The 56,486-nt window shown below is 40.2% G+C and overlaps 1 protein-coding gene across 2 annotated transcripts; it reads right to left on the bottom strand.

Annotated features, from left to right (window-relative positions):
* Positions 1–16,556: 16,556 nt before the first annotated feature.
* TXNRD1 (thioredoxin reductase 1) lies at positions 16,557–46,501 on the bottom strand. 2 transcript variants are annotated; one of them, XM_066549986.1, is made up of 14 exons: positions 46,392–46,501; positions 44,125–44,250; positions 40,993–41,065; positions 40,757–40,876; positions 39,812–39,954; positions 39,567–39,682; positions 31,987–32,212; positions 29,870–29,962; positions 28,028–28,104; positions 26,247–26,403; positions 24,040–24,147; positions 22,532–22,627; positions 20,317–20,451; positions 16,557–17,137 (listed from the first exon to the last, which is right to left on the bottom strand). In XM_066549986.1, the coding sequence occupies exons 2-14, from the start codon at positions 44,215–44,217 to the stop codon at positions 17,075–17,077; spliced, it is 1,500 nt and encodes a 499-aa protein (XP_066406083.1). In that variant the 5' UTR covers positions 44,218–44,250; positions 46,392–46,501; the 3' UTR covers positions 16,557–17,074. The 2 variants fall into 2 exon arrangements, with proteins under 2 accessions (XP_066406083.1, XP_066406084.1); XM_066549987.1 differs by lacking the exon at positions 46,392–46,501 and having other exon boundaries at positions 20,317–20,448; positions 44,125–44,205.
* Positions 46,502–56,486: the final 9,985 nt, after the last annotated feature.

The following is a 56,486-nucleotide window of genomic DNA, read 5'->3' as shown; positions in this document are numbered from 1 at the left end:
CTTCATCCCAGTTTAGTTTATAAGAGATATTTATCTGCAATACAAAAGTTCCCCTGCCCAAGAGCAAATTTATTCACAAGAGAGAGAATATCCAGGCTGGACAGTCAGGACCCTTTAAGTTGCCATTCGTCATAGATCTGACCAAGACTGGACTCCTAGCAAGATCTGATTGTGGAATTTGTGCTGCTGCTGAAAGATGGCAGGATCTATCCCAACATGAAAGAGGAATTATTCTTCTTGTGCTATTTAGGGTCTGGAGAATGGGTGCAGTGGGAAACAGTGAGCCCAAAAGCACTTGACCCATCCCTACAGAGACGGCAAGCTGTGATGGTGATAGAGCAAGCCCCTGGGCCACCAAATATGCTCACATGACAAGAACCTCTAAGTTTCCTTGGGATGCCAATTTTGGATAACAACTTACAGAGATGTAGAGTACAAAGCCTGCTGCAGTTAAGCCCAGCTTCAGAGGTCCTCAGCTGCTTTGAAAGCAGAGATGAATGGGAGAAAAACCACAGCATTCAGGGCTTTTCCTTCTGTTCATGTGACACTTCATATGCTTTCCCAGCACAGCTTTGACACTAACCTTCAAGTGGCTGAGCCCATTTCTGATGCTTCTATAGAACTTTAATACATTTGCTCCAAAAGGGGAATCTCCCATGACGTCCATTACTCCAACAAATTGAAAAATATTTCCTTTGTTCATACTTACTTGATTAAAAGTACTTATTATTCCTTGCAGCACTTAAAAGCTAAGGAAACAAGACAGACCAAGACAAGGCAAGGTAAGAGGGCAGGATGAGAGGACTCTTCACAGTCATTCAGGTCAGTGTGAGAGACTCAGTCTAGTTTGTGTTATTGTAGTCCCCAAAACCTTCAACCACACAGCAGGACTCCAGAATATTCCTGACAAGCACATGCTGGGAACAGACACTTTGGCTGTCCTTTCTGTTTACTGGGAGGCACAGCCTTGTAGGTTTCTTTCTTTAAGTGTAAGTCCCTTAAGACACATATGTCAGTGGATAAAGAGGGCAAGCTGGGGATGTAAGGAAAATACATTTATCCTACAGCCTAGGAGTGGACCAGCTAAACAGCAGGCCTCTTTACATCTGGTACACAGGGCATTAGTAGAACTGAATATAATTCATTATTTGCCTACTGGTGCTAAGCTCAGCCATCACCAGAACTTTCAGTCCTCTCCTTTCCAGAGCAAAGAAATCTCTCCAGGTTTTTTGCTTTCTAAACAAAAATAAAAACCAGGAAGAGTGATATTTCTAAGATCTCTATTCACTGCCAGTTGTTTACAGATATGCTGCTGGGACAGCAAAGTCTGGTTTAGTGACTGGTTGCACTATGAAATGTCCCAAAGACAAATTTCTGTTTTGCCAAGAATAACCTTTCTGTACCCAATTAATTTCCATAGTGAGTGTACAAGGAGAAGTGGAAATTTTAGAAATATGCTTGAGAAATAACACGTTCAATTACAAGCTCTCAACAGACCCTGGAAACATTTTTTTTGTCCACACATCTATGTGTTTTAAAAGCATATAAGGCCACAACATAACTGGAGTACTGTTGCCATCATTTTCAAATAAGGAGAACAGCAAGCACCTTACCAGGAAACACCTCTGAGGTTATTTGTAAATGATACATGCACACAGATCAACAAGATGTTTGTTGGCAGTAAGCTTTCAGCTACTGCTTTTCACTCTTCACAGTTCCTACTGATGTCACTGTCTCTGAAGAACAGGCAGAATATAACAAATTGTACTGCTTAAGGTACCCAGCTGTAACACAACCACCTTTTTTGCCACAGACTGGAATCTTTTCAATTTTTTTTCTCTAAGTTATAAGATTCCTCTTGAGCAACCCTAACTCCAATGTATTTAGGAGTAACTGTCCTGGTTCAGGGCAAATTTTGGAGAGATCCCCCCAAAGGGGCTTCTCTAGGTAAGCAGATTCAATCGGCCCCTCCTCCCAACCAGTCCGGGAGAAAATACCTCCTTAGAGAAAAGTGGAAAAAACCTGTTTATTAAACAATAAAACCTAAACAATGTTAAACAATAAAACCCCTTGCTACTCCAAAAGTAGCCCTCCCCGGGTTGCAGCTGGGCTCACTCAGTCTCTGATCAGTCCCTCCAGTGCTGGAAATGCCGTGGCCCAGGCCCAGCGGGCCACAGGTGTGAGCTGCTGGTGCTCTTCTGGGTGTTCAGTCCAGAGCAGGTTTAAACAGGTCCAAAGAAAAGGGAAAAAGAAAAAAACCACAGTCCAGGGAACTTCTTTGCCTCAGCTAGCTAAACTAACTAAAAGCAAAGGAGAGCTCTGTCCCGCTGTCTGTCCATCTGCAGACAGCACAGTCCAGGAGCAGGAATGTGGAGGAGTGAGTGCAGTGTCTGAAAACAGACTGCACGCTTCTTCTCTCCCTGCTTCACTCTCTGGAACAAGTCTCAAAGGTGCAAAACTCATTATTCAGCATAAACAGAACAAGACAACTGGGGATAAAAGCATCATATAGTCAACCTAGGACAGTAACCAAGAACCAGGCTGCTAGCTGTGATCTTCTAGTCCCTTTCAAAGATACAGGGTCATCTCTGAGAGAATTCATAGCTAGACAAATTTAACTGTGTCTCAACCACTGAATTACTGAAACGGACTAAACACATCTAAGAACCTGGATGTGTGAAATGGTGATTTTTTCTTAAAGCTGATGTAATTCACTTGAAATATACGAAAAAATCTTGTTTATCTGTTGCTCATAAAAAGTCCAAACTTAAAATGCCTGACAGAAAACTTTACCATTCATAATAAAAAGCAGGTCTCAGTCATTGACTACAGCAAACTGGTCCAGGTTCACTCATTTTTTGTCAGCTTAACATAAGGTTTACTTAAGTTATAAATGATAAAATTTGTTTAATCTAAACAAAGAGGTGAACAGAGGAAAAAGTACTGCTCTTTCTTCACTGATGAAGAAATGAAGCATGAAGATAGGTGGGACAATGACAGTCATGAGGAAATAGATCTGTGTTGAGGTAGGAAATCGTCTTCCTGAGTTGGACAGAGCCCTGGTCCTCCAGGACATTCATCTGTAGGCTTACTGCTGTGGGTGAAGATATTAAACCACTGCTTACAGTAAATGTGATGCAGGGAGAACCCAACATTGTTTTAGATGTTCCCTTCTATTCCCGTTATTAGTGATGTGAGCTCACATGAGGCCAGGATACACTTATTGTTTCAGGTCACATCATGGGTGTAACTCACAAAGTTATTTCACTGGGATGGTGGAGTTGGCAAATGCCTTCTGTGAGGGCTGAGAGGGTCAGACAGGAGATTCAACATTCCAGGTGATTAGCATCTCAGAAACTTGTGAAGATGAGAAACAGTATTTTCCTGGGTGTCCAGGTCCACTCACATCTGGTGACCAAAGCTTGACAGACTGGGCATTTCACACCTCAGTTGCCATTTATTCACACCACTGAGCCTTACAGGTCACTTGCACCCAGCTCTGGGCTGCTGCACGTGGTGATTTCTCACAATGTCTGGCATCACTATGGAGATGCCCCACCTGGAAAAGGAACAGCAGAAAGGTTTCTCTTCTGCTGTACTCCATTGACAAGGCCACAGAGAGCAATCCTTCTTCTGGAAGGAACTACAGAAGCGGAGAAGTTTGCCATGGCAACATGTCAGAGGCAGTGTTTTCCCTGTGAGTTTTATGAGTCTCCACAAGAAGGAAATTAGAAACTGAATTCTACACTCTCTCCCATTTATAAATGTGTCCATAATGTGTACGTTGTGCTGTAGGTTAATGATGTAGTTCTCAAGCAAGATTAACTACTGCTTCAGACAGCCATCAATTTTTTATGATTGCAAGACCGTTTCCCTACTAAAAATGAAAGTTACGTTCCCCAAGGGATGGGCTGTATTCAACACTGGTCAAGTGTGCAAGGTGGGATGATGGGAATAAAATTAAAAAAAAAAAAAAAGAGAAAGCAAAAGACACGAGTTAGTTCCCCAGCTCCTACACCAGGGAACAGGTTTGTGACCTTCCCCACTGTCTCTTCTGAGCATCCTGAATAAAGTTAAATATGCAGATGGATGTGCCACTGACCCTCACTGGTGGGGCCAGCTCCTTCTGAAGTGATGCTTGAGGCACTCAGTGCCCAGTAGCAAGCAGCAGTGACTTTGTACAAGATCAGTACAAGTGTCATCCTGCCTCAAAAGCCTGGAACATTGTTCATGCCTGAAACAGGTAGCCCAAAGATTGCTTATGCTACAGTTGTGCTTTCTATCAAACTTAGCCTATATTTGGCTCAGATTCTGAGAAGATGCCTATAGCTGCATCAGCAGAGTGAGGGAAGTCATCTCACTCACCATTGCCTTTTAAGACATCTATCTAAGAAAAGTGGGAAGAATGGTCCTTTGTAGGTGTCTCTCTTATCCTTTCTCTCTGCAACAACTGCAGAAGGGAGCTTGATGGCTAACTTTGATTAGAAGCACATTTTTAGATGCCTGAAGCAAGGGGAGATGAATCCTCATCTGAGGTACAAGTTTTTGTATCAGTAATTCATACCAGGTATATCAGGTACTGCTGTGGCTGAAAGGATCCCAGCTATCTTCATTAACAATAACCCACATTTTAACCTGATTGATAAAACCATTACCACTCAGTTGGAACCTTTTCAAAAATCTAAGCCAAAAACCATAGCTGTCGTCACAGGTCCCCAGCTGGGTAATAATTAGCATTGACTCAGTGATTCCAAAAGGCTGATCAGTTGCTTTATTCTACTATACTATATTATACTATACTTATTAAGAAACTCATCCCCTTACCGGCAGTCTGATACAGACAGATTCAATTGGTCAATGAATCCAAACACAGTGTCCAAACCATCCAGTGTCCAATTAAGAAATCACCCTTTGGTAAACAAATCTCCATAACACACTCCACATGTGCACAACAGGTGCAGCAAGTGGAGATAAGAATTGTTTCTCATTCTTTTCTCTGATCTTCTCACAACCTTTCCCAGGAAAATGCCTGGGAAAGTCTTGCCTGCTGCTCTCTATGGAGAGAGCTGTGGCTACACACAGTATATTTGTAACTATATCCTTTGATTGAGTTTTGGGCTGGCTCGTCCTCACATACCTGCTTTTTATTGTATGTGGAGAAATAAATTACTTCTGTGCAAAGACACAACACACAAGACAGGGAACTAAGTCTGTAAAAGAGTTTCAAACAAGATAAAAACATTAAACTGCACATGCCACATGAGAGTTGTGGCAATTGTGATGGTAATAATTTTCATGTTTCTTAATACTTCTGCAAGATACTCATTCCACTAGGTATTATACTCAAAAATTGTCTCAATGCAGGGGGGAGCAGGGAATAGCTTCTATATCTATAATGGGATTGCTGCCAATACATCAGTGTGTGAAAACGAGTGTATTTTCACTCAAGAACCAGAGTAAGAGCCTACATATCAAAACAATTTGACTTAGCCTTGTGAGGCAAAAATAAATGTTTAAACAAATAGCATTTGAAGGCAGAAAAGCAGAATAACTTTATAGTCATTTCAAAAGAAAAGCAGAAGGCTCAGATGAGGATATCTCACTCCACAGTGGCTGGTCCTTACACTAGCAAAGAAAGGAGCAGGAGAAATATGTCCTATTTCTCCTTTTCTCTGTATTTAATTAAATAATTTCCCCTCTGTTTTTATATAGGTGTTCTAGGTTACAATACAAAGATGTATTTTATTCCCATCCTCAAGAATTGTTGAAACCAGGAGGGGCATCGTTTTTTTCCTTATCTCCCGTTAATGGGCCCATCAATGCCTTTCCACATGCCTCAGAGATAACTCCCTCCAGAAGCCATTTCTGTTTAATGGGTAATCAAGGACCCACTGCATGATGCAGAACGATACCAACCCATTTTGAGATGCTCTGCCCAGGGGGGAGGAGCTAAGCATCCCCACCTGGATGCAATCTGGGGTTTGGGACAAAACAAGCTGCCCTTACCCACTGGTTTCTAGAGGACAAAAGCTACCAGATGGTTTCTATAGGATCACCACTTCAACAAGACCATTTCATCTGGACTGCTACCACCACCCTAACTAGCAGGGTGTCAGGTTGTATTCTGACTCTGTCAGTGGTTTTTCTTTTGTATTATTGCATGTATTTTGGTTAGTTTTTTTGTTTGGTTGGTTTTTTGTTTGTTTTTTACCTATTCCTAATAAATTATATTTCTGACTTGTAGTCTCTCACTGGTTTTGCTTTCAAACCAAAACAACAGGCTATAAATATTAAAACACGGCTACACGTTCTTTGCTGGAGGATCCTGGCAAGCTTATTGTGATGTTGCATAAGTTTGTAACTTGAATAGCAGATCGTTTCCTCCCCCAGCTCAAGTTACAGGGAAGGCATACTGAAATTCAGGCCCAAAGTTTGGCCCTTTCAGATGAGCCCCTGCTTTTCTTCTCAGCTTGCTTGGATCATAAGAGGTTTAGCTAAGGAAAGGCATAGAACTATAAGCTTAAAGAGGAAGAGGGAGAAGAGAACAGCTTGATTGATGGATCCTTCAAACACTTTGGCTATTCTGAATTCTCAACATAGAAAGAATTAATAAGTCAGAACTGTAATTCAACATTAAAATTACCCTAAAAGTGCCTCTATAATTGAACACAACACAAGAAACAGAAGGCACACTCTTGTACCCACCTTCAGACAGCCATAACTAACCAGTATCCTTTTCAAATAGATCTGCTTGTGATGGATGATATGAGGGACAGGCAGGTAGACCACAGGGATCAGGAAGCCTAGCCAAGAGGGGATGGCAGTGCAGAGAAGGAGAGCAGAAGAAAGTTCTATGAGTTACTACCATGGACTTGGTTCTTCCATATCAAGTAGGAAAGGCCATAAGAATGATATTTACCACCTCCTTATCATTTCTCTCTGTCACGTAGGGTATCAACAAGTATGAATCACTTTGAAAGGGACAATGATGACAATCTAGACAGTTTCTGAAAGGGCAAAAAGCCAGGCCGCACAGGGGTAGCTTTCAGGCTGCTCTCATGAGCCTCAACACTCCTGGGTCTGGTTTGGGGCTCTCCTAGCCAAGCAGCAAACAAACAACTTAATTTAAACCATTTTCTAACAGAGGAAAGATATTTGTGTATCTGTCTTTAAAACAAGTCATACAATGTATTTGGAAAAGAGAAAAACCCAAAACAAAACCAAGTATTACAATTATAATTTCTGTATAATTGCATGTAATAAATTCTTATGAAAGCCAGCCTAATGCATATATGCACCTAAAGACCATCATCTTCATCTTCTTCCTGATCTGAGGAGCAACTGAAGATCATCCTTGTAAGGGAAGAAGGGTGTGTAATCTTCATGCTTTTTTCTCCTAAATCTCATCCTGGTTAGTAGATTTATTCAAAGCACTCCTCACTAGGATCCAGCATGGCAACCTTCAGCATCAGTGAAAATGGTAGATAATTGTGCTACTGGTGTTCAGTTTTATGTCAATTGCCTCCTAACCATGGGCAGGTCCGTAAGCGACAGGACCATGAGGCAGTTCCAGGGTCACTGAATCCAGGCCTGCACATATGCAGACTAGAAGCTCTATGGAGAAAATATCTGTCCTGATCACCTACAAGGGACAAAATACAGTGTCTAAACACGGATGCACGTTTTGCACCAGAAGAGTCAACAGCTATAGTATTTAGACCCAGACCCCCTTGAGTCCAGGGAAAAGCAATTTTGGACTAAGAGACAACACAACTCTATTTCCAGTTACATCTGCCCAATTCACTTACTTTAAGCTGGGTTAGAGAAATTGTAATATTTTGTTTGTTTGAGCATCATGATGCTCAATGCTTGATCATCATTGAGCATCATGATCCTGACACCAATGACACAAATCAGCACAGTCCCAAGGAAATAAGCAAGAAAGACAACAGATACAATCTGTAGCAGTATGAATGCTAAAGACTGTCCCCAACATATATGGTGACATTTTAAATGTCTGATTCACTTGGATAATTTTCTTTAGGTTCTAGAGTTGTAAATGGAAGTGAGGCAGAGAGAAGTTGAGGAAGAAAAGACTGAGGAAGAAAAGAAGCTCTTATCATAGGTGGATCATGTCCTTGATTTGCAAAATCAGCCAGAACTCGCCACCTTTGCAATCCAGTTGAGGTATCATTGAGCATCAAAGATGGGTTTTCACATGTGTCACCATTCTGGATTTATCACTGCAGAGGAAATGAAAATACAATAATGAGCAACCTACCTTGTAGGCTGAGACCTAGTTATGCACCTTTCTCCACAAAGTAAGTGGGAAACACACAAGCTTGGAAAGATATCCATGGAGCAATTAAACACGCACTTGTCAACATGTCACAAATACTGTGTTTTTACAGTTGAAATGAAAACACAAAATGCCATCTGATTGAACTTCAGACTAATTAGCACATCACAGCACACAGCCACGACAAGTACTGTCAACAGCTATCAGCACAGCAATGACGTTTTCCACTGCAAATAATGATATAATTTTCCACTTTAGAGAAGTAATGCTATTTTTTGTCTTTTCAAAAAGCGACATTGTTTATAACAGATACAAATATATTCTCCATAAAACAAGATTTCATTCTGCAATGTTAACACTCAAACAGAACTATTTTGCAACCAAGCTTTAATTCCACATGCAAAAGTTAATGAACCTCTAATTCCACATCGTAGCTGGAGGAAGAGGAGGATGCAGCTTGTGGAACACTGTCTTTATTAGCCAATGGCTATTTACTGCCAGAACACTCTCTCCGTAAGCCTAGATTCATAACCAGCAGTGCTCTGGACTTGTACTAAACTGGGAAACTGTTTCTTCTGGGAAACACACCAATTTAAGAAAAATATCCCACAGTCAGGTACTGTGGGTGGTTTTCAGAAGTTTGCAAGCAAGCTAATAACGTCAGCTTTGATGTGCTCCAAGAGTAACTTGTTAAGAGTTAAGAGTAAGGAAAAGTAAAAAAAGTTTCTGTAAATTTTTATTAAAGTTTTAAACTGCTCTACTGGTCTGTTTTCCGTAAACAAGTTGGTTATTAATAGATGTGATTTAAAATGCAAGTTGAATTGCACAGACTGGTTCACTCACCCTTTTTGGGTGGCTGTGTACAATTTTATGCTTATTGACTATGACTTTAATTAACAAGTCATATGAGCCTAGACTGTTTTATGTCTTTACAGTCCATTAAAAAATACAGTTTCTTACTAGGAACAACAGACTGAAAAACCCTACAAGGACAAGTTTTGAAAGAAAATCTGGAATAAATCAGTATAGTGATAGCCTTGAGTACCCACAGTAGGGCAAAACTTGGAGGAGTCAGATCCCTTATCTGATGCAGCGAGAGTAAAATCACTGTGTTGATTTGCCTGATGAAGGATGCAGTTTTCCAACTTGCAGCACACCAGGCCTTCTTCTTCCACCCTGCCTGTGCTCTGAAAGATCACAGCACAGGGAAGCACCATGTGGAGATAATGGAGCTGCCTTCCAGAGCCTGAGGCTTGGGTGGCAACATGGAATAGCCACACTGGCTGAGCATGCTGTCCAGGCTGAGAAGGAGGAAGGTAATTTAGGGGGAGTATTTCTCATGATGCTCTGTTGTGACACATAATTTTGCCTTACATGAGAGGTAAATTAATGCCTGTAGCTATTCCTAACTTGACTTGTCTGTCCACCAGAATGACAGCTTTTAATGGCAGCTGGAATAAGATTGGTGCCATCACAACAAAAACTCTCAATTTATATTAATAGGATTAAGTAACTGATCTGTGGATATGTCTCATCTCCATTCAAAGCACAGAAACCCTCCTCCATAGAAATATGTATCATTATATCACAGTCCAGAGCAGTCAGTTCTGTCAAGGCTTCATTTTCCCTAGAGTGGGATTTGGCTCTTCATGATTTTAGCCATTAAAAAGGCAGTTTTTCATCTTAAGTGGTAATGATGGCTTCTGGTTTTGTTTGTTTTGATGGGTTTATCCTCTCTCAGGAAGGAAGGGGAGAAGGTCTGAAAAGAAAATCCACCAATCTGAAAAACAGATGAATGCAGGGCCACCTGGGGAGAGCTCCCTTCTCCAGAGAACTATGTAAGCAGTGAACTCAGAAGGTAACTGAGCTTGCAGTCTCCAGTACAAATCACCCTTCATAAACAATTATTGTAATTCTTCTGTATCCACAGGGTTTGGTGTCATCAACCAGGGCAGACACATGGAGGACTCCACAGCAGCTGTGTATGAGAGAATTCACATACAGGACCAGTGTTAACAACTCTCTCAACTGAAGTATCTTAGACAGGATAATGCCATTTTTACATACCAGAGACATTGATTCAGCTCATGGCACCACTGGAGGAGAACTGAATGTTCTTCAAACAGCAGTATGAACACATCTTGCAATAACTGCACAGTGCCAGAACCACTCCAAAATAGAGGCAAAACACCTTCATGTAAACTTCAGGTCTACCACTTCACTAAAAAATGATTAGTTAAAAGTTATATAAGAAAACCCATAATGAATATATAGTGATGTTTCCTGTAGGATTCCTGCCCAAGCTTCCACCACTTCCTCCATCATAAACTACAGTCAGATTTCACTAACCCACTCTCTGTATGCATACAATAATTTCTTTTTCAACATAGGTGTATTTTTGGAATATAACATACCATGACAGTGACTTACACTTAGTTATGTGCAGAAAACCCCAGCCTTCCTTGACTGCTTCAGCCATAGCTGTTCTATGTTGAGAAATGGTGAATCCTTGTTCCTTGTTTGCCTTCTAAAAGCGTGCTGAGAGAAACCCACAAGACAAGTCTAAACCAATAAAAAAGTGGTAAATAAACAAAGGAAGAAGAAAGACAAGCAGATTAAAGCAAAAGTAAATATGTATCAACTCAGAGTGTTAAAGCTCTACAGCATTTAAATAGGTGTTGGTACCATGCCTCTTTTTCTAAGAAAATCAAGTAGCACCTCACATTTCCCGAGTGCATCGCTTTTCTTCTGTCTTATTTGTAGGAGGCAGCATGTCTAAATCTGGCACTACTTTGAGGTGCTTTATGGCAACTTTCCCACTGTTTTTTTTCAGGCTGCTTTGATTTCCACCATGACTTCACCTGCTTCACAGTGTACACAGCTGATGGTTCATATATACATCCTCAGACTAGTCAAGAGTCTAACTCTTGCTTTCACACACATTTTTCATTTTTATCTTCCTAAATTGAAAGGCACCCATGCACACACCCCAACATACTTCCCATCGAGTGTCCCAGCCTAACAACTGTGCTTTAATTGGCCTCAGGCATTAAAAAGAGCCCAAGAGCTGTCTGAGCACTGAGCTGTGGCTCCCATACATTTTCCATTGTTTTAACATTGTACCTCAGATAGCAGAGAAATAAACATAGGCTCAGTACCCATCTGTCAGACTCTTTAAAATAGCACATTCAAAGGGGTTAGCAGCATCACTGCTTTGCTTCCTCTTCTGACCCTGTAGTAAGAGCTGCTCAGAGTGTTCATGGTGGGGGGGGGGCTTTGACATGCTGCCTTCACCTATCCCAGCCCTGTGACGAGTTCTGCTCATCAAATGTCCTCCAGAAATAACCCACAAGTCCATTGTTGAAGCCCTCAGGGAGACTACTCACCTCAGACATGGGCACCTTTCTACCTTCCCTGGATTGTAGCTGACCCTCCTTCAAGAAATCACTGCTCCAAGAAAAAGCAAACACCTCCACAATCAAGATTACTTATCCAACTTCAGCTACCAAAAAGAAACCTGGAGGACATAAGCTTTAAATGTACAATAAGCAGCCCTTTTGGCATGCCATGTTGGAGTGACCAGTGCTACTTCAACAGTTTAATGTGAATGTAAGCCATTAATTTAGCATGGTTATTTTTAGCAGCTGTAGAGGTAAGGAAGAAATGGTGCTTGCAGAGCCAAGAAAAACATAAATAAGGGTGGTGTGGTCTCTCTGTATCCTCTCTTGTACTGGCACCATGGTGCTGACCTGCCGTGCTCTCTTCCACACACAGCTCCATTGTGGCCCCTCACACCCCAGAGGAAATTAAAACAAGTCATGAGCTTTTATTTTCAGATACACTTGTGGTGTTGTGTCTACGAGACACCTCACGTCATGCAGTTTCTCTCTCTGTATTGTCCCTCCCTTCCATGATGTAGCAACCTCAAAGTGTCACCCAAGAGAAAATATGGCTGCAAAGACCTTAAGTTGCCCCATTCCACAGTTCATGTATATGTATCTGTATATACATATAGATATCTATATATACAATATAGATATATCTAATTGTGCAGAAGCTCCAGAGTGTGAAAAGCTACTCTGGGTCAAACCCAAAAGCGAGTCACCACTTTTGCCTACCTGGCATACACACACTTCTCATCATGGGGGTCAATTTACACTGACCTTAAGAGGTAAAGAAGATCTTCAGGCTAAATGTGTTACCATTTATTTTTGAAAGCAGGTGAAAAGGCAGAGCTCAATTTATTCTGTGCCCAACCTAGGATAAACCCTATTTTCATGGAAAGAATCACTTGATGAGACAAGTATATACAGAGGAAGGAAGGATCTGGGATTTAGTGGCAGATTTGTCGCTATAGGCCTAAGTAGCTTCTGTTGCAGTCTAGAGAAGGGGATGCATACTTCTTTGGGCTCATGATGGCCATTTGCAGCAGGGAATGGGCTCACTCAAGGAGTCTGGCCACACCATGGCCTTCTTGGCAGAAAAAATATCCCCTGTTGGTACCTGATGGTCAGCCAACTTGATGGGGCAGGTCAGGAGTCACTGGTGGTACTGAGGAAAGCCAGTCACAGAGGAGGTTTGCAAGGGGAAAGGAAAGCCTGCCCTCTCTGTCCTGATATACACCCCACTTGGTGCCAGCTTATTTCATGATGTTAAGATGCAGAAGTGCACTGGGAGAACTCCCTCAGACAAGTCTGTAACTAGGAAGATTTCTAGCTTCTAGAAAAGAGACATAAAAAGAACAATTGAATGAAAAAGAAATCATATGTGTAAAGTCAAATTCTGCACAATAGAATTTGTCAGGAGCATTTGGCAAATAAAAGGAAAACATATTTAGATCTGCAAGCTCCCACAGGACCCTGTAGGATGGGCCCAGCTGAAGGACAGCCCCTCACTGCAGAGGCCCTCCTGCATTTCCCAAGCTCCATGGAATCTTGGGAGCGCTCTCAGCCCTACCAATCCCCCCCCACCACCAAGCCCTCTGATACCCATCACAGCATGTGACTTGCACTGTGCCTTTGCCTTTCCACACTGGCAACCCTTCCTGATGGATGTCAAAGCCCTTGCTCTACTCCCACCCCCCCACCAGCTGCACCCAAACCAAAACCCCGGAGGCACAAATGGTTGCCTACAGGATGAAAATATTTCAGGAGGATTTTGCCATTTTGTGCATGAAGAAGGGAGGCCAGTGGTGTGGCAGATCCATCCCCTGGTGCCTTCTTTCTAGGTTTTTTCTTTGTACTTTTCAGGTTTAATTTCTCTCTGGAGGCCAAGCAGGCCTTGACAAGAACAGTCTCACATCATCCCACACTGAGGACAACTGAGCAATCAGAAAAGCCGATCATCCAAGAGAAAGGGCTTCTGAAACATCACTTGTGATGTTACATTTTAGTTAAATGGTATGCTCTGTCTCACCCTTCAAAAATGTACAGTTTGTTCAAAGCCTGTGATCCTCCCCTGATCTGTAATCCCATTGGCCCAAGTCTTATTCTGCACCCACTTTGAATCTCCCTGTTTAAGCTGTGCAAGGGAGCCCTCTTAGCCCATTGCTCTCTCTTGGCCCCTTTTTTCCCTAGGCTCTCCCTCTCTCCCCCTTTCCCCCTTCTCCCTCAGAAACCATGCTGCTCCCAGGGGTGGGACTCACCATATACCCTCACCTAATTAGCACCCTCAGAAGCTTCGTGGAGTCTCCTTGCCTGCCTGCTGCTATCAGGGAATTTACAGCTTAGGTGGCCTCCCGGGGACTCCCTGGGGAGCCTCCCCCCAAATGAACGGCAACAGTCACTCTCGGCAGGGCTGACAGTTTCCACAAATATTTATACCCTATTTTGACCTGAAAGGTGTCTATTAAGTCTTGTGTAAAAGACTCAGTCATCTGGTTCCTTCTGGCACAGCCAGAGACAGGATCAGTAACAGGCTTTATGAGTGCAAGGTCATCCTACACGGCACAACAAGACCCTGTCATGAAATCTCCAGCATTCACGGCATGTCCAGAAAATCCACCGTCTGGCACGGGTCCTGCCCAGCCTACAGCTCCACAGCAAGGGAGTCTTCTGCACTGGGGTTCTGGACAGGCAGCAGGGCTCAAAGGAGGGAAAGTGGGATGCAAGTTGGAATACAAAACTTACAGAAAAGTTAGGATTGCTCAGACGACTCACATCAAGGGGAGAGGGGTAAAAAAGAAAAAATTCTGGGAGCTGTCAATGAAACTCTATTAAATTCCCTATTCAAATCTGTGAAATTTCCTGTCAACATATGTATCTGTAGCATCTGAGGATGGTTTTAACCCTCATGTAAGAGCATCCGAAAATATTACTTACAAATCAATACAAGCAGAACATAAATACTGATTAGCTTAGTAAATTTTCTAGTATGTGCTTCCAAAGCATGCATTACCCCAAGTATGCTTAATTTGATAAAAAACACTGAATGCTTAGCTTTGGCGTTTAATAAATCCTTATGTGATAATATATTATATACCAGTATCATCGTGCACAGATGACATAAATACACACCTGAAAATGTCTTCCTTATGGAGGATTAATGGAAAAAAACTCTACCAAAAAAAGTCTCACAATTTTAAAGTAAAAATAGAAGTAATTAAGCCCAACACCTACTGAACTGTAAGCAATTAGTGTAGAAACATGCATCATAAATGATGACACGACCCAAGAATACATATGTGTAGGTCTAGCCTTGCAAAGCCAAGTTCATACATATCTTTATTCCCTCCAGGAAATAAAGGATCCTGATCTCCAGAACCTCTCTTAGACACCTGCCTGAAAATGCTGATATCCATGTGCTGTGCTTAAATATGAGCAGCTACACTGCCCAGCAGCTCAGGAACCGGCAGTCCTGGGTTTTCAGAAGTTACATGGATGGCAGCTGGTGCAAATAGTGTAAGATTTGTTTCCTAATTATCTTTTATTTTTAAGTATGTCCTTCTGAAATATTTAACATGCAAAACAAATGTTCATGAAACAGCCTCAAACCCTGTTTTTAAGAGAAATATCTACCCTCAAAGTGCAAAAGACAAAGGCAAATCAAGCTGGGTTTATCACGGTGCCCTCTTCTGGCCCTTGAAAAAACAGTCGCCTTGCTGTCACCTGGTGTCTGCTTGGAAGAGGCATCACAAGGAGCATCTGATTGTGCAAATGGATTTATTTATTAAACTGGACAGAAAAATACCATCACAGACCCTTCCAAATACCATACAAAACACGTTTAAAAATTCTTCAGTTAGGTATGGGTTTATAAAAATAAGTAACAACACTATTTTAGAAATCTCAGTAGAAATACAAGAATTTGTTATCAGGTAGGAATTTAGGCATGAGGCATTCTGCCCACAGGGCTGGGGAATTCACCTCCTGTTCACACTGCACTACTGAACTCCCAAGAACCATTTAATAAAAGTAATCGAAATCCTTCTGCTAAAAGAGAGGGAAATAGAAAAACAGATCAAAAAAACATATTCATCTCCATTACAAAGAACCACTTTTGCCATTTCTTGACAAGTAAATATGCAGCTTATCCAACACAGGAGGGATATTCAAGAACCTGGTATTTTCACTGAAACCTCTGTTTTAAAAGTATTGTTTTCTTAATTAAATATAAAACATAGCACACATCAAACTAAATAGAACTTTTAGACCCTATTTACACACAACAGATTTTTCTCTACTGGTTTTTGGAGTTTGGCTGGAAGGTTTGTTTGGATAGTTGTTTTGGGGAGGGGGTGTTGTTTGGTTGCGTAATTTTTTTTATCCTAAGGGTTCACTAATCTCCAGGAAATCTCAATACTTTTGTGTTCAAAGTGGTCAGTTGAGACCTGAAACAGTGCAGCTTATGACAGCTCACCTGGAAAGAAAGAAATTTACTCAAATTTAATGAAGTTGCACAGAGTTCTTAGAAGGACAATTCATTCAACATTGGAATTCTGTCAGCTCCAAATCAGATTCATTATAATCACATAAGCTTCAGAAAGAGCTAAGATCATCACATCTGCATTATATGCATGATTTCAGTGAAGAAACACAACAACTTTCTGTATCAAAAGGCCTTCATAAATTATTTTCCTTTCTCACTGAGAAGAATGTTTTCATAAATAAGGCTCTCTAAATAAAAAGTCACAACATAGTCAGTTTGGAAGGCAAGAAATATGTTATTTTAGGTGGTACTAAACTTTTTTCCAAGGCTATTTTCTTCCTCATGATCAAACAAGTAGAACTTGCCCTCTATAGGCATGTGAGCTGGTAAAAGGTATGCTCATGAGGAGACCTTGCATTTGTGTCATGATCCAGAACACAGGAGCTATTTTATCTGATACAACTACCTGAACTTGAGAGGAATTTTTCTGAGGTGGGAAGTTCTTTGTTCTGGAAAGAACTAGAAAGGAATGTTCATGAAAGAAACTAGAGAGGAATAAAGCCAAACCAAAACAGTTGTTTTCCAGCTGTGCTAGCAGTTCTTCCATCACTGCCCACCAGACAATGCAGGCTTCAGGCTATGACTTCATGAAGGCATTTATTAAATGCCCTGCTAATCAGCAACTCAACAGTCCAGATTCCCATTGCGTTGCTAATTGCCAGCCAGGCATCACAAGTAACCAACTCCCACAGAGCTCTTCTCATTAGGATGATGGAATGTCCAGGTTAAGCTCTACACATTTCTGCAGGTGTCCAAGGGCAACTTCTCCCAAAATCTTCTGAATTGCAGGAGTCAGACACTGTGATGAAAGTCAGTCTCTGGCAATAGCAATGATGGGGAAATTTAACCTCAGCATCCACTCACAGCGGTGTTTTCACCAGAACGCTTAGTCACAGACAGGGTGGTGAATACCTTGAGACAAAGAAGAAAGAAGATTCTCGGCATGGCTAAATTTACTTTTTTTTTCCTGGAAGATTAAATTGGGCATGATGCTCAAAATCGGAGCCACTTTTTAAAGTAAGAAAATAATGAAATTCCTACTTTTAAAATCCTTGTCATTAAACAGCACACACAAATTACTTCTGTTCTCTTCATTTAACTTACGTTCTTCCTTTTACAGTGGAAAAGAAAGAATTAAGGAAGTCACATGGCTTTATACTGCCTCTGATCTTAATGCTCCTAAGTTTTTACAGTGGGAACAAGCTCAGCAATAATAGACTCCAGTACACCTAATGAATAAGTGTCTTTATGGCTCAAAGAAAACTTCTTTGTTGGGGAAAGTAAAGTTAACTCAAGGCCTGGGCATTTGGAGACAATTTTGCCTTTGTGCCTTTCTAGCCATTATAGAAACATGGAAGTGATTGCTGATAAAAACATTACGTCTGGTATCTGTGTCCTCTTGACAACAGCTATGGGAACACTGAGTAAAACTAGTTTGAAAAATTCCAGTCTTTACTGCTTTCAGGTCACATTAAAGAATAAATAAATAAATAAATAAATAAATAAAAATATATAAATATATATATTTATATTTATATATTTATATATTTATATATTTATATATATATTATTCCTAAATAATTATTGTAAAATTTGGGAAGGAAAATTCTACAAACATCTTCTTAATACTGGTACTTTACTATGCAAATAATTGCATCGTTTTGCATACATACAATATAGAAAGGAAAAACGGAAATCAAAACCACTGCTATCTAAATGTTGCAATAATTAGTTATCATCAGAGCCATCCTCAGGAAGAATAAACTTAGCACAGAATATAGTATATACACGTTTCAGCTATGCAAATAACACTGAAGTATCTAAAGATAATGGGGATCAGAAAGACTTATATTTCTTTAAGTAGAAGTTTTGCTGCATTAAGATTGCTAGCAGCTCTTCAGAGGACAACACCAATAAATGATAAACCTCTTCCACTTTCTATAAGCACATAAAGCATTATCCACAAATCAGGAAGACAAATGCATGTCTAATATATATGGCATAAGAACAGTGACTTATCTAAAATATAGTGCGTGTTTTGAGAGAGGGGTTTGTAGACTTCGTTTCTGATCCACAGCCTGACAACATATGGGAGTCTTCATTTATTGTTATTTCACTTCAAAAGACCAAGATTAAAAAGCACAAAATTTATCTGCTTTCCTCCTGGTCAGACTGCAAGCTCCAGGTGCAGGAGGGGACAACACTGCTCCCTAGTAAGCCAGCTGGAGTAATTTGATAATTGTTGGAAACAAGTATTTTAGATAGAATTTGTTTTTTACTTAAGGGAAGACAAAACCTTAGATCCAATGGCTGGAAAGCCATCATTAGCTACCTGGAAGAATTACCCCAGCTTTCAGGACACAATTTCTCTTCATCACAGATGATCAATAGTACCCCCCTGAATTTCAGGTAGCACAGTGCAGTTGAGGCTGAGATGTAATTCTCTGTAGGGCTGAGGTCCTACCAGTTCTGTGCTTGCAGTTATTTGCACTCAACCTTGCAAGAAATTCCATTCTGAGCTCCTGTTTTCTGCAGAATAAAATGCTGCTTCAAGAAGAGAAGGAAAATCTGGCTCTAATTCATAGACTGTGAAAATGGGACCCTCAGTCTTAAGGTTTTCTTCAATAAAACCACAAGAGACTTAGCAATTAATTAGTACTAGTGCCAGTGAAGATGTCAGCACTTGACCCTGTAACACTGGCCCTTCCTGTTCAAATAGACTTCATTTTCTTTAACTTTTACAGGGATGTAACAAAGATAATAGTGATATTATCCATCATGCTATTCATCCAATATGCTCATTTCTCACAAATCCCAGTTTTCAAGCATTTTTCTAATCAAAGAGTGCCATCTTGCACTTTGATTTTTATTTACTGCTCAAGAGATTAAATTAAGTAAAAGCATAAAAAACCCTTTTGAAGACTGTCACTAAAAATGATCAGTGTTTCCTGGAGCTTTTAAATAGCATATTTCTCCTGAGCCAATTTCTTCCTCCCCCACTCAAACAAATCTGATTATCTGAAATTACCTCCCTGAATTATGTCTAATCATCATTCTATTCAGTTTCAGTTTTAGCAGCTCAGATGTCCAGAATAAATTATGACTCTCATCCTCTATTCACACTGCATATGCTAATACCCCACTTGAGTTCACAGGTTTGAATGCTGCCCTCAGAGATCCCCCTCCACAGGCCCCCTGGGAAGACAAGGACCTGCTAGCCCTCTTCAAGGGCTTCCAAGAATACCATTAAATGGTACTACAAGGAACAGAATATATTGTGGATGCTTTGTAGAGGATTTAGATTGCTAGCAGTCCATTAATGGAGTCCTTATTGCGTTGCTTTTACTAAACTACCTAGAAAGTAGGAAAGAAGAGAGGTGGATGTCACTTCTGCAGAGGAGCATTCTGGTGCTCCCTTGCACTGCTTTACTTCTAACACAACCAGAGACTCTGGTTACTTACTTACACAGGTCATAAAAAAGCTTTCAGGGATCCTCAGCTAATATAAACTGGTCCTAATGCTACTAAAATCAATCTCTGATTTACATTTGGGAGGAGCTGTTCCACACCTGCTAGAGAAAACTGAGCTCTTCATTAAAGAGGAACAGCAAGATAAAAAGTAGAAATATTTGTGTGGCTTCATGAATTGAAAGTCTACAGGATAAAGAAGAGCTCTGTAAGAGGAGAGAGTTTAATAGAAAAATTGTCATGTAACTGGTCCCCTTTCCCAGCACTAGTTTGTAAGCCTATTTTGGGTGAACTGATCTAGCTTTAGCAGAAATAATATTTGAAGCCTTCATAATCCTGAGTAGGATAAAAATTCTATACTTCCCAGTAGAGAGAGAACTGGATTAAGGGAAGGCATAAACTTTTCACGAATGAACACAATTTTTAAAAAACAATTTAAAAAATCCCAGACTAAGCCTAAGCGTTAGAATTCTAAATATAAAACCAGATAATTTCCTCTCCTTTCCTCCCCCCGCCTTCCTGCAAATTTGGACCTCTTTAATAGAGGTCTGTTATTCAGATTTCTAACACCTTACCCCAGAATGCCATGAAAGCTGGGCTTTGAGGTGACGTTGTATACAAACCTCGGCACAGACAGGATGAATTCCTACGGTGCTGTCCAGCTGTTCTTTTGTCAACCCACATTTAATAGCAGCTGCAAACCCTTGGGTGACCTCTCCAGCATTTGGACCAAGGACATGGAAGCCAATGACTCTCTCCTAAATGCCAAAGACAATCAAATGCAAGCACAATCATGAATTCAGTTCTCTTTAGACAATGTGTAAAGCTTTCTTATTCAGAGTATATAACTTAATCAGCTCACAAAACGTATCACAAATTAATGTGACCACTAAAATGTGAATTATAATTAGCACCAACAGATGTGCAGCCATGTAATTTAGTTCTCTCTCTCCAAAGATTCAACTAGGAGCTCAGGAGATTTTATTCAGGTGAGTTATTCCATTCATGCCAACAAAACATTTGCCTAACTAAAGGTGAGCACCCTGCATTAAGGTTTCCAGTATGAGGGCCTGTGGTAGGTGGCTACAGGGTCTGTATCTGTTGAAGAATTTTCAGTTTGATAGTTGCTCACAGAAAAGGACCACAAGCTGAAGTTGTGGCCAAACAGACATGGCAAGAAGTCTATTCTAACTGAACTGTCAATGACTCTTGTGGCAGTGTTGGCTTTCAGTGGGAGATAATACACTTAGAGGCTGGCAAAAAAACCCATCCAGTTACAAGGAAGGTACCATTCACACTCTTCCTCTCTATACTCCTGTTCAATTGCAGAACACATTACACTGCACATACATCCTCAGAAAACATCAAGCAGAACAAGCTGTACTGACTTGACCTGCATTTCTTAATGAGAGAAACATGAAAATTTAGCACATCACTTGCTGTGAGCTTTAGTGGCCTTCAGGGAATTCATCAGTTTTTGGTGAGCATAGATATAGCTCAGTTGAGTATCAAAAGTTATCTGCTCTTCCTGCTAAATCTCACATATATTGGGTATTATGAATACTACTGAAAGATTATTATTCTTTCAGTAAATCTGAGGACTGAGATTTACCACAAGGTTTATTTAAATAAGAAAAGCTGTAATTGGGTAATAAGTAAAATGGAATTATCTTAATTTTCCTTTAGAAATATTGACATATGTCAAAATAAAACCATAGCAATGAAACCAAGGCAATGGGAGTTTTAAATAGTTACTGAACTATTATTTTTTTCCAGGGTAACTTTCAACACTACGCCTAGATGTTTAAACACGTTTCAACTTTTCAAGACAAGAAGTGAAAATAAATTAATGAAACACTTTAAACCACCATTAAATCTTTGCATTTTCTTAAGTGACTCTGGGTTAGAGCATAGCTAAAGGCTCTAAAATACCTTCCACACTACTGCAAACTCCTCCAGAAAGAGGAGATGGACAGGTTTGCAAATTTTACAAAATGTTGACAAGATGCTTAGAAAGACTGCAGGAAGAAAAATCTGTATCTAAGAAAGATGAATATAGGTTAAGTAAGTTTTGTTTTTTCTCATAGGACAGATATGCCACCATATTAACAGGAATATATTTTAATAGAATATTACTCTTAATAATAATTTATATTAATAAAATCAACTACATTTTATTGAACAGATGATGATCATTCTGAGATGGCCACAACAATTCTTCTAACCAATTACTAGTTTTGCTTTTGCTTCAGCAGGTACTGTACATTTCCACGGCCAGGAAATTTGATCCTAGTCCAAGGATAATCCTGGTATTATCATCCTAAATGGGATTTGTGCATGGAAGATATATTATCCTGTTAGAACAAGCTCAAGAATTTTATGAACACATGTGAATTTGGAGTGGTTACAAGTTGTGATAGTTTCTGAGAGACCTCAGTTTCAGAGAGAAGAGTCTCCCAGAAGAGAATGTCCAAGTCTGGGGCAGAGAGAATAAACCAATAAAATTCCTAACCGTTTTTACATGCATTGATTTGCTCACTTGTCAAAGTTAATCAACAGTCTTAAAGATCTTTACTTCTTATTTTACATATATGGAAGAAGTATCATATACAAATAACAATGGCAGAATTTTGTATTTTACTGGGAGTTGGTTTTGTATACACAGAAATATGCATCACTAGAAATATTTATTACACTTCAAAAGGTAGGCAAATTTAAATTAATTTTCATTTGTTAAAAACAACCTATTTATAGCTCTTGTGTCATCAACAGTTTTATGATAAACATTTAGATATTTTTTTCCCAGGAAGGAAATAACTTCCATTAAGGATAACTTACGTTATCTTGAGTATTGCAAATTATCTTTGCATAGCATTTGTTGTTGTCTCTGGATGGCACAGTCCACTCCAGTGGCCAGAAATGACTATGGTACACCTGGAAATAAAACACAGGTTAAAAAAGGGTTGTAAAATTTCCAAGCAGAGAACATGATCTTCCAAAAGCTGCCCAATTATCCTAAATAATGAGCTATTACATTAAATATTAAATTATTATTACATTAAAATATTACATTATTAAATAATGTACACAGCATTTAGAACATCTGAAATCACGATGATACTCTTTTCCCTCAATGAACGCCAAAGACAGAAGTCTCTATAAACCAAGTACTAGTGACATCCAATAATTTAAAAATGAGAAGCCATAAGAATATTACACTTCCAGAATATTACACAGTTCACCATGTTCTTATTAAATTACAAAATCACAACTGACTCAATAATCTTATTGAGGCTTGCAAAACAAAAGCCAATAAGGTGACACAATAAAGAGGTCAGAATACATTAAATGAGGACTTAGCCAGAGCACAAATGCTTCTGGGTGCATATTTTAAAAAATAAAATGCTTTCAAAATCAAAAGTGCATTTTCCAGAATAAAGTGTCCAGTGTTTCACATATAACACCAAGAATTTCACCCAATAACAAAAATTTGCCTGGGTATATACAAACTTGCAGGGAGAAAAGAATTTAAGTCTTTGCCCTGTGGTCAGGTTTACAGTATTTTTCACACTGCCATTTTGAGTTTTATCTATTTACTTTCCTCCACAGTTCAAATCAGAAAAAGTCAGCTAAGAGGGGGACAAGTTCTCAACTTCATGCACTACCATTTACCTGCTTATTTCTGTAAATAATGCTCCTCAGATGATATTTGCAGGACATAAAAGTTCAGTTTATTGTGAGATTTCCTCCCCTCATGTTTTCTGTAATGTGGTCAGTACAGCATTTTGGAAGAACAGCCTCAGACGCTAAGTGCTTATATTTGTCTAATTTCACTCCTGACCAGCAATCCCAGGGAATGAAAAGGGATTACTCACATGAGTATAATTAAGCACATACCTCTTTGTACAGTCAAAGGAAACAGTAAAATGAGCTAACATCTGACTTTATAAAGTAAAAATCACTATGGTAAGAAATTTGCCATGCTGTAGGTACAAAAGCTCCACTTTGTCATTAAAACCAGTGTATTGCTTCCAGCATATACCCAGTTTAAAATTATCCTGAAGTATTTTCAGACACATAGAAAGCCTTTTTCTAATTTTTTTTTAAACCAAACATTCCACCTTTAAGCCCCTCTTTGCCAAAAATAGAACATACCTGCAATTAGAGCTATTGGAATTGAGGATTATTTTTATAACATGTCTAGGAACAGCCAAGGAAGACAAAAAATGTACCTAGTCACCTCCTGTCCTTACATCAGAGCACAAAATGCTGTTTTAATTTACTCTTAATATTATTTTAAATTACAAATTGGAAAACTAAAACCCAGGTGAAATTAAGGCATTTACCTCAATGTTTTCCTCCCCAAATTTCTCCACTGCGGTCTCTTCAGAGTACCCACAGGCTCCATACTCCAAAGGAGTAAATACAGTAGTTGGAACATTCACATAGTCACACTGTACGGCATTCAAAACAAAACAAAAACCCACACAACATCAGTAATAAAACCAGCATACAGCAGTCTGAAACACATCAAGAAAAGCTTGATTATTCACAATTCTGAAAGCTCTTTTGTTTTTTTTAAATTGTCTTAAATTAAGGTACAGTTTTTTGTTTGTTCATTCCAGAGGTGCTAATTAGAGCAAGAAAAAAAAAAGACAGCTTAAAGCCACTCAAACATTAGTAGGCATTGATTAAATGGAAAAGGAAATTCAGTGCCCTCTTTAACAAATGTACCAGATCACAGGCCAAACTGGACATAAAAGTTGCCTGTTCAACCACTTCTAGGAAGCATACTATTTTTAGTTGGGGATACTGTAAGGGCACCACTACCATTCAAACCTCATTTTTCATCAGCTGTGGCCTAGGTGATGCCAAAGTACCAATGACATGTTGTACAACCATCTGGGAGGACAGTGGAAACTTGTCACTTCTCCCAGTTTTGTATCATCTTCAAACTTTCTGAGCGTGCACTTGTTCTCAGCATCCAGATCCATTAGTTTAGCTGGTAAACAGCACTGGAACCAAGCCCAAGCCTGTGGCACACCACCAGTGACTGGCCTTCAGCTAGTCTCTGGAATGCTGAGTCTTTAAGCTTGTCTGTTCAGCCAGTTTTCAACCCACCTCACTGCCCACTTACCCAGCCTGCAATTCATCCCTTTGTCCATGACAATGTTATGGAGGCAGAGTAAAAAGCTTTCACTAGACTCAAAATAAACAAACATACACTGCTATTCCCATATACACCAAATGAGTCATTCTGCTATAGCAGACTAGCAGGCCGGTCAGCTCTATTTCATGTCTAGCAATTTTATTTTCTACATATTTCAACTCTAATTAATTTCCTTTGTGACTGGGGATCAACTAAGGTGCTGACTACTGTTCTTGCCCCACCTATCCATAACACCTCATTACATTTCAATCACCTTCTCCAGATTTGTTACAAAGGCAGTATGAGCCACGCTCCCATTTTTTTAAAGTAGTTACTCATTTCTTGGATTCACTGAATAAGAATGCTTCCTTTGGCAGTATAGCAATTTTTGTACCTTGACAGACTTATCTGGCATAAAATGTAAATTAAGACATACTCATAGCATTGCAGCAATAAAAAAATTTGGCTTCTGCTACAGTTTCTTAAACCTTGCCTGGCTATTTCAATGACATTTTGTGCACTGATTCAGGGTTCTGTTACTGCAGTATCTGCCAATGTAAAACAAACAACTCGATCATGCTCTAAATCTGGCTGATAGCTGAACTTGTTATGAATACAGCAGGCTCTGAAAGGGATAAACCTTTATGGTCATGCCATATGGTTATGAAGGTGAGACAAGCACCCATATCAGTGTAACAGTTCTTTAAAGGCACTCTCCTTTCCTTCTGGTTTAAACATAAGGTGTAAATGAGTACCCACATTACTCCCATCTGAACAACCATAACTTGGCTGAAACCCAGAACTGCACTAGTACAAAACATGAACACTGAATCCATTAATTCAACTACTCAGGTATAAATGTGCTGAGTTACTGGTACATCTAATCTTCCTTTGTGTCCACATTCAACTACAATTAGGACTGCATATTACATTGAAAACATACAGATGAGAAATGAAAAAAAAATCATTAAAATAAGACTGAAAATTAAGATTACAAACTCCTATTCCACTCTATTTAGGGACCGTAGGTGGGTTCAGCAAACTGCCTTTGAATTGGTGTTAAAGCACTTAACAGGATGGGGAAGACTGATGACTTTTAAGGAAGGCAGTAGAATTGAAAACAAGTGAAATGATCTCTGCTAATTTCATTATCATTATACTTTGAGAGAAAACTAAACCCTCTTAATAGGAAAAAAAGAGACTACTGCTTAATCCACAAGGTATTCATTTCATCCTACACAATTAGCCAAACACATCTGCAGTAATATCTTTGCCGGGGGAAAATTAAAATGATCATCAAAGCTAATCCTTAAAATTCTACTGGGTTTTCCACAAGCAAGCAGACTTGCACTCTGCACTTAGAAGCAGAGCAGTGACAGTGTTTTGTGGCAACTAGTTCCTTACCTTAGTGGTTGTCCCAGCATAAAGCCTCCGAACTAACAACCTTCCTGCCTGGATTGCCACCGGTGTGAGTTCCAGCTTGTCCTGCAGGATATCTCCAACAGCATAGATATACGGAACATTTGTCTGCTCCTCATCATTGACAGGAATTTTTCCCGTTCTGCAATTGGAATTAACAAGAAAAAAGATTCTGCTTCACAGCCTTCTGCTTTGAAGGCTGGAGGTATAAATAACCTTGCAGGCTCCTTAGCTTTAAGAGAAAGACTTGTATGTGAAGTATGAAGGAAAGAATTCGTATTCATAAACTTACAGTCTCGGGCAGGAATATAAAATACAGCAAATTTGACCAAAACTACAGGAATTCACACACTGGACAAGGAGGTAGCTTCAGAAGTTGCAATTCATCTCCTGAATCACTGAGGTGAAGCATAAACCTCTTCCTGAAACACCTTCTACCACCAGCTGAGCTGTGTACTGGCAACTTTCAGGAATGACAGGAAGTGACATTTTCCCACTCCTTTTGTAGGACAAAACAATTTTTCCACTACTGAAATTTCAGTCCAGTGGCTGAAGCTGTTTATAGAAACTTATTCTTCAGGCTTCTACACAGAGACAGGTAGGGTGTTACACACCCTACCTAAGGAACAGCCGTCAAGCTTTTTAGCTGTAAGTGCACTGAGCTAATGGAAGTTTTTAATTATTAATATTTCCTACTTCATCAATAAATGAGATAATGCAGTAATCACCACAGGAAACACATGTAAAAGGGAAACCTAATGAGACAGACACAAAAACACAGTTACTTGAGAAACCAGTAGCAATTCCCATATTAAAAATCCAACATCCTCAATTTTGCACTCACTAAAAATTATACAGTTTATGCTAATATCTTTATAGTTCATTCTATTAAGCTAGTAATAGGTGTCCTGACATCAGAAAGATGTGTACTGTTCTACAAACCAACATGGATCTGCCAATTTTGAGTGGACCAAAATTTCCACTTATTTGAAATATCACATTGTGCCCCTTGACAACATCAGTTACTGCATTCATATATAAATACTCTGCATTGGTCAGGGTCATGGTCCCTTGTTTTCTCTTCAAAGGGAAGATCTCTGAGGACCCACATGCCCGCAAGATATTTTAGTTACCAATATTGAAAATGTTACTGATAGCTCCACTCCCTGGTACAACAACCTCACTACATTTAACATCAAATACTCTTCTACAGAAGACACAGATTGTATCCAAGGGTTGCTTAAAGGCAAGAAATAAAACCCTCCAAAACCTAAAACACATCAAGAATTTCACTTGGGAGTTTAAGGAATGCTACTTGAATCTTATCTTTCAACATAACATATAGTAGCTTTTACATTAAAATATGAACAAAACTCGCTGCTCTAAAAGCCTGTATGAACTAACAGACTTTTGTTCCAAGAGGTGATAAAAGCAAGGAGATGAGAAAAAGAAAGTACAAGGAACAACTGACAGATCCTAGAAAACCTGTGGCTGTAAGAAGCTAAGATGGACCTGTAAATCTAGAAAGAATGAAATAGACACTTTTTTCTCCTAGGAATTAGAAATTGACATTTCAGCAACAAAAGAGCAAATGTAGCAGTACCATGGGAGAAAATACAGCTATCTGCTACATGGTCTCCCATCCAAGTGTACAGAAACAAGAGACAAATTTTTCCTCAAAGATTTGGGTGTCTCTGCACCACTACCATTGTAACAGCACATGACACAAACTCAGCAGTGAGTGGTACACAAACATCTGTCCTTACCTTTCATTGATATTCACTCCGACTTTGTCCAAACCAATTTTTCTTGTGCATGGATCTCGTCCAATTGCCAGCAGCACCTGCAAAACAGCAATGCACATGACTGATTTTTAAAAACTCAAAAGTGCATTTCCTTTGGCTATTATCTTCTATATATACTAGAGATTAGTATCTAAAGCTTGGTCACAGTAAGGTGAATATATTTGTTATCCATTGTACATTCATAGAGTTTAAGACAAGCCATGTTACCACCATGACCTAACAATACCAGGTATTAATGCTAAGATTAAAAACAGGCAAATAGCTTTCCCTTGAGGAATACTCCAAGAATATTCTAAACCAATCAGTTAGGGACAGATTCTTTATTTCCTTACAGTTTTAAACCAAGATATTATCCCGAATCCTTACCAGAGCAAGTGACCTCAAAATGCTCCATAAGGAAAGGGCTCTTTAAGAAAGAAACTGAGATGCTTAAGCAAATAAAAATATCATAAAATAGTATTTTTTTAACTGAAAATATAATTTACTTATATAGGCTCTCAGTCAACCACTGTCAAAGAATATTATTTTTTTAACTGAAAATATAATTTACTTATATAGGCTCTCAGTCAACCACTGTCAAAGAATATTATTTTTTTAATATTATTTGTTTGAACATTTGTCAAGGCTGAAATCCCATCCTATCAACTCTGCTAACTTAACAAATCGTGTTCCAACTTCTGCTATCACAAGGAAAATTGCTACATGCTTTGTAGTCTTGGACAACTGCCCAGATAACTAACAATGCTTTTCATATGACAACTAAGAACTGTCCTGAAGGAATCCCAAGATCTCCTTCAAGCCTTACAGATGATCAAACACACCACATCTTTAGAGCTGAAGGTCTTAAAATGCAGCACACACAGCTCTCAGCTTCTATGAGGAGTGACAGCATTTCAGTGATGATGTAGCAACAAGAAACCAAAAGTTTCATTAATAAAAGGATGGAATTGATTTCCTTGCTAATAAGCTTTCACTATTATGGACTAGAAAAACCCCAGTATTACAATCCTGTGGAACAGCTCTGCTGTCATTGTTAAACTTTCTCACAGTATTGGCTCCCAGATGCACTGTGTGTCCTTTTTAGGGGATGACTGATGCACTGTACAGGTAAACGAGGCCACTGGCACACAGTATTTGCAGTCTGAAGTCCCAGGCTGGCAAAGGCCTGTCTTTATGCATTCTGTGTGGTTGCAAATACTCTATTCACAATTTTTTTTTTCTCCTTTCAGCATCAAGGCTGATGAAAATGAGTGGAGTGAGGTGTGATGGAAACAGGCAATCAAACATACAATACCATGCCTGCACACTACAATTTTACTGTCTTAAGTGTGTAATGAAGTTTCCTGACTGACTTGCCACAGGGCATTTGCTGTGTTTGGGAAGATGTGTCAAGAACAGGTCTTGAGATGACATGTCATGCATTTGTTTAACTCCTGCACTGACCATTGTTTTGTGCTAACTACAAAACATGTCCTAATTACTATGAAAGCTATTATAAATCATTACTTATAATTTATTACAAATATCCCACAGGGAAAAAATCCTGCAACTGGTTCCACAGGACCAAGCTCTTCTACACCCCTAAGCTAAGAAACAGGTTTCAAAAGCATGCAAACTGATTTGGCAAGGCAAAATAACCATTGATTTGGGGACTTTTATTTCCAGATGAGTGTGTGCAATTAGCATATTGTAATGACTAAAATAATTTGAAAAAATCTAATGTGTGGATAAAAACACCCCACAAAATATCAACATTTAATGGAAGGCTATTTCACATTCTTCATGCATATAGACAGGACTCACAGTATTGTATTCCGCTTCAATTATTTGATCCCTTGTTGTGGATTTGGCTGTAACTTTCAGTATTCCAGGAGTTCCTTCCTCAACCCGCTCAACCTACAACAATTTGGGGATTGGATGGGGTAAAAAAAAAAGTTTCAAATAAAAATATACCAATGTATGTTTTCCCAGCAAATACCATTGAGAGAGTTTTAACCATGATCTAAAATTAGGCACTTACTCTAAAGATTCTTTACATTTCTACTTGCGTATTTTAATGTGTTTTTTTATGTCCCTGAATTTATTTTTATGACCAACAAAACAAATTCTCATTTCTGTTTTTAAAAGTGGTCTCATGGTTAAGTTCTTGTCCAAGCCCATCACATGACCTGGGGACATATGCCCTCATTCCTCTGAGGACAGAGGAAGCAAGTAGGAAGGAAACACCATCAGACATTTTCTCTAAGTGCTGCCATCATTTCCTCCACCCATGGGAATCTATTGTCTTAGAAAAGCCTCATCAGTACATACAACAGACATGTAAGTATGCAACACTTAACATAATTCTGGGAAATTTTAGCGTTCATCCTACAGATGAAAAGGTACTTTTCAACAACACCCTTGTTCCTACTTCATGTTCAATATTTAGAGGCAGAAAGAGCAACGTTTCTGATAAAGATTTTATTTCTGTCCATTTTTTATATTTAGAAAAGCCAACTGTGCCATCCTACCAACCGTAAAGGATCACTGTGCTAAACTGCTTCTATTCAAAGGCAACATTATTTATAATAATTCATCTTCTACCTTCAAAAGTCCCAACAAAGGGTTTTAATAAGCACAACATGCATAACTTCAAACACAATGTCTGAAAGAGATGAGAAAACCTGCTAAAAACCTACCAAACAACTTAAGCCGAAGGATATTCTCAATCAGAAACAGGGCCAAATATTTTATTCCCATTGAAATCAAAGACATATAGTGACGGGACAGGGCAAAATACACAGAAGTGCATTTTGTGATGGTGGCAATGGACTGCTTATCACAGGATCTGTCTGGAGGAGCCTGTTTGCCATTTAGTTGAAATTAGCTCCTTTTAAACACAGTTTCCTTCTTTCTCATTCCCCCATTCTCATTAGGGCTTACAAAAGGCCATGTCTGCAACAAAACCTAGATAATCATCCCTACTTTTCATACAGCATGGGATTTATTCAACAAAAACCTGCATAAAAACTAAGTTCCTGGAAAGATCCATTTTGTCTTCTTACAGCAACTCTCATTCTGTGAGAGATGCTCAGACCCACAGTAGGAACTGGCAAGAGCATTTTTAAAGCTGCTCTTGATACTGCTAAGAATGGAAATGAACAGTCTTCACTGAATTTTAAACCCCAAAGTGTTAAACTCAAAAGCACACTGGTTTAACACCTAATTGAAATTGCTTAACATGTGATTTGCTATTTCAAAATAAGTAAGGACTATTGTGAAAAAACCATAAAAAAATACTGTTAGCACCCTCTGAAGTCTTTGATAGGGCAATTTTCCATTACTTCTAATTTGGTTTAAATTCGACTTGAATTTACCTACACATGTGCCTATAAAATATATGTAAGTAGCTCCATGAGTACTCTTACTGAATTCAACAAAAATTTAGCAAGTATTTAAGGACTCTGCCAAGTTAATTATACAGATGATACTTCTAAAGACCATTTACTTTTCTGGATAGTCCACTAATCCTCAGCATATAAACAGAATTTGCTGGCTGAAAATTTTAAAATTGGCAATGAAAAACTGAATTGTTTTTGATGCACTGGGCCCTGATCTTAGAGGAAATTATGTATCTGCTTAATTATGGGCCTGCAAGAAGAACCAGGATAAGCAGGTGTAACATTTTCTGTGTAACATAAACTAACCCAACTAATTCTGATAAAAACAGTGAACTTCATAATCTCACAAAATTTTCATATTAGGATTAATTAGTTCAATTAATTAAGTTTCATGGAGTTGGTTTAAAACAAAAATTAACCCATTCTATATCACAGCAGATACTGTAATGAAAGTTCAACTTGTGTATTAACTAAAATAATTTACATCTTAAAACATTATGATAGGTACATCCCAAACAATTGTAGTCACTTTGAGCCTACCTTGATTGGCACAAACTCCCTAATGAAGTTGACTCCATGTTCTTTCATATATTCACCAATTCTGTTTGCCATGTCCTGGTCAAATCCTCTTAAGAGAATGGATCTCACCATTACAGTGACATCTAATCCAAGGCCTGCAAGAAATCCTGCACACTCCAAGGCGACATAGGAAGCTCCAACCACCAGGGTTCTCCCTGGACAGTAAGGCAGAGAGAAAAGGTCGTCACTGGAAAAAAAAAAAAAAAAAACGAAAAAGGAAATTAGAGGCAGTCAGAAAAATGTAGTGTGCTTTAGATTTATATAATTTTTTTTTCTGTAAGAATAGAACTTTATTCCTTTTCCTGTTCACAAAAAACACCCTGCTTAATTTTTTGGAAGTTCATCTGCAATACAAAATCAGTGTATGACAGATGAAAAAGTTATATTTAGGAGTACACATACAAAAAAAAAGGAGTATGAAAATTCTGAATCACCACAAAAATGTGGAGAGTTTTTTTAACAGAAATTTAGGACAAATTGTTGAAAAAGGTGGTGTTTATTTTGTGGGAGATCAGGGACCGGCCACAGGATATCGCGATGTTACGGGCAGACAGAACCCCTCCCCTTTACCGTTACTTACCCCTGCATGTTGTTAACCGTTAACCCCTGCTATAAATGACCCTGTCCAACCATTAATAAATGCCATTTACCGTTCACCACATTGGTGTATGAGAGTACTTGGACCGAGTGGCAAAGGGCTGCCGCCGTGCCATTCCCGATCCAGGTCGCCTCGCCTCAAGCGGAGGCAACAAAGTGGTGCCGAAACCTGGGACTGCCCGGGGGACGGGGGACGCCTGGACAGGTGAACAGTGCCTGCAGCGGCTGGACCAACTTCGGTGGAGAGGAGGCTCCTGGACCAGCGAAGGAGAAATGGAGTCGCTCGCAAAGGTCGTTTTTAAAGTTCATAGACTGCGAGCCAGGAGATTTTAGTCTCGTAGTATCGAGGCTCCTGCAAATTGGGGTTATTAGGCTGGGGCATATTCTCCACCCGGAGGGGTGGAATAGATGTACCAAGGCCCTAGCCGAGGAGGCGATTTCCTCAGGCTCGGGGCGAAATCTTAAATTATGGGGAAGAGTCATGCAGGCTCTGCGAAAAGTTTGGCCAGAGCGGGAAATGTGGAAAGCCCTGCAGACTTCGTATGATCATGAGCTTGCCGAGTGTGGGGATTTACAGCCGCGAGGACGCTCTTCGTGGCTTCTGAGCCCAGGCGCGCTGGCTACAGGAATAAAAGCAGTCATTTTGGGACGGACTGTTAGAGGAGGCATGAGGCGCTGCCGTTAACTCAGAGGCACGGGGTGCTGCTGTTACCTCAGGGTCTGACAGAGCCTGGGCGGGGCCTCCGCCTTACGCGCCGCAGGGTGGCGAACCCTAGGGGGGGGGGAGCATGGACGCGGGCGCGGTAGGCGGGGGCAGAGAAGGTCTGCAGGACACCACAGACATGCATGAGCAAGAAAGAGGGGAAAGACTCGGAGAGGGAGCTGAGGCAGCTCGGAGCGCGTGTATGAAAACTTCTTTTCATAAGAAACTAGCCTCCCCCGGCAGGTGACGGGGCGAGCCTAGAGGGAGGGAGCGGCCCAATGCTAGGAAAAAGGGGCGAGGTCGAAGCCTGACGAAAAGGTCTTGGAGCCCAGAAGTTTCCAGTCAGTTGAGCTCCGGACCCGAGTCGGACTCGAGCTGGGACGAGTGGTTCCACAAGGGGTCTATTGCCGATCCCGATCCCGATTCTGATTTCGATTCTGATGAAGAGGGAGTGAGAGCACGCAAGGGTAGCTATCACAATCCTCCTGCTTGAGTCAAGGGAAAGCTAGGAAAAGAACAAGCTCCTCTTACTGATTGGAGGAAAATAAAAATAGCATGTGCCAAGTGGGCCTCATCAGCCATGCTGGCTTTTCCCATCCGAGTGGGGGGGGCGGGCGGAAATCAGAGAACCTATACGCCAGTAAACCCCAAGGATATACAGGCAATTGTTAAAGCAATTGTGGACAGGCGGATTAATTCAGCGATGGTCTCCACTCTTATCGATAGTGTTTTTGGAGGGGATGACATGCTTCCATTTGACATCAAGCAAACATGCAGATTAATTTTTGATGGGGCAGGGATGATTGTTTTCAAACAAGAATGGGAAGACAATGGTGTAAGGCAACTGGCCTTAGTGACTGGGGTAGACCACCCGCTACATGGTTCCTGCATACAACGTTTAATGGGCACAGACCCAACTATGATCACCCCCCCAGGCACAGGCTGAGGGCCTTTGGGCCCATGAGGTCATGACAACAACCCAAGCTGCCAGAGAGGCTATTCCCTCTGCTTCTAAAGTTATTGCCAGACCATCGCCACGGTCTACTATAAAGCAGAGCAAAAGTGAAAGCTTCACACAATTTGTGGACTGCCTCAGGCAGCACTTGACTCCTCCACTCTACCATTGGATGCAAAGGGCCCTGTGTTAGCAGAGTTCTTGCGCCAACAGCGTAATACCGCTACCAAGGACATCTTACGGTCGCGACCGCCCGGGTCTACCATTGCAGACATGATTAGGCATGTCGTGAAAGAGGAGCATCTAGTCCCAATTCAGGCAGCTGTCCACACTGCAATAACTAGCATGATGGCATGCCTTAAGTGTGGCCAGGCAGATCACATTGCAGTGAACTGCCCTCAGTCAGGGTACCCACCAACAGCCGTTCCCCCATGCCAGATGAAATCTAGGAGGCCATGCTGGGCATGTGGAAAGAGGGGGCATATTGCTAAATATTACAAATCCAAATATCAGGGAAACAGGAGGGGGAGGGGGCACCCGGGCCGCACACAGCCCCCTCCCACCCGGAACATGAAGAGGCCTGGTTGTGCCAATTGTCAATGGAGCACGGAGTCCCATACCCACTGCCCCCGCCCCCCCCCCCCCCCCCCCCCCGCCACGGTCAGCTTCACAGCTCAGCCAATGGCCCAGCCAAACCCATCCATACTCCAGGAATACCAAGAACAGCTCCCTGGGGATGAGGCCCCTGGGTGGCTCTGGCCATAAAGGCGTGGGAGCGAGACCCATGGGTGGCTTTTGCTGTGAAGGTGGGCAGACACCCACTGATAGTGTGGGCTGTTTTCCATCTCTATAACAACCCTGATAGCCCTGCTATCTGCCTTCCCTTTTTGGCTGACACGGCATCAGATGTCACCGTTATTCCGAACATACACTGGCCTTCACAATCAAAGTTGGAAGAAGCGCCCATGGTAGGCGGGGTTGGAGGGCTGTCTCGGGCCCGAAAAAGCACCCAGCTTGTTGCAGTAATGCTTTGCACTGAGAGGGGACTGGGGAGAACCGTCATCCTCTCCCCAAATGTAATGTCCAAATGTCCACCCTTGTTAGGGAGTGATGCCCTAACCTTGTTGGATGTCAGAATGACAAATTTATTCTAAGGGCCACTGCTGCATACCCACAACTACCCATCAAATTAATATGGAAATCACTGGACCCAGTGTGGGTCGAGCAGTGGCCCTTATCGAAGCCTCGAATGACTGCCCTTCTTGAATTAATTACGGGGGAGCTGCAGCGAAGCCACATTGAACCCTCCACAAGCCCATGGAACACCCCCATCTTTGTTATACCCAAATGGTCTGGTGAAGGCTTCCGTCTCTTACACGACCTATGAGAGGTAAACAAAATAATCCAGCCAATGGGTCCTGTGCAAACTTTGTTGCCGATGAATTCAATGGTACCAAGAGGACACCCTTATGCAGTGCTCGACATCAAAGACTGCTTCTTCTCCATCCCCCTGCACGACGAAGACAAAGAGCGGTTTGCCTTTTCCATCACCTTCCCGAACAGCCAGCAGCCCAACCTGCACTTCCAGTGGCGGGTATTGCCTCAGGGAATGGTGAACTCCCCTGCCATTTGCCAAATCACAGTGGACCAAGCACTAACGCCAGTCCAGCAGAATGATTCCACCGCGATCATTATCCAGTACATGGACGACATCCTGATCGCCGCACCATCAACGAGCCAAGTAGACCGGTTAGCGTCTGCAGTCTCAGAGACCTTGAAAGCAAATGGGTTCGAAATTGCGAGTGCAAAGATAAAAAGAGGACCGTGCGTGACCTTTTTTGGCATGGGAATCTCGGATTCATATATAACCCCGCCCCAAATAAAAATCTACCGAAACGTCAGGACACTCCACGACATGCAGCAGCTGGTGGGATCCCTACAGTGGCTCCGTAACATCATCCTGATCCCTCCTGAGGTCATGGACCCCCTAAACGACCTCTTAAAAGGGAAGAATCCACGGGAACAAAAGACACTGACACCAGAAGCGGTAAGCTCGCTTCATTTTATCGAACGTCAGATGTCGATGAGCACGCTCGCCAGATGGGACTCGAATGCACCGGTCGATTTGTATGTCGACCTTACAAAGAAAGGGGGAGTAGGAGGACTAGCCCAAGGACCCCCTGACAAAGCCCAACCAATACAATGGGTGGTCTTGGGAAAACCATCACGCGCTTTTTCCCCAGGAGCTGAGTGCCTTAGTAGCCTTATTATGAAAGGCAGGAAACTCGCCCTGAGACATTTGGGCACTGAACCCACCAGGATATATGTGCCCTTCAGTAAACAGCTTTCCACACAGTCATCAACAATATCAGAGCACCTAGCCATAGCCCTTGCTGCATTTAGAGGAGAGATTCTTTACGCAGCAAAACCCCCTTGGATGCAGTTGCTTGCGATTGTCGACATTGACCTCCCACCAAAAGTACATTATGTCAGCTGCTTAGACCCCAAGCATGGCTCGCGGTGACTGTGGACACCTACAGCAGAGTGATCGTGGCCACACAACATCAAAAAACAGAATCCAAGGCAACCATGCAACATTGGCTAACAGCCATGGCATGGCTAGGTGTTCCGAAGCAGATCAAAACGGACAATGGCACAAATTTTATCTCAAAATCGATCCAAGCCTTTGTTTCAAAATGGGGCATCACTTTAGTACACGGTATCCCATACAATAGCACCGGACAGGCCACTGTTGAACGGGCAAATCAAACTCTAAAAGCTAAACTAAAGGTGTTGGCAAAAACAGAGGGTTTTACCAATTCCATTCCCCCAAAAGACCAGGCGCGCATCCTGGCAACCGCTCTGCTAGCATTAAATCAGTTCCCTAGGGGAGACGAGACAAAAAGCCCTGCCCAGAGGCACTGGGCCACCTGAGCACTGGAGGAAGGCCCACAGGTCATAATTAAAAATTTACTAGGGGAATGGGAACAGGGTTGGAGACTGGTACTCACAGGGCGAGGGTACGCAGCCATTAAGAAAAATGATAAAATTAAATGGTGCCTGCTTAAGTCAATCAAACCAGATCTTCAGGGCAAAACTGATAAAACTTGTGAAGTTTATTTTGCAGGACTGAATCCTTAGACACCCCCGCGGCCTGTGTGCCCTGCTTCCTGAAGGCTGTGACAAATTGTCAAGCAGCCCGACGGCAGACCATACCGGGGTCATGAGAAAATCCATGGCCGAACTAAAAGAAAGGCTAGCACAGAGAAGGACTGGGGGAGAGGCTCAACAGAAATGTTTTCAGTCATGGTTCAAAATTTCGGAGGAATTCAATTGTATAATGGTTTGATGGCCTATTCATAATTGCTGTTTTTAAAAGTCTTGTTTTAAAATGTAAGTGATGTCCATCAAGTAGAGTTCAAACTCTGGCCAAGTTCTAGCTTTACTTGAATGGAATTATCAACAATCAGCCCAGAGGTTTTCTGCATAAGGTTGTTGCAGACTCTGGGATGATAGGTCAGTGTTGTATGATTTCAGATCATCAATTGTGTTATCAGTTATGTGTGTTACCTGATTGATTGATTGATTGATTTGTTTTTCTGATTGATTTTCGTCCCAAGCATCAACAGGGAGAAGCCTCTGCAAAAGTGCCAAAAAACTGAGGAAGAAGTCCTGCAGGGATATTTTGAGTCATGGTTCAGTCAGTCAGTCCCCATGACTGATCGCCCTTGGTCCCACCTTATTAGGCCCTCTTGCTGCAATGCCCCTGGCATTGATTTTGGGCATTACATTTTAAATAAGTTAGCATTATTTGTTAAAAATCAGTTAGAAAGAGTTAACATTTTGTTTGTTAGACACTTACAGTTGCTTTGAGATGAGTTACGGAAATGTTCATTGTTTTTACCAGTTGTGAGTTTTTTACCACGTTTCAGTTGGCTAGCCTTTATGTTTTTATAGCCTTTACACTTTCTATGTTTTTGGTTAGTCATAAGAGGGGGGGGAAATGTGGGAGATCAGGGACCAGCCGCAGGATATCGTGATGTTACAAACAGAACCCCTCCCCTTTACCATTACTTAGATCTGCGTGTTGTTAACCGTTAACCCCTGCTATAAATTACCCTGTCCAACCATTAATAAATGCCATTTACTGTCCACTATATTGGTGCATGCGAGTACTTGGACTGAATGGCAAAGGGGTTGCCGCCGTGCCGTTCCAGATCCAGGTTGCCTTGCCTCAAGCGGAGGCAACATTATTTCCCCTCTAAATCTTGCTTTAAATATTTTGCTACAAATTTAACTCCTGAGAACTAAAAGTGAAAGGGGTTCAGCTTTAAGATAAAATACCATCATCGCTTTGAAGACTTTTCCTTTTGCTGAAGCATTATACACAGTGCCAGATATACACACAACAACAGTAACAGGCAAAGATAGAAGTATGAAATTATGGAAAACATGCTCCTTTGTCTGCTTTTCATTTCTTTCAACTGCTTCATCAAGCTACATCAGTTCTACCACACTATGGACCTAGGCTATAAAACTAGGGCTTCTCCACAGAGCCAGGACTCATGGAGGCACCACATTAACACACTTGGAGTCTGACAGTACAATTCTGTGAATATTTCACTCTAAAATAAGTGTCCCTTTTCTCAGCGTGATGCAACAAAATGTGATTGTGCAATTAAAGGCTGTAGCATAGCTCCTATACCCCAAGGAACTCAATGAAGATTACACAGCCTCAATCTCATAGTCTAACTCTGGGATTTCTGAGTCCTCCATCTTGAAGCTACTTTAAAGCACCACTTTACAGGCTGTTTTATCTGTTATCTTTAATTTCATTACCACTTATTAAAAGAGAAGGACACCATTTGGTGTTTTGGTTTCAGAGGAATTGTGCCAATTATTTATTTCATTGCTATAGGTTTGCCAGCCTGTAATTCCAACCTCTGTTTCTACAGCAAGTAACTTAAAAGATACTCTGATATGAAAACACATTTTATCTTCATTTAACATTTTTGCTTGGCATTAGCAATTAACCAGACACTCAAATCCAGTTTTTCGAAAACTGAATTACCTTCACTGAGTAGCTGGGAAAAAAATTGTGCTGAGTTTCAAGACTGCCCCAATGCATGAAGACAGATTCCTACCAACTTCATAACATCAGCAGCTATGCTATTCCCACTTTCCCTAATATCTAAGTACAGAGTTTTCTTTCAAGTAGACTGTGCTCTTCAGTATGGGGAAGTATTTACACACAAGGAATGACTTTGTATTCCTCCCTGTTTTTACCTGCTAATGCAATATTCCTTGTCTCCAGGTATACCCAGGTAGCGTGGTCGTTCACCGGTGGCAATGATAAATGTCTCAGCTGTGTACAGCTTCTCAACTCCCTTTTTGTTCGTTGCCTGCATACAAAGTATTAGTGCAAAGTGAGTGTTTTACAGTACCACCAAAGGAAAAATTATTCTATTTGAGAATTATCTCTATTCAGACAGCACTACAGGAAGACACAGCAAAGAATGGCTATGATGTACCTTAATTGTGTGTGGCCCGACAAATTCTCCATATGCATTCTCATACGTGACCTTCTTGTCTCTCAGGGCAACTCGATAGCCCCAGTTCAGTGAACCAATGTAATTCTGAACAGATTCTGTCATGGTCATCCAGTTGTGTTTGACTGTCAGCAACAAAAGAAGAAGGTTCACATTTTAGTCTGAGTTTTTCTTTTTCCACAGCAAAATTGCTATTCTCAAAGAGATTATTTTCATGACCCAGTCTTCCTGGGTTTGTCTTACTTCTGTTTTATTTCAGGGTAAAGCTACTGAAATTCAAAGAATTACATCAGCACAGATAACATGAGAGGTCACAGTGCAATAGGTATGACTTAAAACATTGAAAATTGACTTACTGAATTATTGACAGTTTTATATTGACAGATATATATTGACAGCTGTAAGAGGTGACATTGCTCAACAAATGAAGACAATGCATGTCTGAGAGGTGCCTCTGCATGCTTCAAATACAGGATTGCAGTCTAAATAAATCATAATCCCATAACCATGCACATCAGAGATTATAAAAAGTAAAATCCATCTTCTTACACAGTAGTGATAGACACTTACGGAAAGGAAATCCTTGCTTGTAACTATAAGAAGTTTCTGTCAGTCAACATTCTGGTGTATTCCCTTAGATGTCGTGGTACATTCAGAAATGGAGGAGCACCTTATTGTTTTTTTTCATCCAACAGTCTCATCAACTACTAACGTGATCAGGAGCTACTAACAAACAGATGGAGGCAATGGAGGCAATAAGCCCCATGGCTTTAGACTTGAAAAGCACTTCAATTTATGTGTAAGCTCTCCAAAGTTGCCTCACATTTTCAAAGCCAGCATATGCTGCAGTGCAACATGCACCTGATTATGAAGCACCTCAGGATTTTCAGTGCAAATGACAAAACTGGAAAAAGTGTCCTTCTTTACCTTCTTCTGTAAACTGCCACCCAAATTTGCGTGAATCTTGCAAGGCTTGTCCCAGTAAAGCTGCCTGGTGCATCAATTTTTTAGGTATACAGCCCACATTTACACATGTTCCTCCAAGACCTGAGAGAAAGGAACAGAATGTGATTTTCACATCAGTGTAGCAGATTTCAAGCATGAAAATAAGAGTCTCTGAGCAAAGCTCCTTTATAACAGGATTGCAATGAAGAGAAATTTACCCCACGAGCTTCCCTGAGGTGTAGGCATGACAAAGTCCAGCACCATCACTTTCTTTTCATATTTGGCAGCCTCCTGCAAAACAAATTAAATAAGACACATTTCTAAATATGAGAAATTAAACTTGAAGCAGACAATAACATCATGCATTGCTGAAAACTTTGTGACTTTTAATTAAGTAACAGCGAATGATTTTCAAGGGAGCAGACAGTCATTAATCTTCTGAATTCACCTGTGCATTCAGTAGGAAAAAGAAGCTGAAAGGCAAAAAAAGGCATTCATCCTACTACAAAACAACATGGCACCAGCTGATACACAGGAGACTGTGAGTTCAACCTGCTCTTCACTCCTCCATCTTGTCACTTTGTTCAGACTATTTCCCAACATACCCATTTACTTTTAACCTACTTAACAAACTCCTAATTAATCCAGTTTTCCCTTCAAAGATGGTTTCTCCAGCATTTGTTGGAAAACACATCAGAAAATGACACAACCAGTCACAAGGCCAAGCATGACAACCTTAATGACTCTATGATCCTATATTCCCCCTAAGTTTCACTAGCAAATCTACAATTAATGCCTGTAAATGATACTGAGAACTATCCCATGAGATGAAGCAAAATAATTTTGCTACTTGGAGTAGCCACAACTATGCTGGCATTATATGATGAATTCTTAGACGTGTGAGCAGTAACAACTATATGAGCTGGCCTTAGGTTTGGTTTGGGAGGAGCTGGACAACCTTCAGCATTCTGTTACCGGTAATACTTGTTAATCCAAATATTTGACAATCAGAATGTCAATTTTAAATGAGTCTTACTTCATGCAAAATGCAAATCACACTACAAATAACACAGGCTGTAGACACCTTCAGAAAATATTGTTGTACTGGATTTCCACTTCCAATAAAGATCTAGGCTGGCCAAGAAGCTAATTCCTATCCATTAGCAGCACCTCTGAGAAAGTTCCTCAGAAAGGCACTTAGGGACTGAGATGTGTCATTAAAGCTCCTTTATGATGACAACTCTTAAGCACTGTTCCAAAGAGCCTTAACCAGGGTTAGCTAAGCAGAATGCATGGATTCCCAAGCTTCCCTTTAGCTACATGCTCACATAACACAGCACAGCATTGCATCGCCACCCTGGCAGAGATCATACACAGATATAATCACTTCTGAGTGGGCTGAGTGATCTGCCCACAGCTACAAACCTGCCCTGTAGGCTCTCAAACCTTTCAGGGCTCAGTGCAGTGCTGCGAGAATGCAGCAAGGCTGCTTAGGTAGCTGTTCTGTGTGAGCTGAGAGCGGGGCCCTAGCACCATTCTGAGTCTGTAGCTGAGTTGTACCAAGTCAGCCTGACAGTGTTTGCACTCCCTGTGGAGAATGGCCTCCAAAGGAACAAGCTCACAATGTAGAGTGGAAGATGTGCACACAAAGGTGCAGGTTTCAGAGTGAAAAGCACACATCTAACCAGTCTGGGTAAACTGCTGCAAACCTGAGTGCAGGTATCTGGAACTTTGTATGAGAGCTGTGTAGCTGGGGTTTTTTCTGTTTTGGTTTGGTTATTTTAAAGCACTGTCAGTGAATTATTTTTTAAAAATTGAACAATCTAAGTAAAAGTCAGAAGTTTATGTGTGTAAAACAGTTTCACTTCAACTTTTTTAAACTGATTAGAAATACACATATTACTACTGATAGGGATGTTGACTTTATTGATCTACCATCTTCTGTTCTACTAAACAATCAGGTGAGAACACTGAGAATCAATATACTTCACATACTGAGTTGAAGGAATTAGGCAGTTTATTTACCTACTGCATACTTTTTCTATTCTACAACTGAAAAATGATGCAATAAACATCACTGTGTCAGTTAGTCTTCTTATAGAAATTTCAACTGCTGGCTTCTTATTACTGCAAACTCTTTTTGCATTACTGCAAAGTCTATTTTACTCTGGTTACTCTCTCCTGACCCAGAACATCTCCATCCTCTGAAAACCAGGACTTGCTTCTCTTTGTGGTTCTCAGAACTTTCATAGATCTTTCCTTCAGTCCTCAATCCTACACCATGACAACAGTGCCCCTATCAATAGGAAAGCAGTAAACTACGAAAATAGATGGATCTACAATCCATCACTCATCCCTGCACATTTCCATTATAACAGAAGTACTTCTAAGGGACCAGGGTTCACTGTGAATCCAACACTATTCTGAAATATTTTCTCCTTATTTTCTTTCACTGTGCATGACCTCCTCCACTTCTCGAGAACAAAAGAAATACTCCCAAATGGAGGAATAATCCAGCTCCAGGTCTTGAACAACAAAGTAATTTTATTCACAGGAATGCTCAATTCACTCTAAATAGCTAATCCTACCATAGAGAGAAGAAACACAATGTGCCTGACTACTGATGTAAAGGAGAGCTACTAACTTACACTAAATTTCTTCAAGTTTAAAATATTTGGGATTATGACAGCTCTAACAGCTGGTGTATTTTGTACCAGCTTTTTTAAATTTTATTTAATTGTAGATATGCTTCTAATAGCACTATCCTAACAAAACTCCATAATTCATCTGGCTACAGGCAGGAAACACCAGACCCTGGAAAGGAAGGGTGAGACCGTAGCTTAAGTATGGGCAAAATCTCCATTTATGCAACTATGTAAGCTCAAAAATCACAGAATCTCCCCCATTGCCAAGAATTAAAAGATACACAACTATGTCTGAAAAGATACTACTTCTATACAAAAGTAGATACCTCCTGATGTTAATTTTGAATAGAACCTTTTCATTGTTGAGTTGAGTTTAAATTAAACTACTAAAACACTATTAAGATATCTACCTGCTGTTTTCCAGCAGCATCATCTCCCATAAATGGGGACCAAGTTTCATTCTAGTAAGGAGTTTTAGGGAATATTAAGGAGTATACCATGTTTTCCTTCTTCAGAACATAAAGAAAGGTATATTGAATAATTGGCACTAACCAAAATGGTGAAAAAGTGAAATAGTGAAAGAAATTTCATGGATCAGACAAAAGTGTTATGCCCCTACAGTGTTAAAGATACCAAATCCAAGACACTGGGGATGTCACCCCCTACTTACAAGGAAAGTATAAGTGGGTATTTTCCTCCTCATACCTTGGCAGCTGCCAGACCTCCTGAGCCTCCACCGATGACAATGAGATCATAGTCATAGGAATCTGGCACCAGCATAAACCCATTCACTTCCATTGTCTTCCGAGGATTTTCTTCTTCCGTATGTGCCTGAACAGAAAAAACAAAAAGTATTAGGGAATATTGAAACATTACCTGCAGTGTTCATAAATTAGTATTTTCAGTTGCAAATATTGTGATAAGAGAACATAATTGCATCAGAATTTTCTGACCTCTGCTTTTAATTAGTTTTTTAATTAATTTTTCTAATCCATCTATGAATAGCTCTATACCTGTCAGATACTGAACTATATATTTTCTTGTTCATTGGAGCACTTGGGCTTCCTTGCAGAACTTAGTTTCCCACAACAATGCAACCCTAGAGCCTCCTTGTACTGTACACCAGGATACATAAGTGCTGACACAAGCATTCCATTAATTATTTTATTCTTTTCATCTGCCCTGGACTTCCCTAATTAGTGTTTTTCCCCTCCTCCTGCATATGTTTGTAGGAAAATACAACAATCCTATGCAGCACTGTACTAATCCTCAAAAATTACCAGCCTTACTAACAGAATGAACAGAACTGAATGAAGAAAACCATGTCTGAAATCTGTGTTTTTGTAATATGCCAGTGTTTATCATCTCTTTGGTTTAGCACAGCTTTGGCATTAAATGGATCAAGCGTGACCACTATGGTTTCACAAAAGATTTATTTTTTTTAATCACAGAAATCACTACCACAGAAAAACTACCCATTAGTCCTAAAATGCATTTGGCACGAAAATGGCATTCTCTTCATATACACTTTCTAAAATGAGCCTTCATACTTAATTTGTGAAACTCCAATTTATTAGGGCTTCAGACCTTCAAGCCTTTGGAGTTCTGGCAACATTCTCAATGCCTCTCAAATTGCAGGACAAGACCTGGAGTGAGTAAAAATCAGATTCCTTAGCTGATGTAAATCAGTGAGCATCAGCTAAAGTAATGAAAAAACTTTTAAGACCCAACCCATCAACTAAGAAACCCATACTTTGCCACTTTACAAATATGTGTTTCTGTCTGTCTAGCTTGGTAGGAATTGATTTGGTACTACTGGAATAGTTGTGGCAAATCAAAGGAAAGAGAAGAGCCCAAAGAAGTTTCCCTTGTCTTTTCATTCTGATTTTGTTTTGCATTAAACAGCCTTTTGTACTCAACCCATTCTACTGTTGCCTTCCTCTGAGGTTATTCCCTTTCCATTGCCCTCCTCTGAGGTTTGATTAGTCCTCTATAACTATGTCAACTCTACTGACTGCTGCCAGTGCAGCCATCCCACTGATAAAAATCCCCTCTTGCTTAGATGAATTACACAGCAATGCCAGGAGAAATTCAGGCTGTGTATCTGTCTGCACAAAGTTAGATTCTAGTAGTATTTCATAACCCCAGGCAGCATGTTAACAGTAGACACAAAACCTAGAAAACACCTGAGGCTGCTGTGAAGACATCCAAAAATACCTCATTCTCCTTCCTCTTCTCCTGCTGCTCCACCACCCCTGCCACTGAACCTGCTTTGCACTTGATTCCCTTTTTTCTATTTTGCTAACACTGCCATTAGCCAGGATCAAACTTCCTACCACAATAAGAGCAGAGGAGCATGTATTGTACTGTGATATGCAGCTTCACTTCATTTGTATTTAGAGATATAAAATCAGAGAAAGGGTGCCTTTTCAAAGCACACCTTGCTAGCTTAGTGAAAACAGGACAGTGTGAAGCATAAGGGGAGACTAACTCCCCCACAGTCATCAGACCCAGCTACCAAGAATGGTATCTTGATGATGAACAGAAGGAAACCACACCAAATACTCATTTGCTTAGATCACTACTTTTATCATGCTACTTTTTTTTTTCTCCTTTTAAAAATGCTTTGTTTTCACATGGATTATGAAACTTCAGTTTTTATTTCCTAGTCTTTGGTTCATTTCTCATTAATTCTTCATAATAGCTCTTCATGAAAATATATTAAAAGCTTAGATTAGACAAAGTAGATTACAAGCTTCCCCTCTTCCTCCCAAACCCTCCTCCAAAGCAGCCAGGCTCTTGACAAGCTCTACATCCCTCTTAGTGGGGGAACTACTTCATGACCATGATCCCATCCTGAGAACAGATCATCCCTACTCTTACCCATGAACTACAGATTTTACAATAAATTCTACACGCTGATTATTTTTCAATGTCAAAAATTACAGACTTTGAAATGTACCTCCCCCTACCTTTAAAGTTCTCTCATGATCTCCTGTTTGCTTCTCCCGTGCTGAAACAACTGGCTGGGAAGTTTCTGCTGCTGCTTCGCGCTGCCCTCCTTGCAGTTTCGGGGCTCCCCCTGTGAAATCAAGGATAAAATAACATAGTGTCTGGAGAGATGTCCTTTATGAGGGCTGTGCTCCTCGAGAGAAATTATCTGGGGGAGTGGCCTGGCAGCTTCATCACTTCCTCATCTGTGGCATGTCTGTCCCAGGGGAGAGTTTCCTAAGGTGACTCATGACTCATTTGCAACGCTAGGATGACTTGCAATATTTTCCTGCTGAATAAAATCCCAAACAAGAGTTGGCTGAGATTTCAGTACTTTTGGCAAATCTAACAACATGATTGCATCAAAGCAAGGAAATCATATTTCCTGTGGCTAAGCCTGAAACTTCAGTCTTAAAAGAACATGATAATTTTTATCTTTCTTGCCTAGAAAGTGACACGTAAAGTCTCGTACTTTTTAAATTTAATTAAAAGTTTTTAGTTTTCTCCTGCAATTAATTGCCTGGAAACTTCTTTCAGTTCAATGTATTGATAAAAAGGCTGGGAAAGATCAGTGTTCCCACTGGTCATAACAGAGTGCTTATATATATATATATATATATATATATATATATTTATGTATATATATGTATGTATGTATACTCAATATAGAAGTTTAAGCATATTAGTGAAAAGAAAAAAAAAACATATTTACACACAGTGAAACTTTATTTGATGTGGCATTGGAAAAGAAAAAAGTGGATTGGAATGAATTATCAGCTCTGCCTTCCTCCACATAACCCTGAATTACGTTATGCTTAATTTCTAATAAATGGGTTAGTACACAGTTGTTTGTACTTAATCACATACATACTTTGCACTGTACAACCAGCATTAATTAGCAAACCCTGACATGTGTCCATACTTAGAGAAACAGCCATACTGAATGCTATGTATACATTCCTTGGGCATTGAGCCCACAAACCTGAAAAACATTCACATACACACAAATGAAAAAAGGCAGTCATTGAAAACTGGTCTGTAATCTTGTAATTTCTGACTTCTTCTCTGGAACTTGTTGCTAAAATTCCTTTATCTCACAAAGATATTGGGAAGAGTACTTTGGTGATGTTGGCAAAGGGGTTTAAAGATCAGAACTCCTAACAGTAATATTAATGATGGATACTGCTTTTCCTGTTCTAATTGGGGAATACACACATGTAAAAAAAGAAAAGCAAGAACACAGGGTTTGAACAGCCTTCACAAAAGATAAATTTTTGCTTTGCTATATTATATTAAAGCTACAGACCTGTGTGTATCCAAAGCAACAGAAGAAATATTTTGTTCCTGCAAGTTTGAACAATCTCAGGAATGTTCACCTAAAACTGTAGCTTCAGTGAGATAAAATCTAGACATTAGCCAACACGGGCACTTGTATAAATATCTCTAATTATTTTCAGGTAGATCCGTGCCAGAGGTACCAAGTTTTAGCAATAGCCCCAAAACCCAAAGGCATCCTAGCCCCTGGCAAAGACTTGAAAGAGTTTGTATGCTGGCTGGCTCTGCTTCTGGGGGCCTCTCCCTTGTTGGTTTGGGCAACCTGCCACAGGCAGCATGACAAAGCAGGAAGTGCTCTGTGTGTCACCAGCTTGCTCTCCATAAAATTCCACCTGTTAACAGCAGTTGTGATAACCCAAAGTCCTGGTGAATAATCAATACTTTCCAAAAACAAGTCAGCAGACATATTTTTTTCAGAGTGAGACTGCTAAAGAGAACCTGAACCATTGATCTGCTCTGGATAACCCTCCGAGATGCGGTGGTGAGGTACGTATCAGCATTATTTAACAAGTCTGTAGTAGGGAAGCCCAGTGAGGCTCTTGCCCTGCAAAACCACCAACTTTTGGTTTTTTAATACCAATCTAGGAGGTGGTGGCTGGTGAGGTGGCACCTTTCCTATGACCTGCCAAGTGCTCCTTGGTATGGGGTGAATTAATATAATCAACCAATACTAAAAAAAGGGGGACAAGTCTATTCTCTTTCACCATACTGTTTTTTCCTTCTTTGTGTCTGCATACTTGGCACCAGTTCTGGCAGACTTCAGACCCGTGCATGAGCTAAATAAACTCATTAACCTAGGAGAAAACTAACCCAGGAGAAGAAAAGTTGTGGACAGTTTCCCACCAGTCGAACAAGCTCAGCCAGCTCAGGGAACAATCCTGTGATCACCCCTGCTGGTGCCAGGACAAAGGCATGACCAGACCAGTAGAGAGTAAGAGGAGGCAGCTACACCTCTTGCTGGTAGTGGCAAAACTGCCAGGTTTGCTCAGAACTTGTTAAACCAGAAAAAACCTTACCTGGGGAGATAAAAAAAATGCAGTGAAACAACTGTGGTGTTTTCAACCCATATCCATCCTTACTGGGAGGGAGCTTCCTCACAAACCAAAGTCCTCCCTAGCACTGAGGCCTCTGAACTTTTGACTGTTTGTTGTGTAACTTCTGGCTAGAAAGAAAAAAGGCATGATTGGTTTCAGAAGGCTTTGATCAGGTGGGAACAGGACCAGCCCAACCCAACAGCCTGCACAAGCTTGGTAAGCAAAACTGCTCCAGGATAAGAATTGCCTTACCCTGCAAAAGTGATCCAGTGATCCCACCAGCTGCAGAGGCAGGACATGGGCTCCCATGGAAAGCACTTGCCTTTCAACAACTCACTCTAGAGGTCTAGAGGTGGGGCTTCAAGGCAAAAGTCTCCACTGATTTACCTAAAGTTTCTGTATCACAGAAAAGAGCATTACCAACAAGAACAAACTTCACATTTTAATGAACAATAATTTTAAAAAATAGTTGTCTCTACTCCAGGAGTTCAGAAGACACCTCTAAATTTGAAATGTTTCTGAGCAAGCACATAAATTGCTTTACAGCCCTATCCTCAGGCATTTGGGAAGTACAGGCTATTTCATATGACCATGAGTATTTACCTTATGTTCAAGTTATCTTTGTGGTTTGAGAAATTTTCATGTTTTCCTTCTTCTAGATATGCTCATTTCTGCACTATCCTCACAGATCACTACCTCCCCTAATGAGCAAACTCAAACATTTGGTAGTGACGGCAACAGAGCCATTATATCATTCAGATTACCAGGGAAAATCCCCAAGCCCTTAAAAGATACACCTCCAGCCTGGATCATACCACGAATGCACACTGAGAAGCTGCCTTGCAATCAGCTGAACTGACAAAACTGAGAGGAAATGGAAGCCTGCAGCCTTGCTGGCATGGTGTCATTTGCTTTACCTACTAAATTGTCTTTGTCCCAGTTATGAGTTTTCTCACCTTCACTCTTCCAATTTTCTCCCCATCCCACCAGGGAGGGATGAGTGGGACTGAGCTGTCTGCTGGGCTCTCAAATCCAAAATCCATCAAGCTTTAACATTTGACAATCAAAAGAGTAAAGTGCATTTTCCTTAGAAATGAGAAATTCTCTGAACTATGTTATTGCTTATATTTATCCAGTATGTTGCTGCAAAGCCCTTGAATTTTAATTCTATTTTTGTTCATGTCCTTTTCATATCTAAGAGCTTAAAACTCCTTCCATTTAAATAAGGGACTGCTTGACTTGGATCAACATCAAGGCATAATGTGGAATAACTGAACTTTGCAACTAGTTGAAGCTCTATGAAGAAGGATTCTACTTGGTCAGATTTCTGTTAGCAGAGTCCTGACAGTGGTACATAGTACTACTCCAAAACACCTATTTCCTTCATGAAAATATAAATTCTTTGTTTTTACCACAACTATTTGAGTACAAAAAGCATTTAAAGTAAATTCCGTAAGTGGGAAAACATTTAGATACAAACTTTCTTCAGGGAACTTTCCAACCTAAGTGTTGAGTGCTCTAAGCCAGAAGAGAAAAAAACCCTCATCATTCTCAGCCGAACAAATGCAGTTAATATATGAAAAAGGCAGAAAACAGCAGAAAGCCCCAGAGCACAGTATTCTCAAAGGACAGTAAAAATCTACTGATAACTGTTAATCTAACTTCTGCAGAGGCATAGCAGGACAGGAATTACAAAACCAAGACCAACCAAAGAAGAAACACTGACAGAGGAATGATGAACACCAGATCAAAGGAAAGACAAACTTTCAAGTGACATCAATTGGAGAGCCTGAATCAAAGCTCTCTATACCCAGCAGAAAAGTTCCCACTCAAAAATGGGATTAAGTGACAAAATTCACCCTTTCAGGTTAATTTTCCAATTAACATCTGGGGACTGACTCAACAACATCCTCCAATCAGTTTTCCACTCAAGATAGGTCAGCACTGTGTTTGGAGGGCTGCAATCCACCACCTTTCCATCCAAGAACCTAGGGCAAAACACTCAACACTCAAACATCCCCTTCTCTAATAATCATCCACTCAAATTTATAATCTGTCTCATCCAGTTAGTCTGAAGACAGGGTTCCTAAAACTGGTCTCAGTTTCTAGTTCCTACCAAAAGAAGTAATTCCTACTTCCAGGCTTTTGTTTTCCTTTTGCTTTTCTGAATATTCATGCAGCTATCACAAAGTCCAACTGCTTTATGAAAAAGTATATTACTTTAGGGATTTTAACAGGGGCATCATTATATTTCTTGGTTTGCTATGAAGTCCTACAAGACATGTTTCTGCCATAATAATTATGGAACTTAAAATCCCACTCCAACAAGACTTGGGCTTTCTTACAGACTTTCCTACTAGTGCTCTCACCCACAGAAGTTTCTCAGCAGTATCAGGCAGTGGGTACTTACCCTTGAAAGTCTTCAGCCATTCCTCATTCCTTATGTCATTGTTTACAGTAAACCATACAAGAATTAGCCAGGTTGCTCTAATTAGCACTAATAGGGATGTTTTCTGCAAGCATAGCATCACATGCTGACCTCAAGTATTTCCAGAACATCTACAATACAAACTCTGTTGGCTTTAACAGAACAAGCTGTACAAATTTAACAAAAGTAACTTTCAGATTCTCTTCTCAGTAAAAGGCAACCAATCTTACATTAATTATGTATCTCGGACCACTTTCATCTTCAATTTTATTTCATTGTGAACTAAACTAAGCAGGATATGAAAATCTTAATACAAAACTTGTCTGCCTCTGGAGCTGTGGTAAAAGCTACAATATCTCATATAACAATTTATATGCCATTTTAATGGAAAATATCACCTTACAGTACCAGTAATTTTAGCACAGATTTTTGTCTATTTCCTTCAAAAGTCACAGTTGCTTTGAGATTCACTCATATTAGTTAATGCTTTATCTAATCTAAATCAAAACCAAAGGAAGCTGGGTTCAGATATAACTACCTGTAAAGTGTATCATGCTCACAGTGCCATTCATACTGGCTCACCCTTTATTTGGAAGGACCTGAAAGGGCTGAGCTTCCTGACTTTTCTTTTTGAAATTCCTGGGCCAACACAAACCTGTGGTTCCCACAAACTGTGATTAATATTCTCATGCTACCTTCTTTTTAATTCCTGGTCAGTAAATAAATAACTCTTTGACACAAGGAGGAAGCATCACCAGCCTCACTTGAATAAGTGTGGCACCTGAGGCCAGAGAGGTAAAACAGTACTCAGCAGGGATGGAACAGGTTCTCCTGGTGCTGGTGCCATTCATTAGTCCCTACTGCCAATGGCCATGCCTTTATTGTTTCTACCACAACTAAAGCCATTTATTTATTCACACATTCATTTCTTTGAAATCAGGCTTGCATTTGAGTCATAGAGAACAAAAAATGGTGGAAAACAACTCACACATAATCAGGCTTTTTTGTCCAACAAACCAGTTATTAAAATTGAACACAATTAAAGGAAAACAAGCTCTTTGCAGGTAATCGTACAGTAAGGGCATGAAGTTTAAGGCAGGTACAACAACATGAAAAGTACCTCGGTACTTGGCTCAGAAATATGTGATTTATTTCCCCCCACAAGTGGGACTTTTTTAAGAGGTGAGGAAAAAAACCCAGATATTTGAATCCAGAGTAATAAAATTTTTTATCTTTGAAAAAAAAAAGGATTTGAGTGGAACCATTTAATCCTTTTTGTAGCAGCTCAGCAAACAATGACACAGAATTTCTGTGAGGAGAGGGAAGCAACACAGCCTAACAGGTCACTCACTGCCCTCTGAACTCTCCTGCCGCCAAAGCAATCCAGCAAACCAACCCTATGCACATGGCCCTGACAAAGGTCTGGCTGGGAATGATTGTGAAGGAAAACAAGGCTGGAAAACAAGAAATACCTTATACCTGTGAGCCAGAGAAGCCAGCCTGCTACTGAGAAGTGCTTGCTTTGTGTCAGGCTGTGCCAACAGCAGAGGAGATAAAGAAATTAGGAGTTTCCTTCCCACCATGCTGGGGATGCAATGCCAGGACACAAGAGAGGTGACCATGTCAAACAGCTCTTTCCTCCTTGAGCATCTGACTCAACAAGCAAAACAGGCAACTTCGCTAGAACAGAAGATAGAATGAGATGGCATCTCCATTCACTCAGTAAAACCAGTCCATTAGCAGCTTCTTAAGAAAAGCTAGGACTACACTAGACTACATCACTACTATTTTCTATGGAAATAAAAGTATTTGCATGCTCTACTTACTTCCTCTCTTTGCATTTGTATCTCTTTTATGCAAAACACAGTGCTGGGTCAGATAGAGTTGTGGGGATCACACAATTCCATGGAGTTTATCATAAAAGAATCCCTTTACATACCCAATACTACATGGCACAAAGAGTTTATATAGGAAAGGCAATATGCTATGGAAAGCAACAGCTGTGAACTTGTGAACTTTTTGGAGGAAAAACAGAAGGTAAAACCAAAATGAAGATAAGGAAAAAGACAGGGCATCAGATATAACCAAGCAAGTTAGGGGATGGTTATGCAAGGAAGACCTAAAATGTCACAGCACATTCAAAAAGGAAGTTATTTAAAAGTATGAATGGGGGAAAAATGAAAAAGCAATGGAAAAAAACACCAGGAAATACATGAGTTGAGCTATAAACTGGAAGGCAGCTGCATGACAACAGACAGGTATAAAAAAACAGGTATCAAAAACAAGGGAGTCGATGTAGATAAGATATCCTCTGGAGATAACAGTGGTAAAGAAAAAAGAGAATAGTTTAGCAATTCAGTATACTAAGTAAGCCCCAGTGCACAATTTTTTCTGTTATTTGGTTTGTTTTCTACAAGCACAATCAAAACAGAAACAAGACACCCTACCAAAGGGTAACTGAGATGGGCTTAATGGAGGAACAACCTTCAAACAGGAACAAGCAATGGAGTTCTACCTCCAAAGTTTTGAAAATAGAGATACCATAAAAAAGGACTGGAAAAAGGAGGTGAATACCATACATTGTTGAAGGCCAAGCACAGTTTCTGTTCACAGCAGAAATCAAGGGCACGGCATAATTATTAACAAGGGTAGAGGAAATACATGGACATCCAATAAGCCACATCCAGGATTTGAGTTCACTCTACTTTTTTGCACAAAGAGTGCTATGACACATCTATTGTTGTCACCTGAGCAATGCACATGTAACTTATATGGTCAACACATTTCCAGGAAATACTGCAAAAGTAAAATATTTGGAGCCTCATTACTGTGACGCTCACCACATGTAAATGTCAACATGACCTAATTACCACTGGTGTTTGTACTACAGCACAGAACTAGGACCACCAAAGTGGATTCCCTGTTACTCCATCTCACAGTTATGCTGCAGAGGCTCTCATATTAGCACTAAAAATTAGGAACAATTATGCTAAAACTACCTTTTAAACTGACTTTGTAGAATCCAGCCCAAATTTCATTCCCAGTCTACTTTCCAGGCCCACAGTGAGTGTGTCCTGAGTGCCCAGTCCCGAAAGAAGCCGAGCATCTTCAACATACAACAAAGTCAAACCAAACTAAAACACAGCCCCTCATAATATTCAACTATGACAGTCTGGGATGGAAAAAAAGCAGCACTTGACATTATAACAAGTTAGAGTCCCACAGAAACAAACAATATGTCTTATAAAGCAAAAGCTGCAACCCAGGCTATCTTAATTCTGAGATGTGTAATTTTAGTCCCTTATTGTACAGCTTTGAATTTAGTCCTTAATCCTTTCTGCAGTAAAGTGGCTGTTTATAATACAGAAAATTAAGTAAGTGTGGAGATAATTTAACAAATGTATCAGGAAAAGCACTGTCTTCTCTGTTACTTCTAATTTTCATACCTTTACACTCACAAAATGTCATAAATACTGCACCTGCAAAATGCAATTGTTGAAGTATACTCAAGCAAAATGCAATTGTTGAAGTATACTCAAGATACTGAAGTATCTTCAAATACCATTTGAAGATTGAGAATAACCTTTTTGAAAGCACAAGGTAAGGACAAGGGAATGTATTTAAGACCTTTGTTATGCAACCTATATATAAGCACCTCGTCTTAACATTTTTACTTTTTCCTGTGCTGGGCACTATTTTTTTTGCCAGTTGTGCTTATTGCCAGCTTGCTACTGTTTATTTTTTTAACATTTTTAGATCTTACAGTGAATTAATAACTGAATCTAATATTGACATTGATAAAAGATGGAAAGGTGAGAAAAAATCCAGAGAACAAAGAAGAAATTATTACAGCTATCAACAAGCTAATTTCTTTCTCCTACTACACACATAAGTTTAAATATGCTTTGTCCAAGGGAAATATATAGATATTAAAACAACTCTCCTACATGGCATGACCACCTATAGAAAGGGGTTAATTTTAGATTGTTCATGTTTCAGAGTCAGTTAAACAACGAGTAATTAGTATATTTGGATTATGTTTCCAGTTGCATGTAAATTATGTATCTCTGTTCAAATTTCTGTAAATTATTTTGCTTTAGTTTTCTGTGTAAGTCCTTCAACAGAACCCAAAACTCTTCTCATGTCTTGTCCTAAAAACAAAAAACCTTGGACACTAAAAACTTTGATGTGTTCCTTTAGGAAGTGGACATTGGGTTTCAGATAATAATTTACTCATAAACAACTATCCCAGAAGCAAATCTGCCTTGATACTGAAATATAAACTTTGTCTCACAGTTTAAACCAACCTTCCTGGAGAATTACTTTAAGATGCTGCCAGAGTTGTAGAATAGGCAACAGGGAGTAGTAACATCTTAAACTGAAAAACCAAAGATACAGCAGAACATATAAACCAAAGTCCAAACAACATGTTCTTTTAAGTCATTTAGCCTAAATGAGTCAGCTTCACAATGCTGAAAATGCTCATTGAGATTCAGGTTTCATTTCTGAGTTTATGCCAGCAGAGAGATTGTTGGCCAGAGAAACCAGGTCTGGGTGTAACTCTAGAGCAGCTCACTCTGCCCCAGACTCCATGCTACCAGATCTGCACAGATTCCAGTATCAGATTTAAAACTAAATTAGGTACTTCTAAAATCATAAATGGTAGTGGCAGCATTAGGTAAGGGAACTGCTCTCAGGTCACAACTGTGCCCTGAAAGTACAAGGACAACAGGACTCTCTAGACAGTGCTTTGAGAGGTTGTTTTTTGTTTGCTTTTATTTTTTTTCTTCCCCATTCCTCGTCTTAGGATCAAGGACCATCTAGTGCTTCCAATGTTCAGATTGAAGGATTTTATGTTGGTATGATTGAAAGATCTAAGCAATATGGAGCCATAACAATAAGCCTATTTCAAGAGTTTTAACTGTTACAAATGTCATCTTTGTATTTGCCAGCTTCTGGTGTGCCTTATGCAAATTCTTAGTGCACAGGCATCTTTACTTTTTGTTTGTCAAGGTTTTGACAATTTCCATCCTACATACTAAGACTTAAAATATCATGTAACACCTTAAAGCTCCTAAGGTGGTTTCGTGTTCATGTCCTCAAATTATTGCAAGTGTAAGAGCATGTTTAAAAACAGTCCCCTCTCCCAGGGATGTGGTAGAGCTGAGAACACTTCTATAGTAATACAAGCTCATTTAGGCAGAACTGCTGCTCAGCACCAGATGTAAGCATAGGCTCATTTTCAGGCATTCACTACTTCAAGCCCATTATTTAGCTTC

Source organism: Molothrus aeneus, chromosome 5, assembly GCF_037042795.1.
Source record: "Molothrus aeneus isolate 106 chromosome 5, BPBGC_Maene_1.0, whole genome shotgun sequence".
Classification (NCBI taxonomy): Eukaryota; Metazoa; Chordata; class Aves; order Passeriformes; family Icteridae; genus Molothrus; species Molothrus aeneus.
This window is presented reverse-complemented; position numbering and strand designations above follow the sequence as displayed.

Bases quoted from the DNA above. Each gene is read 5' to 3' on its own strand.
- TXNRD1 (XM_066549986.1), bottom strand. From the start codon at position 44,217: ATGGAAGTGAATGGGTTTATGCTGGTGCCAGATTCCTATGACTATGAT. The intron at 39,683-39,811 runs GTACATCATAGC...CTTTGTATGCAG, and splicing joins TCGGGCCACACACAATTAAG to GCAACGAACAAAAAGGGAGT. The intron at 17,138-20,316 runs GTTTGTATACAA...CTTTGTCTCAAG, and splicing joins TTCATCCTGTCTGTGCCGAG to GTATTCACCACCCTGTCTGT.